The 72,089-nt window shown below is 40.1% G+C and overlaps 2 protein-coding genes across 3 annotated transcripts; both read left to right on the plus strand.

Annotated features, from left to right (window-relative positions):
* The first annotated feature begins 26,796 nt into the window (after nucleotides 1-26,796).
* On the plus strand, nucleotides 26,797-30,608 carry LOC133800049 (glycosyltransferase BC10). Its single transcript, XM_062238029.1, has 3 exons — nucleotides 26,797-27,317; nucleotides 27,497-28,142; nucleotides 29,680-30,608. Exons 2-3 carry the CDS (start codon nucleotides 27,516-27,518, stop codon nucleotides 30,319-30,321), a joined length of 1,269 nt encoding a protein of 422 aa, XP_062094013.1. The 5' UTR covers nucleotides 26,797-27,317; nucleotides 27,497-27,515; the 3' UTR covers nucleotides 30,322-30,608.
* Nucleotides 30,609-30,990: 382 nt separating this feature from the next.
* LOC133800039 (uncharacterized) lies at nucleotides 30,991-50,650 on the plus strand. Of its 2 annotated transcripts, XM_062238021.1 has the most exons (3): nucleotides 30,991-49,517; nucleotides 49,634-49,694; nucleotides 50,277-50,650. In XM_062238021.1, the coding sequence occupies exon 1, from the start codon at nucleotides 36,576-36,578 to the stop codon at nucleotides 38,145-38,147; it is 1,572 nt and encodes a 523-aa protein (XP_062094005.1). In that variant the 5' UTR covers nucleotides 30,991-36,575; the 3' UTR covers nucleotides 38,148-49,517; nucleotides 49,634-49,694; nucleotides 50,277-50,650. The 2 variants fall into 2 exon arrangements, with proteins under 2 accessions (XP_062094005.1, XP_062094008.1); XM_062238024.1 differs by having other exon boundaries at nucleotides 49,634-50,650.
* Nucleotides 50,651-72,089: the final 21,439 nt, after the last annotated feature.

A 72,089-nucleotide genomic window follows, 5' to 3' on the forward strand; every position in this document is an offset into this window, starting at 1 on the left:
GAATTTGGGTCATTACAACTTCAATCTCTGAAACTCATTTACTCAAGAACACTAAAACCAGCCATAAAACTCATAATTCAAACAATAAATCACAAAATTAGAGCTTACCTTCTTTGATGAACCAACTCCCTTAATGATTTCTGAGCAAAAACCCAAGCTTTCTAGCTTCTACTCAGTCCTTAAGATTCAAAACCCAAAAACCTCTTAGAACTCAATCAAAACCATAGAATTTTAACAACAAAAAGTGTGATTCAATCCTTACCTCAGTCCTGGTTGAATTCCCTTGCTAAAACTAAGCTAATCCCTCAAAATTCTAGCTCAAATTACAAAGTTTCCAGCTGAGTTTTCCCTTAGATTCAAATGGTTTCCTTTGAGAGAGAAAGAGAGGAAAGTAGGTCAGTTCCTAGTGTTCCACCAAATTCTATGTTTTACTTAGTTTATCCTTAGGCAATTAAGTTAATCCCAAGGCTCGGGGTACCAGAAACGTCCCCGATGGCAAAATGGTAAAATTCCCCAGTATTCCCACCTAGACTTCCTAACCTCAAATATATCTCCAATTATTTATTTCCATAACTCGATAACCTAAATAACCATCCAATACTAAAAATACCCCTTGACTTACCCGGAGTCAAGTACTAAGCCCCGTTGTGACTTTCCCGCTAGCTAGCTCCCTAGGATCGCCTCAAGTCGCACACTGCAGATTTACCCACATAATAATGTGGTTCTCACAATTATAGTATATGATCACATTCATATTCATATAACCATACTAGCATGCTTATCATATAATCATGCATTAAGTCAAATAAATTCACACATAAACCAATTATGCCCTCCCGGCACACTAATCAAGGCCCTTAAGCCTTATCAGTTACTTTGGGTCGTTACAGAAAGTACAGGTACAGAGCTCTAAAATTTGTATTTTGCCATTAGAATGGTTGTTGGTTGTATTAACTTTTGGGGATTGTAAATTATCACATATACCCTGTTTTTGGGATCCCATGTATCAAACATCTATATTAAGGAATATGAAAAGTTTATGATCAAAATCTTTTAACCCTAACCTAATGGTTGACCTTAGAATCATGTTTTCATTCAAATGACTTGATTAGCAAGTCTTGCACTATTTCAAAATACACAGTGTAACAGTCTTGGTTATCTAGGGCATTAAGTATGCTTATATGTATCTGTATCTGTATCTGTATTTGTATCTGTATATGTATCTGATGTAGAGTCCAAGAACTTTACTTAGCTAATTATTTAGTAGTATTATAGTATGTATAGTATTATCTTTGTAACTGTGGATTTTTGGTTCAGACCGGGAATTGTTTGGACACTCATAATAGTACTTATAGATTTTCTAAGTTTAACCTATAGTTTAAGAATATTAAGTTTAACCTAAGGTTTGATTATATGACTGATATTAAGGATAATATTTATTATACTATAAGGTTTAGATGAGGACCAATAGGATTTTAAGCACATGTTATGAATGGGTGATTAAGAATTAAGTATTTTGAGGATTAAATTTAATAAGGAGTAAAGTTTGACTGCTATAAGGTCAGTCAGCAGCTTTGGATACGTTGAGAGCTTAGTCAAGGCTGTTTACTCCATTCAAACTTAGCTAAAAATGTGTAATTTCTTGTTTAATTATTCAGCGTGTGCCGATATATCGCAGCTATAGGGGGCGATATATCGCAGCACGTAGATACGGAAAACATGAAACGATGCACGGTCGCCTCGGGCATACTGGCCCAGGCGATATATCGCCTACAGGGGGCGATATATCGCCTCATTCAGCATAATTCAAATGTTTTTGAATTCTTTTTCCTTTCAGCCATTCAACTTCTTCATAAGTCCAGCATCTTTTGAACGAGTCTTCAGCCTCTGCTGAACGATTATTCAAATATTTTTCACCTAAAAAGCTATTATTTTTATTCAAGTAAAATCAAGATCCTTTCATTCCTAAACTCTATAAATAGGACCTAGTACCCAGCCATTATTCACCTTTTACTCTAAGTTCAGAAGCTGCAAGTGCTAGGAGAGTGTGAGAGTTAAACACTTGGGTGGGGAAATCATAAGCTTAATCATCTTAAGCTTATCAAACACTTTGGGAAGTAAGATTTCATAGTATTTCGGTTCGAGGGTTAGATTAATCTACAAGTCCTCAAGGTATTCAACACACTCTAGTTCATTGGTTTTATGTTATGTTTCCCTTCTCTCTACTCAGTCTCCTAACCTCATTCTTATTTTGGTTAGGGAATCTAAGTTCTTGAGCACATAAGTTTTGGTAAGTGTGACTTTCAATGGTTTAGTCTTTCCATTCCTTTCATTTCATCTCTTTTTCTTCATTAGACTCACCCTGTTATGTATGGTTTTAGGAGTGTTCCAAAAAGTCCCAACGCTGTCCTCTTTTCCCGGTAACTTTGGTAAGGAAAATAGGATAGAATCTATATGTTTTATGCTTATGTTATCTTATGTGTTATGTTATGAAATATGTTATAAATATGTTATGAATATGTATGTTTGTAGGCTTGGGCATATGACCCATATGACTAACAAGACCCCAAATGGGTTATGGGCATATGACCTACTTAGCTAGTAGGACCCCACTAATCCCATGGGCATATGACTTGTTTAGTCTATGGGACCCCAAGTAATAATGGCCATTATAATAAGTGTTATGATATGTCTTTATGTTTATTATGAAATTTATGTTTATGACTATGTGTTAGATTTTCCTTGCTGGGCATTAGGCTCATTCCTTTTTGTTTTATGTGCAGGAAAATAGCTTTAGAGGCGGTAAGATTCGTGGACGCTTAGAGAATGTGTATCGATGGTGAATGGAGTCAAGGAGCCGAGCGTTATTCGATTCGAGGATGTAGCTTTGTTTTATGTCTTTTTACATGTATTTTCCGCACTATTTATGTAATGTCTTTTTATTTTAAATTATGTTTTGTTTTTAAGACAATGGGATCCCATATCCTTCTTGGTACTTATTTTGTAAGTAACTCTCATTTTCTATAAGTTTTCTAATAAAATTATGGTATTTTCGCAAATGTATGTTTTAGTAAGAATTTGTATGTATAGTTTCGTTAATGGTCCAAGAGTCTAGAGTAGTGGGTCATTACAGTTGGTATCAGAGACAAACGGTTCCTTCGCATGAAGTTCTCCTCGATACACACGCTCAAAGCTCCGAATCTGACCGCCAAGTAAGTAAGTTACTAATCATTTTGCTTATGTGTATAGCTAACACCTTTAGTGTTTATGTTTTCAGTTAAGAATGAACGGAGCTTTAACCTACCAAGATATCTGAGCCATTAAGGCTTTAAAAAGAATAAGGGAGCCAAGAAACACTATAGGAGCACTAGAAAGGATCACTCGAAGATTTCTTTTGTTTCACCAAGAAATAGGTGGCCTTCAAGAGGCTAAGCAAATAATGTTAAGATCAACGGAACAATATGTACTAGTAATAAGGCTATTTAAAGATTTTCATACTGTAATAGCAGCCTTGGAAGAAATATGGGAAGACATGAATGATGAGAATGAACTACCATTAGCGATGAGATATTATTTCCTCTTAGTTAGGTTCACCGCAAAATTTGAGTTTCAGTTCACAAATGAGCAAAAACATAGAATTCTCACAAACCTTCCTAGAGGGCATTTTGATGTTCATGATAATGATGATTATGAGGAGATAGATGATGATATGTTAGATGATGGATCGGATGTAGAAGATCCCGATTTTTAGATTAGTAGCTTTTATTGTTTGTTTATTTACTTTTTATGTTATGATTGTAAATAAGTGAAAATCTTTTTCCAAATGAATAACATGCTATTTTATTACCATGAATGAGTTTGATTTTATTTTTGCAATCATAATAAGTGATAAATAAAATGAATAATGACTAAGTTCGGTGAGGGTGGATACAAATCAATGAACCAAGTTTCCTTATTGAGAGTTAGGGGGCCATAGTAGTGGGAACGATTTTACTGATCCCAGCCCTCCCTCAATATGGTTAACTTTGGAACAAAGATAAGTTTCGAGCCTGAGGATTAAGTCATATAGGATGATAGAAACACACTTAGAAAAAAAAGATGACTTGTTTTTCTAAGTATAGAAACCCACTCTAAATATAAATAAAGACTTATATAATTTTCATAAGAAGTCATAATAAATAGGTCCGAGATATGTTTGTTTTAGAATAAGTTTTTGCCTTAGAGCCTATTAGGTAAAGTTCTAACATGTTTCTTTCAACTGTTAGAACTCTGCTGCGATGTCGCTCCGAAGATCTGCACGCACCAACGGAAACGCCTCCAACGATGTTCCAGCGACCAATGAAGTCCCTCCAGTTCGCCGAAGGGGAGTGCGTACTACTGCTCGCCGCAACGCGCCGGCACCGCCAGCTGACAACACTGCGGAGATTGCCAGACTGCGACAGCAAGTCGAGGAACTTCTGCAGCAACAACGCCAACAGGCTCAATCTCAGCCTCAGCCTTCGCCACAGCCGCAGCCGCAGCAAATGGCCCCAGCACCCCAACAAGTTGGTCCATATGGGGGATGGCCTATGACGAACTACGCTCCATATCCAGTACAGCACATGGAGCCAGTATATGAGAGGTTCCGCAAGCAGCACGCTCCAAACTTCGAAGGGACTACAGACCCCTTTGAGGCAGAAGAGTGGCTAAGGAATGTGGAGCCAATTCTAGCCCACATGAATCTCAGTAATGCAGACCGCATATCCTGCGTCTCATATTTGCTCAAGAAAGATGCCAGAATATGGTGGGACTTGGTCCAGCAATCCCATGATGCTGCCACCATGACGTGGACCCGATTTGTGGAGTTGTTCCACAAAAAGTACTACAATTCAGCTGTACTTGCTACGAGGGTTGAGGAGTTCACCAACTTGAAGCAGGGTACTTTAACAGTGGCAGAATATGCTTGTCAGTTCGACCGCTTAGCAAAGTTCGCGGCAGAAATGGTTCCAACTGATTATCTGAGGGTGAATAAGTTTATTAGAGGACTTCGCCCGAAGATCGAGATGGGGGTTAAACTAGCAAACCCGGGAAACACTACATATGTCGACGTTCTTGAGACGACAATCGAAGTAGAAAGGTTGCAGGCCAATGTAAGCAGAGAAGAAGCCAGTAAGTCGAAACTCAGACAGCAGAGCCAACCTCAGGCCAGTTAGAACAACAATCAGTCTAGCAATAGCGGCAACAATCAGTCCAGCAACAACGGTAACGGTCAGAAGAGAAGGCACCCTGACAACAAGCAATCTGACAACAATAAGAGGGCACGTACGAATAATGGAGGAAATAGGCCGGGCTACGTGGAATACCCGCCATGTGCCAAATGTCAGAAGAAGCATCCTGGAGAATGTCGCGCCAACACCAAGGAGTGTTTCAACTATGGTCAAGAAGGGCATCGTAAAAGAGACTGTCCTCAGCAAAAGCCAGAAGGGAAGAATGATGAAAAGATGGTTCCTACTAGGGTTTTTGCTTTAACCCAAGGAGAGGCCGATGCTAGCAACAAGGTGGTCACAGGTCAGGTTTCTATCCTCAATAATTTATGTCATGTATTATTTGATTCGGGAGCCACTCACTCGTATATCTCGTTAGGAATGATAGAAAAACTAGACAAACCTAGTGAAAGATTTAGAACTAGGTTTGTAACCGAGTTGCCTTCGGGCAAAGTAGTTCTATCATCACGAATAATACGAGGCGTACCAATCAAGATTGAGGACATAGAACTGGAAGGAGACCTGATAGAGCTAGTGATCAAGGACTTCGACGTAATATTAGGCATGGATTGGCTAGCACGGCATGGCGCAACGATCGACTGCAAATGCAAGAAGGTGATTTTCGAGACTCCTGACGGCCAGAGACGATGCTTCATGGGACAAGCTTCAGGACTACGCACCCCGTCAGTGTCATCTCTCAAAGCTCAGAGGATGATGGAGAAAGGATGCCAAGCATTCTTAGCTAGCATAAAGAACGTGGAAAGGGAGACGCCGCTTAAGGTTGGAGATGTCCGAGTTATACAAGAATTTCCATAAGTTTTTCCCGATGACTTGCCTGGATTGCCGCCAAATCGAGAAATAGACTTCACGATAGAATTAGTACCAAGCACCGAGCCTATCTCTAAGGCACCATACCGGATGGCACCTACGGAACTCAAGGAGTTAAAGACGCAGCTACAAGAACTCCTAAACTTGGGTTTTATTAGGCCAAGCCATTCACCATGGGGAGCTCCGGTACTATTCGTGAAGAAGAAGGACGGGAGTATGTGGATGTGCATAGACTATCGTGAGCTGAACAAAGTAACGATCAAGAACAAGTACCCGCTACCTCGGATAGATGATTTGTTTGATCAACTCCGAGGTGCGACTGTATTTTCTAAGATCGATTTACGGTCCGGGTATCATCAGCTCAAGGTAAAGGGAGAAGATATTCCTAAGACAGCCTTTAGGACTCGTTATGGACATTACGAGTTCTTGGTTATGTCTTTTGGTCTTACTAACGCACCAGCCGCGTTTATGGACTTAATGAATAGGGTCTTCAAAGACTACTTGGATAAATTTGTCGTTGTGTTCATCGACGACATTTTAATTTACTCCAAGGATGAAGTAGAGCACGAGGAACACTTGAGGACGATTTTGACGCGATTGAAGGAGCATAAACTCTACGCCAAGTTCAAGAAATGCGAATTTTGGCTTTCACAAGTGGCGTTCCTCGGGCACATCATATCGAAAGACGGAGTTGCAGTAGATCCATCAAAGGTAGAGGTCGTGAAGGATTGGCCTAGACCAAAGAACGCATCAGAAGTAAGAAGCTTCTTAGGGCTAGCAGGTTATTATAGGAAGTTTGTAGAGGGCTTTTCTAAGATAGCCACTCCACTCACCAACCTGACCCGGAAGCAACAAAAGTTTAATTGGAATGATAAGTGTGAGGAAAGCTTCCAGTTGCTTAAGGATAAGCTTTGCTCAACACCAGTACTTAGTGTACCGACACCCAACGATAAGTTCGTTGTCTACTGTGATGCATCAAAGCTAGGATTAGGATGTGTGCTGATGCAAAACGACAAGGTGATAGCATATGCCTCACGTCAGTTAAAGTAGTATGAGCAACGCTATCCAACTCACGATATGGAGTTGGCAGCGGTGGTCTTTGCGTTAAAAATCTGGCGCCATTATCTTTATGGAGAACGGTGCGAGATTTATACGGACCACAAAAGTTTAAAATACTTCTTTACTCAGAAGGAGCTCAATATGAGGCAGCGCAGGTGGTTAGAGTTAGTCAAGGATTACGACTGTGAAATCTTATACCACCCAGGGAAGGCGAACGTAGTTGCCGATGCGCTTAGTAGGAAAAGCTATGGGAATTTAGCAGCCTTATCCGGAATAGAAAAGCCGCTTCAGCAGGAGCTTATCAGTGCCGGAATAGAAGTGGTTGTAGGCAAGCTGGCTAACTTGTCTATCCAATCGAATCTGCTAGAGGACATACGGGTTGGTCAGAGACATGATGAATCGCTAGCACCACATATGGAAGCAGTTAGAGAAGGCAAGAATACAGATTTCTCAATATCTAGCCAAGGCTTATTGAGATATAAGGATCGGATATGCGTGCCAAATGATCAAAGTATTAAGAAGACGATCCTAGAAGAAGCGCACAGTACCCCGTACTCAGTTCATCCAGGGTCTACCAAGATGACTGATGACATCAAGGTAATCTATTGGTGGAATCCCATATCCTTCTTGGTACTTATTTTGTAAGTAACTCTCATTTTCTATAAGTTTTCTAATAAAATTATGGTATTTTCGCAAATGTAAGTTTTAGTAAGAATTTGTATGTATAGTTTCGTTAATGGTCCAAGAGTCTAGAGTAGTGGGTCATTACATCTGAATACCTGGCTCAGGGCTTGACTTATTAGTCAAGGGCGGCAATAGTGTGTTGCGCATTGGTAGAAAGGCTTAGGCCCTATCAGGAACGTACTATTACGTTGGTCAGCCCTATGGTCATTGAAAAATTAAATCTCCAGGTACGCTGAACTAGCTCTATGGCTAGTTACTCAAAGCTAACGGCAAAGGCTCCAAGTGACTCTATGGTCACATAGCTAGGGCATAGGGCCCGGGGTTGGCTCTATGGTCTACTATTCACGGCAGCGCAGCGAGCCCTGGAATGATCCAATGACCATTTATTTGTAATTGTATGCATGCATGAGTAGGTTATTACTGTTGGGCATGCTAGATATGTATTTAGAACTTGTATTTACTGTTCATGCACATGTTTAAGTTTTCTTGCTGAGCCTTGGCTCATGGGTGCTATGTAATGCAGGTAAGGAGAAAGGAAAGCTTGACCAGCCATGAGTTGGAGAGCTTCAGTGGCTGCATGTACATATGCGGCTGCTCGTCCACCGCAGACTAGGGTATCTCAGAGGAACTAGGGTTGTATCCCTTATTTTGGCGTTTAAGTCAGCTAGTTGTAACTTTTGATGTATATACACCCTTTAAACGATTTTTTGTAATATTTTGGGATCTCATGTATGTATGAAACTTTTAAATGAAAAGTCAACAGTTCCTTTGACCAAAATTTTAACCCTAACCCTTGATGTTGACCTCAGTTACACATTTATAACCAAATGACTTGATTAGCAAGTCTAACACTATTTAAAATACATAGTGTAACGGTCTTGGATTAGGAGGATGTTACAACTGGTGCCATAGCAAGTAACACAACTGGTGCAGCGTTCCCTGTTGGAACCTGTTGCTATCTCAACACGTAGATTTCTTCATCCTAGCTTGCGTATCAGCAAGCACCTGCCAGTTTTTAGGAGCTGGTAAAGGGTTCTGACCCTAGTAGTTGTCTCTGGCCTGACCTCCAGCGCTGGCTGGCTCATTTAATTGCCCTGGAAGCATACTTCCTAGCTAATCTGCAATCAATGAATGGGCACATTAAGCAACAATATCGGTGCCTAGCACCACTCCCATGGCCCAAAACTAGACAATTAAGCATACACATGCCATAACAGTTCTAATAATACTACAAGAAAAAACAGTATTCATAACACTTAAAAACTGCTTACCGGGAGTATTGATAACGCTTCTAAAAATGCTAGCATAGCCCCTGTTATTAAAAGTCCTATCTTTTTTATAACAGTATTTGAATGTTTTGTTCAATGTTATCTTAAACTATTCAATAACATATTTTTAGTTTCTATAATATTCAAATAATAACATTTAGTTAGAGTATTTGGTTATAAATTTGACGTTTATCTTATACTTTTTGCATAACACTTTTCAACTGTTACATTTGATTATTTTGATAGCGTTTTTAGTTTGTTATATTATATAAATCATAACGATTTGTTACAGGTATAATATGTTTCTAAATAATAACATATTAAAAGTCTAGTAATAAAATTTTGTTACTTTAGTGTGGATAATATATTTTAAATTTTATTTTGATAAGTATACTTATAAGGTTTTTTTTTAATTAAAAGATTTTCATGATTGTATTTTATAAAAAAAAATCAAAATTAATCATAAAATATAATTCTCAATAGATTGATAAACCATAAGTATTACATTAAACAATAACTAATTCAAACCATGAATGTGTCTACTTCATGAGATCTTAGTTCTAACTTAAGTTTGAAAGCATAACATAATAAAGTTTTATAATCTTGAACATTTTTTACTTCAAAAATGAAAAACAGAAACATTACAAGATACACAAAAGTAAACCATGCATGAAACTTGCTCCATTCTTCAATTCATCATCATTTGTATACTTGTCTTTGTTGTGAGTCCATTTGCTTAGCTACAACAAAATTTAAATAATTAATGCTTCAACTTAATGTTATAGTAAACTAAAAGAGTACATAAAAAAAAAAGTTGATTCATTATGCTCTTGTTTCCATTGTGACATCGACTTGCTCAACTACATAAGAAATCAAATGATTAATACTCAAACTCATACTTGATAGTGAACTGTAAAATAGAACAAATAAAACTACTAAAAAAATGAATCAACAATTGGCATGGATGGTTTCCCTTGATTGCTTGATAATTATCGTGAGTGCTTAATTTCATAGAGAACGTGAAAAGATTCCAAGACTTAAAGCTGCCAACATGCAATGGTTTGGCAATCAATGGCATTTCAATAGAGATGTCTACTTGATAAAAATGATAGAACGATTACAAATTATGCACTTAGATACCAAAGTAGAAATATCTATTTCCAATAAGATACTAGTGATGAAAACCTATATTTCTCGATAATAGTGCTTTGGCAAATTATCATAAGATAAATTTGATCAAAAAAATAGAATCTTATAGTTTTAATATTTATAAACTAACTGATCAATCTGCAAAACATTTACACTTAAACTTATCACAAGAAAATTTAAAAATATATACATATTTAAGGCAAGGAATACACAATTCATTTCAGGAAATGATAATACACAATATGATGTCTCTAAGTGTCGGATAGTAATGGGTTGGTCACAAAATTACTGTCATCACGCTAGGGGGATTTAGGGAAAGAAGAAGAAATAAAATAACTATTGTATTTATCTTCAATGACTAGGCAAACAAAGAAATTCTGTATATTCTGCCCAATGTGAAACTCTTAAAACGAAATGGTATCATGATAAAACACAAACCAAATGATAAAACATAATGATAATAAAACTGAATAATATATCCTTTTGGAGCCCAAAAGTACAAACTATCACGCAATAACTCACAAAATCAGAGAGAGAAAGAAAGCAAGAGGTTATTACACAAATATCAAACAGATTCACAGATGCAACTAGATTTTTAAATATATATATAAAAATAGAGAAAAAAACCTCTAGTTTTGTGTAAATGTTTGGTAATAATCTACAGAAAATGAACAAAAAGACAGCAGGAAGTAATTGAGCCAAATAATCTTGTAGTAAAACCAATTTAGGAAGAAAATCATTCCAACACTCTAATTTGGTGAAAAAATCATAGCATTTCAATTCCTATACTGATTTGATTTTGAGGCCATTCTCATGTACAAATGTCTCTTAAGTTTAAAAACAATTATCATTAAACAAATAAACAGAGGAAGCTTCTCTAGCTAGTAGCTACTAATCAACAATATCCAGATCACAGAATATTATATTTACCAAGACTTTTATTTACTTAATTCAATAAAACTCATAAACATTTGAAATCTGAATGTCTAAGAAAATAAATGCATCAACCCAGTGGAAGAAAGAAAGCTTACTTCTGACATGCTCTACCAGGGCAGCTTGGTTCATGTTTTATGTGTTTCCCGACTATGTCACTCCTATTCAATGCTCTAAGAGTCGCATCAGTAGTTCGAACATTAGAATCTATACTATAGTACTCCAGAAGGTTTCTGTTAAGATTATAAATATAGATTATGCACAAGTATACATCATATAGATTATGCATTTTTAAAACTAAGGAATTACGTTAAGTTTTGTAATATTATATATACATATAGTATTAGTATTAGTTTTATAACATTTACATTATATATAGTAATGTTTATTTATTTAGATTCTAAAGGGTGTCATTTACATATGCCAACTCAATTAAGTTTAAGTATACCATGAAACATGGTGCAGCATGACTGCAATAAAAATGATTTCAAAGAACTCAAAATCACATGTTAAAAAATAGCCTTAGACAAATAAAAAAATTGTCATAATTTGTCCTTCACTCAATAAATATAGGCAACATAAAGGGTAAGTCTTTCATTAAATTTCTACTATTAATTAAATAAACAACATAACTTATTATAAACTACTGCAATATAATTGAAACCCTACAGAACTAAACTCTGAAATATTCAATAATTTGGTGTACTTAAACAAAATACAGAAACAAGGAAGACCAAAACAAGAAAAGAAAATTTTAACCATTGTCCATGCATATAAAAGAGTTAAATTGAACAGATCTTAACTCACCTCACAAAATTTGAAGCCATAACTCACAACACAATATTGAATCATTGATTAAAAAAAAAGACACGAAAAAAAAACATGTAAATAATATCTTCCTTACTAAGAATTATATATGTATGTCATTTTTAACACCTCACATTAACCCAATTCTAGCTTGAACAAACAACCATGTGCACAGAAGCAAACTATAAGGTTACACTAACTTTATCATTAAAACATTTTTGCAAACAGATGGTGTACAATGTCAATATTCAGGGCAATAAAAGAAATATGCTTGAACCAAATTAGAATAACATCAGAAATCATGTTTAATAAATAGAGTCATACTGAACAATGTTAGAGAATATATTTTATTGCTCAATGGAAATATGGAAAAAGAAAAATACAACTTTGTGCAAAGAATACAATAGACAAGGTAATTAATTAAATAAATATTACAACTCAATTGCTCAAAATACAAGTAAATAGAAATAAGAAAAGGAAGAGAATTATAAGATATAAAACCCTAAAACAAAAGATAACAATGAAAACAAACTCTCACACAACCAAAGTGTAGAGCAGTGGGGATCACCAACTTGAACAAGGTTCAAAACCTTTGTCCAAAATCTTATTTCCCCTATTCTCTAAGCACTAAGGGATCTCTCTAGGAAATAGCTCTCTGGAATTATCAAGCCTCTATGGTGTATTTTCTAGCCAAGTGCTTTGTGGATGGAAAATGGTGTGTCTTACAAGTGAGCATTAGGCTCCTATTTATAGAGTTTGAGATACCCCTTTGAATTTCAAATTCCACCAACCCCCATGGTTGTTACCAATGTTTAATTGGATGTTTATGGAATTAAAATGGAGATTTGGGAGTTATTTGGGATGTTAGAACCGTTCAATTTGGAAAAAACTGAAAAATCATATAGGCTGTCAGCCTTACTGGCCGCGGCCAGGACTTTTCAGTGGTCGTGCCCACTGGCTTCTGTCCCCCAGGCCGCGGCTACTAAAAGTCAGTGGCCGCGACCACATGCCATTTTCAGCACAAAAATTGTCATTTTCCAAATCATTCCAAAACGTCCCAAATCCTTTCCCACATGATTTTGTAACCTCCAAACACCTATTGGGAGTTAAAAACATGTCTCCAACAGCCATATTTCATTATGGCTTTATGAAATCCAATCTCAAATGTGTAACATATAATATACACATTATTGGGTAATATTTGACAGTTACAAATTTGTAACTGATTTTGTAACTCCAAAATATGTCACATTTGGGCACACACATGTGTCCAATTTTGTGACTCTCAATAATATGTTACAAGGTGTGACAAATCACATTTTGTCACATTATTTAATCTAATATTATATTATATGAAATAATATAACAAACAAGACCCAAAGCAAAGGAAAAAAATAATAATAATTTCATATCTAAAACAAATATAATCAGATTGGAATCATTAAAAGAGAAGAAGATAAAAGAGAGAATAGATAAACATGAGGTAGAGAAACAACTACATTATTATAAAATTACTCCACAGTAGCTAGTAAGTAACATACATTATGATATAGAGCATCTTCACCAATTTGAAACATCAGAGCAACAGATGGATGTTTTTTGTTTTGACTTCACCACAGAAAAACCATACCCGAGTAAGGAAAAATGCTTTACACGGAAGAGTCAAACACTCAAGAAGACATGGAAGTGATTGGATATCCAATAAAACATAAGGGTGTTCTCTTAATCTCCTATAAATACCCATTAAAGGCTTCAAAAATGATAGAATGATCTTTAAGCCAACACACAGTAATTGATACTAAAAACTTGAAGCAAATAACCTATAGTTTAGAAATGTGATTTATAGGGTGAGAAAGAAAATTTAGAACAAATCATGAGAGACACTCACTAAACTTTAAAACAATAACTCTTTCAATCCTTAACAAAATCTCTAAAAAAAATAGAGACTTATAAATCTCAAATCATAACTTCAACTAAATCATGAATACAATAAAGATATGCAAGTTTCCAAATTAAAAACTGAAACAGACAAATGGAAATAAAGAAACTTTTTTCAAAGAAATATCCATCAACTTGTAGCATAAAGTACATATCATGACCATCATGTAAAGTATGAGCTTTTAGAATGAAGCACTTTCCAGCGGATGAACAAAAACGAGCTCTGTAACAAGAGAAAATTAAAAAAAGGTCATGAACAAATACAAACCCCAAGACACCAAATCATATCGAAACCCAAAACATCCAATACCGAACAAAAGATCAATACTAACCAAATTTAATATAATCACTTTTCCCAAATAGTTGTGTTCCCTCTGCTCTTTCTCAGCACCCAAAGAACTTTCTCACATAATCCCTCTACTAAAAACTTGTTACATTTACATGAATGAGAGCTTGTGATATATATATATATATAAAGGCAACAGAAAGCATCGAATAACTAAAAATGACAAATAAATGTTGAGTAAACCAATTAGACATTGGAAGATAAAATATGCATGTAAGTTTTAATTAAAAAAATGAAACACAGAAGAGAGTTGAATGTATATATATTTTATTTTTGTAAAATACCATTTTACTCATATGATTGTGAATAACTAGAACACTTGGAGAGCAAAAACAGCTCAAAAAATAGAGCATTATAGATCAGATTTAAAACATACTCAAAAACAGAAAAATTAATCTGAAATAACATCATAGATTCAAGAAAACAAAAGTCAATAACAAAATAAGATCAATAATCAGATTCACCACACAACATAGACAACCATAAAAGGAAAAAGCCTCAGTAAATAAAAATCATCATAAACCACCCTTCAGTCTTAGGGATTTTCATCAAACAAGATCAGAATTATACCTCAACCAAATATCTACCAAGCCATTGCAATCCACTATTGCAATAACATTATACAAGCAACAAAGGTCTTACAGCAAAAAAAAAAACAAGAAACTTCATACATTGAATATTGGTTGAGAAAAGATTATCAATATACATATATAGACCATTAACTTGGAACTAACCTGGTACAAGACCATCGTAGACCCACGAGTCGAGCCACGTCGTAGACCCACGAGTCGAGCCACGCCGTAGACCCACCGCTGTAATGTTATATTATTTTATAATATAATGTAATATTATATTATATTATAATATAATGTTTTAGATTAAATAAATGCGACAAAGAGTGTCACATATTGTAACATATAATAGAGAGTTACAATATTTAGATATATGAGATATATCCAAATAATGTAACATATGTGGTGTTACAAATTTGTAACTTCTAAATATTACCCTTTATTGTGTAAATTTGGTGTTACACAATATTGAGATGAATTTGATAAAGCCATTTGAGAAATGGTTGTTAGAGATATGATTTTAACCCTCAATAATGTGTTTTGGGGGTTACAAAATCATTTGGGAGGGTTTGGAACCATTTGGAAAAACAACACATTTTCAAGTGCTGAAATTGGTCGGTGGCCGCGGCCTGTGGGACAGAGAGCAGTGGCCGTGGCCACTGATGTCCCTGGCCGCGGCCACAGGTGTAAATTTGACCAATTTTTCAGTTTTTTCAATCTTTGTTGAATGGCTCAAAAAATCCAAATAACTCCCAAATCTCATTTTTAATTCCATATTAATCCAATTAAACATTGGTAACAGCCATGGGGGTTGGTGGAATTTGAAATTCAAAGGGTATCTATAAACTCTATAAATAGGAGCCTATAGCTCACTTGAAAGACAAAACATTTCTATCCATTAGAGCACTTGACTAGAAACACCTTGAGGCTTGATAATTCTAGAAAGCATTTCCTTTAATCTGAGAGAAATCCCTTAGTGCTTAAGTTAGGGGGAAATAAGCTTTTGGACAAAGGTTTTAAACCTTGTTCAAGTTGGTGATCCCCAACCCTATTCACTTAGGTTGTGTAAGTGAGAGTTTACTTGTGTTTCTGTTCTTACATTTTATTCTATTGCTTTTCTTCTTATTCTCTTGTTCTAGTTACTTGTAACTTTTGTTTAGAGTTGCAATCTTCTCTTTTGTTTCAAACACCTTTACTTTACTTGTAATCTTTTGCTTAGAGTTGTATTTTTCACTATTCTCTTCTTCTTGTTCTTTTTGTTTATTTGTACTTTCAGCTATAGAGTTGTAACCTTATTTAATCAATCTATATTTATTTGCAATATATTGCCTAGAGTTGTAATATTCTTACCTATTTCCATTGAGGCAAATACATATTTTCCTAACACGCAAGCACCGTCGCACCCACGAGTGAGCCACGCCGTAGACCCACGAGTCGAGCCTCACTGTCACACGACCCAAGCCGCGGGCCCCCATCACCTTGTTACACACCTGCAAAAAACAGAGAGAAAGAAAGAAAGATTGAACGAGAGAGTAGCTCAGAGAGAAAGAAAGAGCGAGAGAGAGTTACCGTTGAAGAATGATGTCGCTGCACTGTCCCTCTCCAAAGCTAGTTTCCGAGAGAAGCCCCTACACCCTTCCATTCACCCGTCGACCATGTGAAAGAAATAGAGGGAGAAGGACTGAGAGAAAAGAGATCGAGAGAGAGACTGGATGTAGGAGAGAGGCAGAACGACTAGGGTAGAGAGAACCCATTTCAGAAAGGCGCGATACTAATTCATTTGGCACCCTAATTTCATTTGCTCCATGTTTTTTTCTCCATGTTTTTATTTACTTATTCAACAATAACGTTTTAAAAATTATGTAATATTTTACCATAATATTTAGTCATATTTCTTGTGGTGTAAGCAATTCAAAAGCTTTCACATACAACAATCATGGTAATACGCAAGTAAATTTATATTCATGCTCAATCAGGGTGATAATAAGCACATTTTTCTAGATATGCATAGCAGTAATAATGCTATTAAGCACATTCTTTATCATTCACATAATAGTCAAGGCCAGTGTAACGCCCTGGATACCCCAGAACAGTTACGGTGAACGGTGAACCGGAAATTTGACCCGCTACCCGAGTCCTTTGGTTAAAAACGTGATCTAGGTGTCATTAACAGGTTAAGGTGTCAAACCAGTAAAAAGGAAAGGGCACTTTTCATTAAGTAAATAAACTGCTCATGAGCCTTTTAAAATGTTTACAAGTAGTTCAAGTTACAAAAGAGTTGCTACAGTCCCAAATATACAATCTCCGCTGGCCTAAGCGGAAAAAATAGGGTAAACCCCTAGTCCCTCTGAGAACTCCTTGACCGTGGCGGTCAAGCGGCCCTGTATGTACATCACATCGCCCAAGCTCTCCACTCAAGGCTGGCCAAGCTTTTCCTTCCCTTTACCTGCACCACATAGCACCCATGAGCCGAGGCCCAGCAAGAAAACATAACAAAACATGATATAATATCAACAACGATCATAATAACCACTCAGGACTATCAGCCCAACAAATAGGTGACAATAGCCGAAAGTCACAATAATGAGCATCGCTCCCTCTAGCCATGTGACGATAGGGTCACCAGGGCTTAACTGAACAGTGATACATTTATAAGTTCGTTTAGGACAGGTGCAAGGTGATTAGTCACCAACATAACCTTCCTCACGACTCTGGAGTCGAAACTATGGACAACGTCCCTTAGCCGTGTGACAAACAGTCACCGGGGTCTCATACCTTGGCTATATTCATCTGGTTGTAAGCCAGGCAAGCGCTTATAAGTTCCTCGACCCTAGGGTCGGTCTGGCATTAATGTTATAGAGCCATTCAATGCATGATTCTCGACTTTAGAGTCGGTCCCTGACTAGTCAGTGTCTCAACAGGTAAACAGCGTTCAACAACATTTAATATGCAATCCATGTCCACATATATCAACCAGCATGCCTCAAATATCAGACCATACATGCCATATACCTATACAGGGTGCAACTGTATTCAAACACCGTTTTCTTACCTCTGGTTCGAGTGAGAATAATTATATAAACGACCCCTGAGAACGATCAACCTTTAAATTCCTCGACGGTCACCTGGTCATAACCAAAATATAGGATTCATCAATAAAAATGATAACTGAGGGTTCCCAAACCAAATCCCAGCCCCCGAGACCTCAAAAACTACCCAATCGGGTACTAGGTCCAACCCCGAGGCCTATGGTTTGAATCCCTAAGCTAAAAACCATTTTCTAGCAAATTTGGCCTCTTGGGCCACGGCCCCAAAAAGCCGTGCCGCGGCACGCCCCTAAGCCTCATCTGCCAGACGCACCTGGGCCGCGGCACACAAAAGCCGTGCCGCGGCACCCAGCCCAGAAAAGCAAGAATGCCCAACACGAACCAGTTTTCAACCTTGCATTTTCCCTCTCAAACCAGACCTTCAAACCATCATAGAACCTCCTCCAAACATGTAATTAAACCCCTAAACCTTACCTATAACACCTCCTCACCAAAACCCAATCAACTAACACCAAAAACTCCCTTTAATCCTCACTCCCCACATCAAAATCCATGAGTTAAAAACCAAAACGAAAACAGAGTACTAACTGAAATTAATGGCCAAAACTCACCTTGAGACTAGCTTTAAACCTCCCACACAGGCTAACACAAGTGCTCCAACCCAGCCTTGAGTTCCTCTAGCTTGAATTATCACCAAGAACACAAAACTCCCAAAGAAGCAATGAAGGAGATGGAGTAAGGAGGATGTACGGGAATGGAAGAGACAAACCCTGTTTTTTACTCTGTTTGTTCTACAGCCTTCAGCCACTAAACCTTATACAAATCCTCACTAAAATGACCAAAATGCCCTTATACCATTTCAAGCCTCTTAAACCAACCCAAGGGCAAAATTGGTACATCTAGCTTAACCCGTTAATCATAATTAACGCTTCCCAATTCCCGCTAACCTCAAAATCCTCAAACACCAATATTTTATAACCCGTTACCCTAAAATCCCCGGTAACGCTATAACCTTTAATATCACCCCGAGACTCACCCCGAGCCCCGAGCTCAAACCTGTTATGACCAAACCGATAAATCATGTTCAAAGATCGTCTCATGTCGAAATACTCGAACCAACCCACATTATAATGTGGTCTCACAATATATCATTAACATACAACAAATATTCAATTATACCCTCAACGGGCCAAATTACCATAATACCCCTGTAAACATATGTGGACTCACATGCATGCATTTAACATCATATGATAATATAATTCTCATAAACATGCATAAACACATTTAACGGCATAATTAAACAGTTATGGCCCTCCCGGCCTACTAATCCAGCCATTAACCATAATAGGGAATCCGGGGCATTACAGCCAGGCCCTATCAGTATAACTCATGCTCCCTAAACAAGCATGCAAATAAGACATTCATATGTCAATTAAGCAGGTAACAAGAATTAACATAAATAGTTACCGAACTCTGAGTCGAGCTTGTCTTCAGCAGCGAGTGTACATCCCTAGCCAATCTTTAGGAACTAATAAACCTAAACCAATTTGATACCAAGTTGTAACGTCAATCTAATCCAAGAATGTTGCACTGTATAATTTAAATAGTGCTTAACTCGCTAAACGAGTCATTTGAGTTTAAACCATGTAATTAAAACTAACCATAGGTTTAGGTACTGTTATCCAGATTTCCGGATAGCGTTTAGATTGATGTCCTCGGGGAAGCAGAATTATCGATGTCTTTCACGGTAGGTGACCAGAGTTCGCGGATGGACAGAAAGGCTTCGCCTCTCCTGTTTAGTATCCGGATTACTCTTCCAAGCAAGCACAACACGGAAACTCATCGACTCTCCCGGACTCCCGAAGGATACCCCTCGGGGAGGCCCCTTCCAGGAGAGGCTCTTCGAGTGGTCCCCGCGGAAACAGTTCCGTGCCTCGCACAGAACAAAACCGAACGGTCGAGTCCGGGAGAAGGCATATTTGGAACGATATCCGTCTGACACAGGATCCCGCCTGACACGCCCGTCAGGTCAAAGCCGCACACATCCCAGCACGCCTAAGGGTACCTTTTCGCCTACTGTTCCGCTGACAACTTGGAAAAGACGGCTGACTTTGTGTGTTCCCCATACTTTCACGTAAATATACCCACATAGAGTCTTGTAGCCATGCTACTACAGTAATTGTATCCCCTATTTATGGCTAGTGTAATTAAGACTCATGTACGTAGAGAAAAACCCTAATCCGAAACCCTAGCTATAAAGACCCCTTCATTTTACAAGAAGAGGGACGAACAGATCACATAGCAAAAACTCTACTAAAATCTCTCTAGCTTCATCTTCTTCAAGAGAACCCGAGAGAAACACTGTGAGTGTGTGAAGTTCTTGCGCACCAGCCATCTTACTGTAACCTTTTCCAAGTATAATAACATCGACTCGTGGACTAGGGCTTGTTAACGCCTGAACCACGTAAAAACACTGTTTGTTTAGCTATATTTCAGCATTTCTACAGTTCTTATCTTTTTATTATTCTGTTTGTATTCGTTTCCGAAAAACTCGGTAAACAGGTACTAAAAATTTCTGTCAAAAGTCAACCATTTCATTAAAAAGAGTTCAACTTCCATACATGGGATCCCATCGTAGTTTAAAATGGTTACAAACCCAAAAAATGAATACAAAAGCCGACCTAGACGGCAAAATCAGGGTCCAACCCTAATTCCAACTGATAGCCTCGGCCATGGCAGACGAGCAGGCCACATATGTACACTCTACCCATGAAGCTCTCCAACTCATACACTGCCCTTGAAGCTCTCCAACTCATGACTGGTCCAGCTTTTCCTTTCCTTTACCTGCATCATTTAGCACCCGTGAGCCAAGGCTCATTAAGAAAACATAAACATGGTTATAAGCAGTACATTATCAGACCGAAAATTCATAACTAGCATGCCAACAATAATAACCCTACTCATGTATGTAATTAACTCAAATAAGCGACTATAGAGTCACACTAGGGCTTAGTGCCCATCTTTCATATAACCAGCCTTAGAGCTAGCCAAGCAGGTCTGATGCTTAACATTCTAGATGACCCTAGAGGCGTTCAAGTGTATGTCTCGCTTCTGGGTTGGCTTAACCCTATCGGTCAGCGTTTAACACGCTATTACCACCCTCGACTTCTAAGTTGAGCCTTTAAACTCTCGACTCATAAGTTGAGTCCATTTAACCTTCAACTAATAAGTTGAGTCTTTCAACCTTCAACTGATAAGTCGAGTCTTCTAGAACCGGTTATACCCTTGACTATTAAGCCAAGCCCAACATCAGATAACATAGATAAATCTTCAGCTTATAAGCTAAGCTTCCCCAATCAGTTATACAGACCAATTGTTATTACATAACATAGGTAAACACAGCGCATTTAATATGTTTAATAAAAGATTCTCAATATAACGTTAATCATGTACTATGATCGGGCCAAGCCCTAAACGCAGACCGGATGTTGTTTTCTTACCGCAGGTCCGAGTGTAATGTGTATTAAGAACGACCCTCGAGCACGATCCCAGTTCCGAGCCCCTAGCAATAACCTATGTTACCCCTATCGTTGATAAGCTTTTCCCCAAGAAATCCTGAGCCTAAGCTAGCCTCAATTCCTCTTTGATTGCAGAGAATTCCCAAGGAATTAGAAGAAAGTGAGTATGCCAAGAGAGCGAGAAAATGTTGAGAGAGTTTGAACGTTCCAAGTATTTTATGTTTATAAGGTTACTTAGAGTTCAAGTAACTCTAAGTAAATCCCGAGGCTCGGGGTACCAAAAAAGCCCCCGAGGGTAAAATGGTCAAAAACCCCATAACTCCCTCCTAATCTCATTAACTCCAAATATATCCTCCAATATTTACTCACATTACCCGATATTCCGGTAATGTGCTTAATACCCAAAATACCCCTTGACTCACCCCGAGTTAGGTATTGGATCCCGTTGTGACTTTCCTACTAACTTGCTCCCTAGGATCTCCTCGTGCCGAGTCCCAAATATATCTATATAATACTGTGGTCCCACACATATATCACATATATGCACATATATTCCAAATATACCCATAACGGGCAAAATTACAAAAATTGCCCTTCTGATAAGAAATAGGCCCACATGCATATTTAATACACATAAACATGCATATCTAATCGTATTAAAATATAACTAACACAATCATATAATGATACACATATACATCACATAAACACATACTTGTCACCAATATCCATAATTTTCCATCCTGGCCCCCTAATCAAGGCCCTAAGCCTTATTAGGTCATTTGGGACGTTACAATTCACCTCAGTAAAATTTCTAAGTGAGGTCATTCATCTCAAACCCCCACCTCAAATGGTGAGAATTTCTAAGTGAGTTAATTCTTCACAAAATTATTAAAGATACGAAAATTCATGCGCTTGACTTGATTCCTTTAAAGGATACGTAAACAACTTTGTCACTAAAGCTAAGTGTAGTCACAAGATACCATAAATTCCCAAAGTTCTCAAATATCAAGCACAACCTTAAAAATCCATATAAGGTCATTCACCTCAGAATTTTTCCCAACTTCCAAAACATCAAATAATTCCATGAAATGCTCATCTATCGGAATTTCTAAAATTATCATGGAACCCTAAATGATCATTCACCATATTTCTTCCACTCACTTTCTAAAATATCACATTTAGAACCACAAGTGGCTTGATCTCTCAACAGGGGTATGTAGGAAGCTTATTCAATGAAATTTATAGAGTTCAGCCACAATTCTAAATTCACCCAAATTTTCTCCTAAATTACACAAGTAATTAATCTAATTGTAATTGGAATAAAAATGTGTTCCTTTAAACAAAAAATTGTAATTAAGAGGTTATTCTTATAATCTTGGATGGGTCGAACTTAAATTAATAAACTCTTATGGTATAAATTTAGCATAGATGAAATTATGTTTGAAATTAATTTTATTGCTTTAAAAATGTGAAATTTTTGTTTGACAAGTCTCATTTTGTCAAGATAGGTTAAAATTTGGCAATACACTATTTTTATAGTTATAAAAATAATTAAACATTTGTATAAAAAATAATCGAATTCTATTGAAATTTTATGCAAAAAGAATGCCGACAAAATGCGAATTGGAAAAAAAATAACAATTAAAAAAACATGACTCCACACAAAGAAAATCACATCATGATTCAAAGTGCATAAACATATGCTTCAAAACAACACTTATCACTACATAAGGTGGGAAACTACTTACCCAAAGATTTTCTCCTCCAAATAATAAACTTAGTAATGTCGAGGGTTTATGGATGAATCTTCCTGTTGTATGTAAAATACTCTAATAAGTGTGTTGATTTTAAAGGGTAATGTGAAAAAAACGGGTGAAACATTGGTCTTCGATTTCAAGTGGTGTTTGATTTGGGGTGAGAGGGAAAGAGAGATAGAAAGTGAAGAGAAATGAGGCTTACAATTATGAGAGGGACACTTTCATATTAATGAGTTTTTCAAGCATATTTTTTAAACATGATCAGTAAGGGCAGGGCTGTGCAAAAAAATTTGCAACCCGCCCAACCCAAATAAATTACCCAAACCAACATGAAAAAACCGAAAATAAAAATGCAACCCAAAAAACCCGAGTTAATTTTAACCTGCCCAATCTGTTAATTGGGCAGGTTGAAAAATAGGTCCAACCTGTTCAATTAAAACCAACCCTCCCAATTAAACTTTTATTTTTTAATAATATTTTTTTAATATTTTCTTGGACTTTTAAGCTTTAATATTTTCTTTTTATTTTAAGAATAAATGTTTGTTTAACACTTTAATGTTGATTCAATTAATATTTTAAAAGCTACAATCAATTTTGAAATTTTGAAGCTTGATATATAACAATTACACTAACAACATATTGTAAAAAAAAAATTATAACGGTTTGGGCAAGTTAACCTGCCCAAACCATTGGACTGGTTAAAAAAATTTCCTTATTTGGTCAGAATATAAATTAGGTAACCCAAACCAATTATGATATAAACCGATTAAATTTTTTTATAATCCACCGAACCCGCCCAATGCTCAGCCCTAAGTAAGGGGATGAAAGTGAAAGTGAAGAAAGAGATGGTGCTTACGAATATGAGTGCTGATGAAACATGTCTCAAATTTCCCTTGAAAAAGACGAGATTAAATTATTTTGGGAAATTTGAGATTTTATGCATAATGAGGGGGCCTAAATCTAAAGCACTCTCAATCTTGGCATCATGTAAAATTGATGCTAAACTTTGCCCAATTACCGAAATACCCCTACTAGATTTTCTAACTCTCTTCTCACCTCACAAAGCTCTATTCTCTCTCTCTCTCTCTCTCAATCTCAAATACTTCCATAGCACAATCACACCACACCCACCTCTATTTCATTCAGATTTGAAAGCTCTCTTGCCATCTTTTTGCTTTTTTTCTTTCTTTCTAATTTCATTTGTCTTTAATGATTCAAAGCTTAAACTTAGTAAAAAGTTTAGATAAAACACTAAAATATGCACTTCGAACAAGTCTATGTTTGATTGTGTTTTTTTTTTTGCAATTTTTTACAATTTTTTTAGATTTGAAACGTAAAAATTTACAGAAAACTCGATGTACCTCGATGCCCAACTCGATCGGCCCATAAAAAATATATTTTTCATGAAAAAAGTCATCTGCCTCGACATGCCTCAATGGAACTCGATGCAATTAATAGAAAGTGCATAACTTTTCACTCGGGTGTCTGTTTTGGGTGAATTTTTTTTAATTTGGGTATTTTTTGAGATCTACAAGTCTATGATGTATACACACACATTTGGGAAGTTCAAAGATTAAAAACACACCCAAGTGTGAAAATATAGGGGCATTTTTTTTTAAACTTTGGGATGTTCTTAATCTTTGAACTTCTCAAATGTGTATGTACATATCATAGACGTGTAGATCTCAAAAAAATAACCAAATTAAAAAAGATCACCCAAAACGGACACCCGAGTGAAAAGTTATGCACTTTCTATGAATTGCATCGAGTCCCATCATGTTCTATCGAGGCCTGTAGAGATGGTATCAATTTTCATTAAGGTCTATCAAGGCTAATGATTTTTTTTTTCATGAAAATCATGATTTTCATGATATGCCTCAATACACCTCGATGGGCCCTCAAAAATCATGTTTTTCATGAAGAAAGTCATCTCCCTCAATAGGGCTCGTTGAAAATCGATGTGACCTCGACAGGTCTCGATAGAACTCGATGGAACTTGATGTAATTCATAGAAAATGCATAACTTTTTCACTCGGGTGTCCGTTTTGGGTATTTTTTGTGTGTGTGATTTTGGTTATTTTTTTAGATCTACACGTCTATGATGTGTACACACACATTTGAGAAGTTCAAAGATTAAAAACACACCCAACATTGAAAATATAGGGGCATTGTTTTTAACTTTGGGGTGTTTTTAATCTTTGAACTTCTCAAATGTGTGTGTACATATCATAGATGTGTAGATCTCAAAAGAATAACCAAATTAAAAAAAAATCACCCAAAATGGATACCCAAGTGAAAAGTTATGCACTTTCTATGAATTACATTGAGTTCCATCGCGTTCTATAGAAGCCTGTCGATGTGGCATCGATTTTCATCGAGATTTGTCGAGACAAATGATTTTTTTTAATGAAAATCATGATTTTCATGATATGCCTCGATACACCTCGATGTACCTCGATGGACCCTCAAAAATCATGTTTTTCATGAAAAAAGTCATCTGCCTCGACAGGCTTCGATGAAAAATCGATGCGACCTCGACAAACCTCAATAGAACTCGATGAAACTCAATGCAATTCATAAAAAGTGCATAACTTTTCACTCGTGAATCCGTTTTGGGTGAATTTTTTTTTTAATTTAAGTACTTTTTTTAGATCTACACGTCTGTGATGTATACACACACATTTGGGAAGTTAAAAGATTAATAATATACCAAACTTTGAAAATATAGGGGCATTGTTTTTAACTTTGGGGTGTTTTCAATATTTGAACTTCCCAAATGTGTGTGTATACATCATAGACATGTAGATCTAAAAAAATACGCAAATTAAATTTTTTTTACCCAAAACGGACACCCAAGTGAAAAGTTATGTACTTTCTTCCATCGAGTTTTATCGAGGCCTGTCGAGGCATATGATTTTTTTCATGAAAAACATGATTTTTAAGGGCCCATCGAGCTGGACATCGAGGTATATCGAGTTTTCTGCAAATTTTTACGTTTTAGATCTAAAAAATTGCATAAAAAACAATAAAATCAAATACATAATTGTTCAAAATACATATACTCGTGTTTTAACTAAACTTTTTACTTAGTTTAAGCTTTGAATCATTAAAGACAAATGAAATTAGAAAGAAAAAAACAAAGAGCAAAAACATGGCAAGAGAGCTTCTATAGTGTTCGTGGGTCGATGTGTGGTCTTCAAATCTAAAAGAAATAGATGTGGGTGTGGTATGATTGTGATTGTGCTATATAAGTGTCTCAAATTGAAAGAGAGAGAGAGTATAGAGCTTCGTGAGATGAGAAAAGAGTTAGAAAATCTAGTAAGAATATTTTTGATAATTAAACAAAGTTTAACATTAATTTTATATGATGCAAAAATTGAGAGTGATTTAGATTTAGAACCTCATTATGTATAAAATCTCAAATTTCCCATTATATTTGATTTTATACGGCAAGGCAAAGAGAAAGGGGAGGTTGACTGCATCCATTCCATTAAAACAAATTGATTACTTAACGTGCGTGAACAGATCTCGACTGCCACGTAAGCGCAAAAATACAATTCTTTTAATTTTTTTTTAATTTAAATCTAAAAAAATATATAAATAGAGAAGTTAGGCAAATTGTACGTGTGTTTTGGTTTGAGGTTGGGTTGTTGTTGCAAAACTAGTCATTCTCTTCTCATTCTCCAAAATCAGAACCGTTTCCACTTCAAAGCGGCCAAACCTCAATGCCATTGGCCCTTTTCATTTAACTCACATCACATTGCATTTTTCTACGTCAACTCTTTCTTTCTTTTTCTCTTTCTCTCTAAACAAACAGAGCTTTTGTTTGGAAAACCCCACATTCTGATCCGACCTCAGTTATTGTTCCCTTCCGTTCATTAATGGTCGCACCCTTGATTATTTCATTCTCACGAAACAGCTTTTATTTTTGTTTTCTGGGCACATATCGCTCTCTCTCTCTCTCCATCCTTTTCATACACCTACCTCTACCTACACCCAGAGAGAGAACACATCGTGATCCCTTCGTTTTTTTATTTCAAATTTTGCATTTAATTTTTTCCCGATAATAGTACGAATTAATGTATCTTGCTTATCATTGAATTCGGAAACTATTTAAAAGCAGAAAAAGAGACCAATTGAATCTTCAGCGGCGTAATCTGAGGTACAAATTCATATAATATATTTATTCTTGTTATTTTAGAGTGCTTTAATGGATGATATTTTGAGTTTCAGGATTTATTATTTGGGTTTTGTTTAAATTTCGTTAATTTATTAATATTTTCCTGAAATTTTGAAGCTTTAGATTGGATAATCATATTCATATCTTTGTTTTTGTCTCAGTTGAACGAGCTTAAATTTTATGATTAAGGGGTTCAAGTATTGTGATACTTGGTATAGAAAAACAGTGAAAGAAGGCATTAGAAAAATTAGGATGAAAGGAATGCCGAGAAGTAGAGACAAGGATGACAGTGAGAAGCACATGGGTTTGCTTAAACTCGTGCAAATTCTCTCTTTTTTGGTTGTTTTCGTAGCGGGTGTGGTTTTCGGATTAGTAACAACTTCGCATTTCAGTCAGCATATTGTTTCGAAGGCAGAGATCTATTCTTTTATCAATCATTTCTCCGCTGATTCTCCTGAGGCTGATAAGAATGGTAATTGTACTGTTGTGAGGGATTGTGACAAGGATGAAGATTGTTTGAGCATGTATTCGGTTATTAGGCCGAAGAACTTGACGCATCATATGTCTGATCATGAACTATTTTGGAAAGCTTCAATGGTGCCAACAAAGGAAGAGTTTCCCTACAAGAGAGTTCCTAAAGTGGCATTTATGTTTTTGACAAGAGGGCCATTGCCTTTGCTGCCATTGTGGGAGAAGTTTTTTCAGGGGCATGAGAAACTTTTCTCGATTTATGTTCATGCTGTTCCTGGTTTTAAGCTCAATGTTTCTAGTACATCTCCCTTTTTTGGACGAGAAATCCCAAGTCAGGTATGAATCATATATGAATTATTTCCTTAGCTTCTAGTTTCTTATATTTACTGATTTGTTTTTCTATTGCATAAATGGTGTTTTGAACAGTAAACATAAATTTGGCTCTTAATCATTTTAAGTGTATAGCCACACTTGTTACCTATCTTTTTACATCTCTTTATCATTTTTCAACTTAGCTGAACCTGAAATACCTGCAATAAATTGGAGAGTTCTATGCCAGATTTTTTTTTCATCCAAAATGATGATATGGGAAAAAGTAACCGTACACTAATTGTGGACATAAGATTGTGTGAATTAATTCTTCTTTTTGAATTACTCTGGAAAATGTTTGTTTAAAGAACTGTAACTTCTTGTAGATTTAATGATATTTTCTTGAAAATAAACAATTAGACTTTGGGAAATTTAATAAAATTTGTTTCGAATCCAAACAAATTGTGCTATTTGGCCTAAACAGAAAATATCAAGCACCACAATGCTAAATTGAAAAAAAGAATAAAAATAGAAAGATGCCCCAAATTAGATACAATCAAAAGATGCGTTCTCAGTCTGGAACGCATGTGTTGAAGTCTGCTGTTACCACAATTTATTGAGTAGTATGACAGGCATCAATGTTAGGCAACTTTTTATCTGATTGATTAATGACTGCACATTGTTGGCCTTCATTTTTTCTTAGAGAATGTCAGGACAAAGTATTTGTCCATTTATGCTTTCTTCAGTTTTGCTTTTCAACTTTCATCAGAACGACTTATCTCCGTGATCCTGGCTTGTTAGCCCATGAGTCCATAGGACTTCCTGCTAGCTACTTAGTTTATTATGCTTCTTTTCAACTCCTTTTTTCTTTTCTCTAATTATAGCCTATAAGGGAAGAGATGAGTTCCTACAAAATGATCATTCCTATTCAATATCCTCAATTACGAAAGGTAAAAAAACAAAACCATTTTGTCTTCGAAACAGGATGCTCATGGTGGTAAGGTTGTATGACCAAATTCCTCAACTCTTCAGGACTTTTTGATTTCATGGCTCGACAGCCTCTGTTCGCTGTTCTCTGCTTTATAATTTTATTTGTTGCTACTTCTTTTTTTGGGTGTGCCTTTGGAGTCATGCATGTAAACTGCTTGTTTGACATAAGGATTTGAACATTGGCACACAAGAAATGAAATATTTGTGATCACTTTTACATTTTGATCATGTATGGAATGACAGATAGGATTAATTGCATGGTTAACTTTTGTCATGTGCTTTGATTGTGTAATTAGAAAGCATGTTGGAAAGATTAATTCAACCACCTAATTCAAATAATTTTCTCTCATCCAAGACGGATAGTTTTACCCTGTCTATTCTTTCTCTTCATTTGTATACATATATATATAAATATATATATTGATTTAATAAAAATTTGTAACTTTGTAATTGTTTTCTCTCTTATAATTTATTGTTTGCAAATGAGCAACTCGTCCATTTTTCTTCTTCTTTTTTTTCTTGTTCCAATCCATTGCTGTTATATCATATGATTTTTACTTCTAATTCTCTGCAGAAAGTTCATTGGGGAACAGTAACACTGGCTGATGCAGAGAAGCGTCTTTTAGCCAACGCCTTGCTCGATTTCTCAAATGAGCGTTTTATTCTTGTTTCTGAAAGCTGCATTCCTGTCTATAACTTTTCAACTGTCTATAAATATCTAATTCGGTCAGCTCACAGCTTTGTTGAGTCATATGATGAGCCTACTCGTTATGGACGTGGTCGTTATAGCCGCAGAATGCTTCCTGATATTAAACTTTATCAATGGCGAAAAGGGTCTCAATGGTTTGAACTTAATCGCCCTTTAGCTGTATATATAGTCTCAGATACAAAATACTATACCCTTTTCAAGAAATATTGTCTGCCTGCTTGCTATCCAGATGAGCATTACCTACCAACTTTTATCAACATGTTTCATGGCTCACTCAATTCTAATCGAACTGTGACCTGGGTTGACTGGTCAATTGGAGGCCCTCACCCGGTTACATATGGAGAGGCTAATATAACAGAAGATTTTATTCAATCGATAAGGAGTAAAGGGACACCCTGCCAGTACAATTTGGGGACAACATCTATTTGTTATTTGTTTGCTAGAAAGTTTGCTCCGACTGCTTTGGGGCCTTTGCTCAACCTCTCGTCACCAGTGATGGGATTTTGAAAATTTTTGGTTCACACCAGTAACTTCTTAGTTTTCTTTCAACCCTAAGATTCATAGATTTCGGCAGGGTTTTATTGAATAGCTATAATCATTAGCAGTGTTCCTCTGGTCATATTTGTTTCCCAGAAATGTACAGGTGGTAGGTTTTTTTAATACAGAATTTTGTTTTATCCTTCACTTAGGGAATCTGCTATTCTTGCATGGATTTTGAGAAGATAAATTGGAATGTCCTTCGAAGGAGGGCAGCATATATTGGAATATATATATATATATTTATATTTATAGTACTTGTCCTCTGGCTGAATTCTATTATCCACCTGCATTGAATCCTACAATCTTTGGAAGGCAGAATGATTTCCATAGGAGCACAAGGTAGAACTCACCACTCACTCAACAACCCTTAGCGGTAACTCAGCTGCCATATTGAATTATTTCTCTTTAATCTGTATAGCTGCTATGTTTTTCTAAAAAGCTGACATACATTATTTCTAAATTGAGGATTTTAATTTGAAAATAGGTAGAGATTTTTGTAAATAAAAAATGTGAATGTATTTTTGTAAATAAAATGTCTTTTTGGTTGCTAGATGTAATTATTCTTAAAATCATTAGCATAATGTTGAAAGGATTTTTCGTCAACTAATACAATAATAATTTAGGATATTTTGTATGTAAATTATAAAGGGAATATTGGAAAAAGTAAGGAAATAAAAACGTAAGATAATAAATTAAAGAGACAGAAATTTATAGTGGTTCATCCATTAATGAGGCCTCTGCACACTTTAGTCAATATTATTAAGACTACATTTATCAACAAGCAAGAACAATTACACTTAGTAAGATTTATGTTCTTGTGGTAGTTGAGAATTTGAATACACCGAGTAATTGCTATGTATAGTATAAACAGTTGTTATCCCCATTTCCTGCGTGGCCCCGGAACGACCGTCTAGACCCATGGTCAGGGCATTCAAAATGTGGGCCCGACCCAAGGCCTCTTGGTACGGGAATATCCAAGGGGGCACGGGCCTAGTGCAATTCTGGGCCAGACGGGGGTCCGGTATGGTTATCCGGGACAGTCATCCGGGAGACATGCAGACAGCTCGGACCCCCCCCCGGCGGTATACGTGCCTGGTCCCGGAGCCTGGTAACGGTCCGGGCCTGTGGTAAATGAAGAGGGACAAAGGTAAACGAATCCGGATCAGGTCGTCCCCGGTTGGTGGGAAAAGCGTCCAGGATCGTGAAGCCGCCCCACTCCGCGTGGATGTTGTCCCTACTTTTCACCTGCGGAAAAGGCCACCTCGGGATTGCACGCCGTTGTTTCAGATCTGCACTGCCAAGTACTCTGACTGGTCTTGTCCCCTGAATTTGCCTCGTAACTCGAAGTGTCCAGACCAAAAGCACCGTTTTGTCGGGCGAAATATAGTTCTTGGGCCACCTTATTGGGCCTTAATTGGTCTGGAATTTATGTATGTTTTATCTTTTATATTGGGCTTCCACCCGAGAGGCCAAGAATATCCATATCTCTGATGGGCCCGGGTCATACCCGGCCCAGACCCAGTGTTCCCATGAGCCTATAAATACGGGCAATAGAACACTGGAAAAAGGATCTCTCTTCGACTTGTATACAGTTACTCTGTCAAAACATAGAGAGAAACTCCATTGTAAAAGACTTTCCAAGCTCTAATACAACTGGCTCATGGACTAATGCTTATTAACTCCCCAACCACGTAAAAATCCTGTGTTAATCCTCTAAATTCCATATCATTAGTCTTAGCTAATATTCATTAGTATAGTTTCCGAAAATCTCGGTAAACAGTTTGGTGCTTTCATTGAGAGCTGAAGAAAGCCAGTGCTAAAGTCAATCCTTTACTACAATGGTGAACACACGACACACCACTTTCGACCCTAGCAATCCCGAACAGGGCAACGGAGACCCGCGACCTTCGCAGCATCCCCCTCAGGATCCGCCCGAGAACGCACCTCCTCAAGTATCTCACCATGAGGAGTCACAAGACTACGAAGGTGGGACAGAGTACGAAGAAGAGAATGAGGAGTATTACGAAGAGGAAAATGAGGAGTACCACGACGAAGCTGCGGATCCCGAGATCCCAGAAGAAGAGCCCAACCAACAGGTTCTGGAGGTGACCAGACTGAGGCAGCAAGTTCTGGACCAGGAGGCTAGGATCGCTGAGCAAGCGGAGGCGCATTGGCGGATGCAAGAGTCCCTTCAGGCCCTACAGGCATTGATAGCCGCGCAGGGTCCGACAGCCAATCACGCGACTGACCCACTTCCAGGAGCGCAGCAACCCGCTCCACAGGCGTGAGCCGGGGTCCCCGAAGGGGCAAGCCCGGCCCCTCCCCAGGGAGAAAACGAAGGCAGGCGGAAAGACCCGAGAAAAGACCACCCCCATCGCAAATGCTGGGGCCCGTTCCCGACCGCTCCCTAGGAAAGAAAAGGTGCTCCCCGTCCCAGGTTGAGGCCACCCGATCGATCCGCAGGGGACGCGGCCGCGAAACGCGTAGCCCCGGCACGCCCCACGGCGAGACGGGCGGGAAAGATCTTGTAACGCCCTGGATAGCCAAGACCGTTACACTGTGTGTTTATAAAGTGCCAGACTTGCTAATCAAGTCATTTACTTAAAATCGTGTTACAGGAGCTACAAAGGAACTAGGGTTAAAAGCGTTTTGGTCTTGAAAGCCACACTTTTCATCAAGAAACATTATCTGGTTACATGGGATCCCAAAAATACAAGTTTAAAGATCGTTTACAAAAGTTGTAAGACTGAGATACAATAACCAACCATACTAAGGCAAAACAAGCGGTTAGGTAATCCCTGTCCTGGACCACTCCTCGACCATGGTGATCGAACAACTGGCTATGTACATTACACCTCGGAGCTCTCCACCTCAGGCTTGGTCCAGCTTGCCCTTGCCTTTACCTGTACCACGTAGCACCCGTGAGCCAAGGCCCAGCAAGAAAACACAACAACAACAGAGCATAAGCATTTAACACTCAAGTCAATATCTCACATTGCATCACATAGCCTCAGCCAAATAACCACTCAATATAGTCAAGTATTCCACATATTAAGCATATCAATTCATAACATGCACAGTTTATAACGATAACCAGGGCTAGCGCTCACAGGCTGCTCCCTCTGTTATCCCAGTGTTCATGGCTCCCAGTGGCCAAGTCGCGCTCTGTGCGCTAATAGTATATACGACACTCTTAGGCCGCTTTTACATGTCCCATGGCGTGATACCAACATTGACACGATACAATTCTCAGGAGCACTTAGTCCCATCACAATCATATAACCGGGTGCAGTTCTCTTACCTTTCAATTCAATAGCTTTGATCCCTCGACACCTTGAACATGATCCCCCTCAAGCCCTAGCGCTCACCTAAACACAATCATGGCCAAAATCATCATCAACCCTCAAGTTCAAAACCTAGTCCCGAGGCCAATCCCGAGCTCCCGGGAAGTCCTAGTTCCACCAAACAAGGTGGTGGAACCAAACCCCAAACCTTAGGTCGAAAACCCTTGCAAATAACCCAAAAATCCCCTTCAGAAGGTAGGGTAGCGCTACATCGCTCTTGGGAGGGTGCAACAGCGCTACAGACAGAAGCCAAATTCCCCTCAGCACTATGGCCTAGCGCTACAGCGCCCAAAGGCTAGCGCTGTAGCGCTAGTCACAGACAGCCCAGCACCAAAATTTCTCTTCTGCGATTTTCTCGAACCAACCTCAACCAAACCTCTTCCAACTCTTACCCAAACTTAAAAACAACTTCATGAAAACACTCCACTCATCTTAAGCACCCCAAACATCTAAAACCCAAGCACATGCAACCACAAACTCAGAATTCACCATAGTCACCTCTAAACTCTAAAACCCAACAAAAAACCAGCTGAACATCAGAGTTAGAGCTTAGAATTCATACCTTTGATAGGATTTCGCCCACAAGCTATCCCTAGGCTTCCTTGGCTTGCTACTCCTCAGCCTTAAGCCTGAAGTCCCCAAAGTTCCATTCAATTCAACTTAAATACCACAACTCAAAAACCAGAAACAGAAATGGATGAACTGTAGAATCTTACCTCAAGTGTTAATGAAACCCTGCTAAACCTTTGCCAATTCCTTAGTCTTAGGTCAAGATCCTTGATGTCTAGTTACCCCAGCTCTCCTCTGAGCTTTACTCCAAAAATTCCTCAAGAAACAGATGAAGAAAGCCTGAACCGACTTAGAGAAACTCTCTCTGTTTCTCCCTCTTTCTTTTCCCTTCCTTTTCCTTCTTTTTCAGACTTCTTTGATATTCTACAAATTCAACTAATATAAAGCCTTAGTATAATCTAACTTCTGTAAAGCAAATGACCACTATGCCCTCCCTATTAATTCTAACCCTTTAGTCCACTTAAGGGCATTTTAGTCATTTTACCCAATTCCCGCTAATTCCTTGAGTGTCTCTAATATTTCCCGCTTAATTCTCGATACCTAATTAATCACCAGTAACATCCCTCAATATCAAAATAGACCCCAGTATATTCACTAAATTCCCATTTATACCCCTGAGCTCACTAGGATCGTCTCGAGTCATAGATCACAGATTTATCCACATAATAATGTGGCCTCGTCAATTATCACATATATCAAAGCAGTTATGCCCATAATGGCCAAAATTACGATTATGCCCTTCTAACAATCTGGGCCTATATGCATACTAACACACATAGTCATGCATCTCAAATACTCAAGTAATCATATAACATGCTTTAAATCATAATCATACATCTTAATCATTAAAACCACACATAATTCCCATTATGCCCTCCAGGCACACTAATCAAGGCCCTTAAGCCTTATTAGCGAATTTGGGTCGTTACAGATCTTTGCACTCGAGTGCCTCGGTTAACAAGAACCGTCGGGAACGGCCTCGCAGCGAGGAACATCATGCCCTCAGTTTAGGGGACGATATGTCCCGGATAGACTTACGCGATGGACTGAACGCTCGGAAGGAGCGGGCCCGCAAGGAAAAGATCCTTCGCCGAGGTGGCGACCTCAGAAACAACATCAACGACAGGAGGAACAAAAGAATCCCCCTAGAGGATGGCACGGCCAGGCAGCTCATGGAGCAGCTGGCCGCTCTGAAAAAGGTCATGGATCGTTTGGTCCGCAAGCAAGAAGGCGAGGACACTGACTCCGATGAAGAGGATAAAGAGCCCTGCGCGAGGCACATCCTGGACGCCATACTCCCCAAGGGGTTCAAGATGCCAAGCCTCATCGCCTATACTGGAAACACCGACCCCAGGGACCATCTGTCCCGATACAACCGGCTCATGACAGTGGCCCACGTCAGTGACGACGGCAAGTGCCTCTGCTTCTCGATCACTTTGGGCGGTCCCGCCGAAGAGTGGTGGAAAAGACTTAAGCCGGGATCCATCCAATCCTGGTCTGGGCTGCAGTCAGCGTTTCGCAAGCAGTTCGTGGCCACCATGAGGATGGACATGCAGATCAGCGCCCTCGCAAATATCAAACAACTCCCCACGGAGACACTGAGAGCCTACATCCAGCGCTTCACTGAGGAAGCCTCCAAGACGAAAGTGGACGACGGACAGCGCCTGGTGGCGCTGCAGTCCGGAATCCGGGCCAGGTCCCCCCTTTGGGATGACATGCAGCGTAGCAAGGCCGCTACCCTGGAAGAGTTCATCAGGAGGGCCCAAGGATTCATCAACTGGGAGGAAGCTCAGATTCAGGCTTTCGGATGGCCTCCGGCTCCGCAGCCCGTTCCTCAGGCTTTCCTGGGATATGGGGGGCAGTTCCCAGCGCAGTCCTATACCGCGCCCCCCATTGCCCCGGGACCGCCCGTCGCGCCTGGGGTCAGCTACACTCCTACGGTGTATGGCCCTGCCACTTCAGGGTATGCCCCGGCCCAATCCTCCCACTTCTCCGGGTATGGCGTCGCGTCGGCAGGACACAACATCGCCCCTATCAGGCCCCAGCAGTCGCAGGCAGGAGCGACTGAGGCGAGCGTGAACCCCTCCCGGGGGAAGCGATCTGGCAAAAGCCAGAACCGGCCCGAGCTGGTCAAAAAGGGAAAGAGGGGCTACGAACCCCAATATTCAGAATACACCAATCTGGTGGACACCAGGGAGAACATCTACTTGGCCACAGAAAGGGCGGTTCACTACCGGAAGCCTAGCCCCATGTTCAAAGGGGGAAGGAATCCGAGGGACACCAGCAAAAGGTGCGCTTATCATAAGGATGTGGGCCACACCACCGAAGAATGCCGGAAGCTCAAGGATGAGATCGAAAATCTCATCAAGCTGGGGCACCTCCAGCAGTGGGTTAGGATGCCCGTGGGAGTCCCGGGGCTTGTCGGCGGTCCCCGGGCAAACCACGGTCCCGGGAACGCCCCGGGCATACCCCCCTCAGGGAGGATATGCACAGGGACCCACGGCGCAGGCCCCTCAGGGGGCCCCCGTCGCGCAGGTTCCCGGCCCTGGAACGCCTTACCCCTCCGGGATGGCACCCCCTCGAGTTGACGGACATGTGGCCACCATCTCGGGCGGACCTCACCTAGGAGGACCGTCCAAGAATGACCAAAAGTGCTACCTAAGCGAGCTAGACCACGATCAGGAGGTGTGCGCCCTCGTCCAGGCCCCGGCTCAGCGCCCTAAATTGATGAACCTCCTCATCACCTTCACGGAGGACGACGCCCGCAGTGTCCACTTTCCGCACCACAACCCGCTGGTCATAGATGCTCAAATCGCCAACAAGTTGGTGTCCCGCGTGTTGGTGGATGACGGGAGCTCCGTCAACCTGTTGTTCAAGCCCGCTTTCACCGCCATTGGCTTGACTGAAGCGGATCTGACATCGTGCCCGACCCAAATTTACGGCTTCAACGGAGATGCACTTCTCCCCATGGGAACGATCCAGCTGCCCGTTACCCTGGGGAGTGAATTGCAGCACTCGTTCAAGTTCTCCACCTTTGTAGTGGTGGACTGCCCCACCGCTTATAACATCATCTTTGGCCGGCTCGCATTAGTCGAGTTCGGAGCCATCACCTCCATCCGTCATCTTTGCATGAAGTTCCCATGCGACAATGGAGGGGTAGGGACTGTCCGGGGAGACCAGAAGAACGCCCGGAAGTGCTACCATGTGTCGGCCCGGCCCATATACATGATCCGGGAAGAACCCGTTGAGGACTTCGTCGAACCGATTCCCCCCCCCCCCCCTGCTGAGAGGATGGTCCGGGAAGAAGATGACCTGGACCCGCGAATAGGGGAAGACCGTGTCCTGAAACCAATGGACGAGATAGAAGAGGTGTACATCAGCGACACCGATCCGACCCGGATCATCCAAGTCGGAAAAAGTCTGCCGGCAGACGTTCGGGCCGCCATCATCGCCCAAGTTAAGGGAAACCAGGATATCCTGGCCTGGTCTCACTCAAACATGACTGGGATCGACCGCAACATCATCTGCCACACGTTAAGTATTGACCCAAACGCGACCCCGGTCCGCCAGAAACGCAGGCCTTTGGGGACGGAGAGGGCCGAGGCCCTTAAGCTGGAGGTTGAGAAGCTGTCTTCTATCAACTTCATACGCGAGGCTATGTACCCCGTGTGGCTGGCCAATCCCTTCTTGGTGCCGAAACCAAACGGGACATGGAGAACGTGCATCGACTTCATGGACCTCAACAAAGCCTGCCCGAAAGACTGTTTCCTGCTGCCCCAGATCGACCAAATGGTGGATGCTACATCCGGGTATGAGATCTTGAGCTTCATGGATGCTTACTCCGGCTACAATCAGATCTCTATGCACGTGGCAGATTAGGAGCACACCAGCTTCCAAACCGACAAGGGAATCTACTGCTACATAGTCATGCCCTTCGGACTGAAGAACGCCGGAACGACTTACCAAAGGCTCGTCAATCGAATTTTCCAGGCCCAGTTAGGGCGAAACATGGAGGTCTACATCGATGACATGCTAGTCAAGTCCAAGACGTCCGGGAACCATTCGAATGACCTGGCGGAGGCCTTCGCAGTCATTCGGAAGTACAGGATGAAGCTGAATCCCAAAAAGTGTATTTTGGCGTGGCCTCCGGGAAGTTCCTGGGCTTCATAGTGAGTTTCCGGGGAATAGAAGCCAATCCAGATAAGATCAAGGCACTGATTGATATGGCCTCTCCCCGGAAGTATAAGGACGTACAAAGCCTGACGGGGCGAATAGCTGCCTTGAGCCGCTTCGTTTCCAAAGCCACGGACAAGTGCATCCCGTTCTTCAACGTCCTTTGGGGAAGCCGGCGTTTCTAATGGTCAGCCGAATGCGAAGAGGCCTTTCGTAAGCTGAAAGAACACTTGGCCTAAGCCTCAATCCTAGCGAAACCGGTAGACGGGGAGCCTCTATATCTATACCTGGCTGTGACCGAGCACGCGATCAGCGCCGTGTTAGTACGGGAGGAAGAAAGGGCACAGCTCCCGGTATACTATGTAAGCAAGCGATTGCTTGACGCTGAGTCTCGGTATCCATTGATCGAAAAGCTGACATTCTGCCTGCTGATGGCATCCCAAAAGCTTCGGCCTTATTTTCAGGCCCACGCCATAAAGGTCCTGACCAACCATCCTCTGCGGCAAGTGTTACAGAAGCCCGAGTCATCGGGAAGACTCTTGAAGTGGGCCATGGAGCTCAATCAGTTTGATTTATCCTACGTCCCTAGGGTGTCTATCAAGGGGCAAGCTCTGGCCGATTTCATCGTTGAGTGTTCCGGGGTGTCTCAGGAAGACAGTATTCCCGGGGCCCCCGCGGCACCCGTATGGAAAGTCTTCGTGGACAGAGCCTCGAATGAAAACGGGGCCTGGGCCGAGATCATCTTGGTATCACCGCAGGGGCACCAGTTACAAAATGCTCTCCATTTCCACATCAAGGCGTCGAATAACGAGGCGGAGCATGAAGCTGTCTTAGCCGGGCTGCGTTTGGCCCGGGAGGTAGGGGCAGCGAACTTGGAAATCTACAGCGATTCCCAGCTAGTTGTCAGACAAATCTCGGGGGAATATCAAACTAAAGGAGAGAGAATGGCGGCCTATGTGACCCAGACGAGAGAAATGCTACAGGCATTCACAAAGCACTCCATTCGCCAGATCCCCCGAGAGCAAAATGTCTTCGCGGATACACTAGCGAAACTGGCCACTGACGCCGAGGCATAGTTGGCCAGGCTGGTCCCCGTCAACCATCTCCCCGTCCCAAGCATCAGGGCCCCCGCAGTCCACACCGTCGATCACTCCACGTCTTGGATGGGACCGCTTATCCGCTACCTGATAGCCGGGGAGGTTCCAGCCGACCGGGCCGCAGCCAGGAAACTCCAGTATCAAGTCCATCGATATGTCATGATGGACGGAAAGCTCTATCGCCGGGGTTTGTCCATGCCTTACCTCAGGTGTGTGTCCGGGACTGAACTGAGCGCCATCATGCATGAAGTGCACGAAGGTTTTTGCGGAGATCACAGTGCCAGGCCCAGCCTATCTAAGAAGATCCTGCGCCAAGGATACTTCTGGGCAACCATGAAGAAAGACTGTATTGACTATGTCCGCAAGTGCGAACAGTGCCAGAGGTACGCGAAGGTCCCGCGGGCCCCCCCGACAGAAATAACCTTGATGACTAGCCCCTGGCCCTTCGCAGTGTGGGGGATCGATCTCGTCGGATCCCTCCCGACCGGGAAGGGAGGGGTAAAGTATGCCATCGTGCCGTGGACTATTACACGAAGTGGGTTGAGGCAGAGCCCATGAACACAATCACTTCCAAAAAGGCCTTAAATTTCGTCATCAATAACATAGTGTGTCGGTACGGCCTCCCCTACAAAATCGTGTTCGAAAACAGGAAGCAGTTCGATAGCTCCCACTTCACGGATTTTTGCGAAAGGCACGGTATCATCAAGAGCTTCTCCGCGGTCGCCAGGCCCTAGGCAAACAGGCAGGCAGAAGCCGTGAACAAAATCCTAAAGGGGACGTTGAAGAAAAAACTCCAGGTTTGCAAGAGCAAATGGCCCGAGGAACTGCCCCGCGTACTATGGGCTTACCGGACGACCGAGAGGACATCAACCGGCCACACCCCCTACTCCATGGTCTATGGATGCGAAGCCGTCATCCCGATCGAAACGACCATCCCGTCCAACCGACGAGACACGTATGACCCCGCCCAGAACCACGCCTTACTCCAAGAATCACTAGATCTCATCGAAGAGATCTGGGAGGAATCGCAGGTGCAGCTAAAGATGTACCAAGACAAGATCGCACGACACTTCAACTCCAAAATCAAGTGCCAAAAGTTTGGAACCGACGACTTGTTCTTGCGAAGAGTCTTCCCTGCTACTCAAGATCCAGGAGTTGGGGTTCTGGGCCCAAATTGGGAGGGGCCGTACGAGGTCTAGTACGAGGTGTGCTCCGGGACATACCGCTTAAAGCGGCTCGATGGCTCGGAAGTCCCGCGAGCCTGGAATGCGAAGCATCTCCGTAAATACTATCAGTAGTCGGGAGAGCGCGTTCCAATTTAGTATTTTCATTGTAAACCGTGTACGCCTCAGGGCGACCCCCTTTGAATAATAAAAATAGCGTGTACAAAACGTCATAAAGATATGTTGTCAAAACAATGATAATCTTTCTCAAGTGACCCCAGACCCGTCTTCGCTCACTTGCGGGGGGGTATCCCGGGTATAAGCAAATACTTGGCGGGGTGCAAGCTCAGGCTAGTCCCGGCTCGGACCAACGAGGACCGAGTGACGCAAACCCCACGGTCCCACCCCGGACGAACGACGTCCGGGGGTATAACTAAAGAGGACCGAGCCCAAGGCCGGTCCCACCCCGGAAGAACAAGTCCGGGGGTATAAAGTTAAGAGGACCGAGCCCACCCTGGACGAACGACATCCGGGGGAATAACTAAAGAGGACCGAGCCTAAGGCCGGTCCCACCCCGAACGAACAAGTTCGGGGGTATAAAGTTAAGAGGACCGAGCCCAAGGTCGGTCCCAACCCGGACGAACGATGTCCGGGGGAATAACTAAAGAGGACCGAGCCCAAGGTCGGTCCCACCCCGGACGATCGAGGTCCGGGGTTATAAAGATAAGAGGGCCGAGCCCAAGGCCGGTCCCACCCCGGACGAACGATGTCCGGAGGATTAACTAAAGAGGACCGAGCCCAAGGCTGGTCCCACCCCGGACGATCGAGGTCCGGGGGTATAAAGTTAAGAGGACCGAGCCCAAGGCCGGTCCCACCCCGGACGAATGATGTCCGGGGGAATAACTAAAGAGGACCGAGCCCAAGGCCGGTCCCACCCCGGACGAACGACGTCCGGGGGAATAACTAAAGAGGACCGAGCCTAAGGCCGGTCCCACCCCGAACGAACAAGTTCGGGGGTATAAAGTTAAGAGGACCGAGCCCAAGCCCGGTCCCACCCCGGACGAACGATGTCCGGGGGATTAACTAAAGAGGACCGAGCCCAAGGTCGGTCCCACCCCGGACGATCGAGGTCCGGGAGTATAAAGTTAAGAGGACCGAGCCCAAGGCCGGTCCCACCCCGGACGAACGATGTCCGAGGGAATAACTAAAGAGGACCGAGCCCAAGGCCGGTCCCACCCCGGACGAACAATGTCCGGGGGTACAAAGTTAAGAGGACCGGGCCCAAGGCCGGTCCCACCCCGGACGACTGGTGTCCGGGGATATATAATTATAAAGGACCGAGCCCAAGGCCGGTCCCACCCTGGACGAACAATGTCCGGGGGTACAAAGTTAAGAGGACCGGGCCCAAGGCCGATCCCACCCCAGACGACCGGTGTCCGGGGATATATAATTATAAAGGACCGAGCCCAAGGCTCATCCCGCTCCAGATGAGTGGTGTCCGGGAAAAAGGAGCATCCGGTATGCCCCAGGGCAAAGCCATGGCGTATAACTGATAAAGGAAGAACAAGGTTCCAGGTTAAACTAAGTCCCGGTGGCCCTGGCCTTAGAGCCAGGATTAAAAACTCGGCGAGTTAAGTCGTTCGGTCTAGTCCAGGGCGTTGGAACCGGGACCAAACCCTCACAATCAATTAGTCGCGGCGACAAAATGAAATTTCTACTCGAGATAACGAAAAGAAACCTATATAAAAACCGGAGAAAATAACAGTGTTTTGAACTTAGTTACAAGTCAGAATTACAAAGAAAAAAAAAAGAGAAGGGGGACAAGGCCGGGATTCGGGACTAGACTTCATCCGCCCGGAGCTCCACGTCCTCCTTCTCCTTGGCCTCGAACTCGGCCCGCTTTGACTCCGGATCAGGGAAGACAAGGAGGTTCATACTCTTGTCCTTGCACCAGGCCACGTAAATGGCCTCATCGAAGGTGACCTCCAGCATGCCCTCGGCCTCCTCCTTTTGGCGGCGGGATATTTCGCGCGCCGCCTTCTCCTCAAGGAGAGAGTCGCCCAGTTCGCATACCCGGACCTTCAAGGTCTGGATCTCCTCCTTATCCAGGACGGACTGAGTTGCGGCCGCCTCCAAAAGTGTTGCCCGCTCATCAGCCTCCTTTGATTTCCGGGACAACGCCTCTTCCAATCCGGCCTTGGCGCGGTCGAACTCCTCACGTTCTGTCTGGGCACGGGCCATCTCCCGGCCAAGGGCCTCCTTGGCGGCCTCCCTCTGATTCACGGCCGCCTCCAGCTCCAACTTAGCCGTCTCCATCTTCATGGCTAGCTCGGCCACCAGATCGGCACTCGATGGGACAATAGATCAACCTGGAGCAAAGAAAAGTTAGGAAAAATCCTCATCAACAAGTAAGAGGGGGAAAATAAGAGATAAGTAAAAGTTACTGCTGTGGCCTGGTGGCGGAGCGCCTGGGAGATGAATAGCACGTCTGGGTTGGCTATCGTGCCATACCTCTTGAGCTGGAGGTTGGACATGGTGTTCCCCACCTGGTCTAGCAGGTCAGCCGCCAGGGGGGCCGTGTCCTGTCCGAGTTTAGGGCGGAAGCCCATTTCGGCGGCTGGCCGATCCACGATCGGCTGAGTGGCGCTGAACGTGGCCGGACGTTCTGCAAATTCTACCTAACAGCGGGTTGTCAAGGCCTTGTACGTTTCGTCCCTCCAGCCCCGACCGTTTTCCCAGGTCCGGTTGATCAGCTGGGACTGCTCATCCCGCAAGGCGGACTCCCCCTCCTCGAGAAGAGTCGGACGTATGGGGAGAACGGGCAGGGCGGGGACCTCCTTCGCGGCCAGCCGACTCTCACCGTGTGACTTGTCAGCCGAGCCAGCCCGCCTCGTCCGGGGCCTCTTCCCGGTGTTGGCCTCTTCGGCACCAGTGTCCAGGCCCCTTTTCCCAGAGCTTCGGCTGGCTGCTGCACCTGCCTCCAAGTCAATTACCGGGTGTTGGGCGGGGGCGGAGACTGCAGCCTGCTCCACGACTTGAATGGGGACCGTGGCCAGGGCTCCCCCACCGGGACGAAGCTCCGTCCCGGATGCTTCCTTGTTGAGGCTGGGCTCCGGGCCCGTCACCTCGCTGTTTTTCCTGGCCGCCCTGTCCTTGAGGAGCCGCCTCATTTCGCTGGCAGGAGTTGACATATCGGAGTCTCCTGTAAAAGAACAGAAAAAGGAGTTAGGATGGCAAACCAAACAGAAACAAAAACACATGTCAGAGCTAATAATGACCCGGGACGAACCCTCATCTATGCCCTGAGCGCGACTCAACTCCTCTAAAGCAAATGAATGGACTCGATCCCCCATGTGGTCCGGGTTCAGGAAATTCCCGTACTGAAGGAACCCGGATAAGAACATAAGGACCTCCGAGCCTACGGGGACGGGGGTTGAAGGTCTCATCTCCCCGTCGGCCCCGAACGCGGGGCCCGAGGGTACTAGCCTATCCCTAGCTAAGTCCTCGACTTGGGGGGCATAAGTTAGGATTAAAGGGGAGTTACCTCGCCCCGATACGCTAGCCCCGGGAGTCCCAGTGTTTGGTAGGGCGTCCTCGAAGAGCTCCTCCAGCTCCCTCGAAGTGGTCGCCTCCGTTGGGGCCTGGTCCTTCTTGCGCTGGGCTGCGTCGGCTCGCACTGCTTTCTCCACTCTGGCAATGTGGTCTAAGGCCAACTGCTCCTGGATGGCTATGTTCTTCTCGCAGGCGATGCCCCGAAGGTTCGGGATGACGATGGTTTGGGTGGCCGTGAGCATCCCGACCAATCGGAGGTTGTCTGTGTTAACATAGCCGCCTACGTCCAATTCATCCGCGCTCAGTTTGGAGTAAAACTTCCTCCTTTCCATAATGAACTTGGTGAGGGGAGTTTGAGCAAAAGGCCCTGCCACCCGGGAGACATGATGAGAAACGATGAAAAAGAATGAAACAAAGAAAAAAAAGGGGACCAGGAAAGTACTTACCCACTCGCTGGAAGTCCAGCAGCAATGTGGGGTTCTTCTCCACGAGGAACCCGGACTTCATGAACCAGTAGCGACGGACGTCCGGGGGGTGCTTTCAGGAGCTGGTAGGAGCGGGGTAGCTATTCCGCGGCTTCAGTTTGTATAAGCTGTCCAGGGTTTTTTCCTTGACGTTGACCTGTGGCTCCATCTTGTAGAAGTACAAGATCTCCGCGGGGGTTGGCTCCGCAATCTCCTTCGCAATACAAAACACCCGCCATCCAGCGAGTAGCCGGTACGCTTGAGGCAGAAGCTGGAGCGGACGTCAGGAACCGCACAAAGTAATCGTGAAGCGGGAGCGTGGCTCCCACGCTAATGTGGCCTGCGCTCCAGGCCCCAAATCCCTCGACGGACGTGTGCGCCCGCTCCTTGATCCTAGCCATGTGATTGTGGAGGAGTCCGGGAGTGGACTCTATGCCCAGACTCTTCTCCAGGTGGTACATCATCCGGTAATTCCGGAACAGGTTGGGCACCACGTCCATTTCCCACCTATTACCCTTGGGTGTCCGGGACCCAGAGATGACGATCGGGGCCGTGTTGACTTCTTCCTCAGAATGGAGAGTAACGCCCGTGGCCATAGTTGGTGATCTAGGAACAAAGAAAGAAAGCCAAGCAGTCAGTACCTAAACCCAAGAAGGTCGGTTAAGGTACGAGGGGTATCCTAAGGACTGCTTGGAGCCCCTTCGGATCGGGTCCGGGATTGCCAAGGAACCACGGGATCCCGATCGGGAACGGAAAAAGAGCTACCAAGGCTCCACCATCTGTCCGGGAAGCATCCGGATACGGAGCAACCCGAACCAGGCGACCTTCCTAACAACTCTTAAACGTAATCAAGGTCTAGCAGCCTAAACATGCGAATTAAAAGAATAGCATAAGTTCGTATATTTGTCAAGAGGGTCAAGAGGACTTACTGTGAGTTGTTGGCTGTAGAAGGTGGTGGTTGTCCGACTGTAAGAACGGCAAAACTTCATTCTTGAAATGGTGCAGCCGGTCCAGCAGTTCGTCGACAGGACAGGCTCAGGACGCGTCTTCAGGCAGAAGGGCAGATGCTGGGGTTCTGGGGAACAGGCAACGTCGCAGAGTCAGCAGAAGATGGTGTATGCCATCGGCGATATCGGACATGCAAAGCTTAGGCAAAGCTTATCGGTTCCTGAAATGGCTCGAGAGTGTAAAAATGTCAAATTGGCGTTCGTGGGGTATTTATAAAGGCCCCAAATCCTGGCCTCCGATCCAACAGACAGGTGTCTCCCCATCGGACGATCCAGAATCGTGCAGGGATATTTATGAGCCCTCTCAGGTTGGATCCTCGCCATCTCAGATCTAACAGCCCAGGAGGGGTGGATGCCAAAGGTCGCCCCATCCTACGGTCCACCTCAACCCAAGAGTATTAATGATGGACCCCCGTGCGGATGGGATGCTTCGTGATCTGTGCTGACACACTAGCCTAGGCCTAGCGACCCTTGAGATGGATAGGCGACCTTTCAAGATCCGTGTAGCAATCACCTGGTGACACATGTACCCTTGCCACGAAGTGGGACTAAGGTAAATGTACCCGGACACTGGTAAATGGTCCGGGCCCAGCATACGGCCAGCATCATTGCCCTCTGTCATGGACCCACGATCCCAAGCAGGAACTGGGAAGGCAACCGTGCGAGCATCCGGGAGCAATGCAAGCCTCCTCCTGGCGGGCCTAGGCGAAGGCTTGGGGGGTAAATGTTATCCCCATTTCCTGCGTGGCCCCGGAACGATCGTCCAGGCCCATGGTCAGGGCATTCAAAATGTGGCCCTGGCCCAAGGCCTCTTGGTACGGGAATATCCAAGGGGGGACGGGCCTAGTGCAATTCTGGGCCAAACTGAGGTTCGGTATGGTTATTCGGGACAGTCATCCGGGAGACATGCAGACAGCTCGGACCCCCCCCCCCCCCCCCGGCGGTATACATGCCTGGTCCCGGAGCCTGGTAACGGTCTGGGCCTGTGGTAAATGAAGAGGGACAAAGGTAAACGAACCCGGATCACGTCGTCTTCGGTTGGTGGGAAAAGCGTCCAGGACCGTGAAGCCGCCCCACTCCGCGTGGATGTTGTCCCTACTTTTCACCTGCGGAAAAGGCCACCTCGGGATTGCACACCGTTGTTTCAGATCTGCACTACCAAGTACTCTGACTGGTCTTGTCCCCTGAATCTGCCTCGTAACTCGAAGTGTCCAGACCAAAAGCACTGTTTTGTCGGGCGAAATATAGTTCTTGGGCCACCTTATTGGGCCTTAATTGGTCTGGAATTTATGTATGTTTTATCTTTTATATTGGGCTTCCACCCGAGAGGCCAAGAATATCCATATCTCTGATGGGCCCGGGTCATACCCGGCCCAGACCCAGTGTTCCCGTGAGCCTATAAATACGGGCAATAGAACACTGGAAAAAGGATCTCTCTTCGACTTGTATACAGTTACTCTGTCAAAACATAGAGAGAAACTCCATTGTAAAAGACTTTCCAAGCTCTAATACAACTGACTCGTGGACTAAGGCTTATTAACGCCCCAACCACGTAAAAATCCTGTGTTAATCCTCTAAATTCCATATCATTAGTCTTAGCTAATATTCATTAGTATAGTTTTCGAAAATCTCGGTAAACAACAGTCTCTAACTGTTTCATCATGTTCATTACAATATTTATAGTGGAAAAGATGGGAAGAGTTGATGGTGGAAATTTATTTCCCGATTTGGCTGATTCTCGAAAGTTGTTGGAATGGTGCAAGTCTTTGTATACACCAAATGGAGTAATGGATTTTGTTTGTATTATTTACTTGTGTGAGTTATAAGTGTGTGTAGGTGGGTGACCTAGATGGTGCCCAATGTGAGTGAGTGCTAAAGTGGGCGATGGTTGCTTTTAACTCTCTCATCTTGGCGATGTCCCCGTCTGACGAGTGCCTTGACTTGGCGACAAACCTATTTGGCAAAGCAGTGGTCTTTAGTGAGGGTATCCTTAAACTTGGCGAGGACCCCTTTTACTAAGTGGTGAGGGTCTCTATTAGCAAGGTGGTGAGGACCCCTTTTAGTTGGGCTTGAGTTATATCTTTTTGGCATGTCATTTTCCACATCATCTGCCACGTCAAAATACTAAAAATTGGTATAACATTTTCCTCCCAAGTTAGACTTCATGTGAGCACAAGGCTGACTTACAATAGTGATGAGGGATGCTTGGGCCTCACTTGTTAATAGATACTTAGTCCAGAGAGGTATACTCGGGCTTCACCTAGTAATAGACACTTATATATTTTTTTTTGAAATTTTCACACTTGGTAGAGCACCAATTTTCGAGCTGTTGGGCCCAATGAGCCTATTAGGGCATTGCCCCTTTGGTTCCACTTAATGAGTGGCGAAATACATTTCTCATAAGCTCCTTACCTGTAGCCTCCCTCTCTAAGCCCTACACATTGACAATCATCATTTTGGTGCAATCTTGGTCTCTACGCCCTTCTTTCATTAGGATTTTTGGTCAGGATTCGGCTCAGTGGGTTTCCAACTTTATTTCCCACACACGGTACACCGAAGTTGATGCATTGAGATTTTGATGCTCTGTCATTGATTCATCGTGCTCGATGTTTTCTTTTTATAAAAATCCATCATTCTCCTTCACAACCACTACACTAAAGACAACGTCGAAGACCTCCAGCCCCAGTTTTGATAGTTTCAGCCACTCCTTCTTGGTTTAATAAGCTTTCAATTCTTCAATCTTGTGTCTCCGTAGTTGTTTATTCATTTTGTAGAGTGAATCATCATAAAATTTTATGATGTTTGGACCATAGTATCGATTGAGGGGCCTTGTAATTTCTTGTTGGGTCTTTTATATTTTTTCTTGGGACTTTGCGAGTTAGGTGAGTGAATCGACATAAAATTGGGGCAAAAGACTCTATTAAAAGCTTTGTGAACATTTTTTAATCAATTTTAGGATTTTCATTTTTTTTAATTATCCTTCAGCGAGGAAGGGTCCTCGATAGGATGGTTGTTGGAAATAGCGAGGGAGCACCTCGATGGGATTGCTATTGGGAATTGCACTACAAGAAAAGGAATCTACAACAACAACATCTATTGTGATGACACTAAAGTCGTCGTTGTATGCAGTCGAAATCCACGAAAAATTCATTTTTTAATTTATTAAAATAAATAAGCAATAGCGACAATATGTCATCGCTATAAGGTCGTCAACAACACACGACCAGATCCTCCAAATTCCTGGTACGCTACAGTGACGACATGTCGTCGCTGTAGGGTACCATGAATTTGGAGTGAACAAGAGGCGGGAATTGACTCTACGGAGATGACATGTCGTTGCTATAAGGTATGGAGGGAACTTGAATGCCAAAAGTTGGTTGTTAATTTTCACTCCCTATAGTGACGACATGTCGTCGCTATAGAGACCCATTTAATTGAGTGAGCAGTTAAATTTTTGGTCTATAGCAACAACATGTCGTCGCTATAGGGTCCCAAAAAAATGGAGGGAAAGTGGATCGCCAAAAATTTAAGTCAAAATTTCACTTCCTATAGCGACGACATGTCATCGCTATAGGTTGGACACGTAGTAAACGAACTCTTCATGTACTATTTTCGTATCTATAGCAACGACATGTCGTTGCTATAGGATCAGGGCATAAATCCCCCAACCGAGCCTTCTTTTTTAGTTTTTTCTCTTTTCTCTGCAAAACCAGAGACAGTACACCGCCATTTCGCTGCCCCTCGTCGATCCAACTCCCCCAGTCTGATTTGGGCCCATTTCTTCCAAGTTTAGGTAATCTAAACCCAATATCTGTCTATTTTAGCCTTTAAAATTAATTTTTTGTTAATATATTTATGTATTTAGTATTTGGTAGAAATGTGTTTTTGATTTTTTTTTTTAATTTTTAGATTGGAGTAGTGGAGCATCACCCTTAGCCAAAGATGTCTTATGATAACCCCTGAGCCTTGGGTATTGTTTTATTTTTTATGATTGATTAATGTTTAAATTATGTTTTTAAGTGTGTGATTGGTTTGTTTATATAGTGTTGAATTTTGTTTTTCATTTTAGATTTGTATATTTTAGACAATGTTAAATATGTTAATTTAATTTAATATTTTTATGTTAATTGTGTGACTGATGAATATGTTAATTGTGTAATTGGGTATTGTAGATAATATTGAATATGTTAATATGTTGGTTGTGTAATAGATTATTTTAGATATATAGGGTTGAATATGTTAATTTAATTTAATTTAATTTAATTAAATATTATTTTAGATATTAGTTTAATATGTTTATTTATACAAATGTGAATGTGAATTGTATTTTTAAATTTTATGATAGGTTATATTAATATAATTAGATGTTTATAATTAGTATATGTATGTTCTGGGACTGGTTTGTAGTTTTTATGTAGATTTTAAATTTTGGGATATGTTATATTATAGTCGTTATGCTACCGAAATTTTAGTAGATTTAGAAATATTATACAAAATGTGAATAGTCATCATGCCCTTTTTTCTAAATCAACATAAAATGTGAGCTTTAAAGCTCAAAATGGAAGGGTCCAAGGCCCAAAGTGCACACAAAGTGGGCTGGAAGGAGGCTAGTGGCAGCTGGAGCTTTGACCCAGCCGTAGCCAATGGGAGCACACCATGTGTGCGACTGTCAGCAGGGAAAAGAAGCAGCAGGTGGTTCGGGTTGCGTGCGCGAGTTAGGGGGTCCGGGTCGCAGGTCTGGCTAGATTGCAGGCAGACGCATGGCGCGAGCTGGAGGCAGCAGCTGGGCATCTTGGGCGATGTGTGGCGAGCTGCCAAAGCACCAAGTGGTGCTGGGACCCGCGAGGAAGAGAAAAGGCCTGGGCTACTTTAACTCTGAAAAATGCCATTGTTTTCTTCATTTCTTCAATTTTATTTATTTATTTATTTCTTTTTTTTCTTTGTTTCCAAGTGCCAAAAATACCAATTAAATCCTACAAAATAAAACATATTAAATTAAAATTAAATATTTTTATTTATAAATTAAATTATATTAATTCCATAAAAATATTAATTAAAACTTAATTTATTTTGACTATTAAAATCAATAAATGTGTATTTGTGGGCACTAATCACAACCCCCAACTAGCTTATTGCTAGTCCCTAGCAATTCAAGCGAATAAAAGTTATTACCAAGATAAAATAGTGAGTCAAATTATGCAAAATCACTTTACAAAAATATTCAGTGAGAATTTAGAACATTCTATTTAAAACTATCAAAGTTGTAATTCAAGAGTCTTGTGTGTGTGTGCACCAAACCATATTCATCTTTCCATAATTCATATCAGTATCGAAAAATCACCAAAGAATAAAGTCTCAACTCCAAATTGTCACAAATGTGTTGAAAATATTTTTACGGGAGATTGTTGAAACTCTTGGAGTTGGAAATTTATCAATTAACGCTAAAAAATGGATGTTATCGTTTTAGGACAATCAATGTTAACAAATATTGATCAAAATATAGACTAATCAATTAATTGGAATCTAAATGACATAAGAACCTTCGACATTTTACAAAATGATGTTTAGAGCCAAAAATAAAGAACAAAACAAAATTAGATAAATAAAATACACAAAACATTTTTTTTATAACATAAATTGAAAACAAATGTAGTAATGTTGATTTTTTTAACAATTTTTTTTTTAACAAAACTACAAAAGGAGAAAATGAAAAATGTTGCTCTTGTTCTTTTTTTTTTCTTTTTTTTCATTCATTTAAATATATATTTCTTCTTTTGTTTTCTATAATTTTTTTTTGACAAGAGACAACATGAAAATAAAGAAAAAAATACAAGAAATTAAAAAGGAAATTACAATACAACTGAGACTCTTTAAAACAAAAATTATCTCTCTAGTAAATGTCATGTTTTAAAATCCCAAAAATTAATTTTACCAACTCAAATGATCAATAGAAGTTTTTAAAGTTGTTTTCTCATTCTCACAACTCACAAAAAGTAAAAGCTTTAAAGTTTAGGGTTTTTCTCAACTGAATGTGTTAACAAATTTTTTTTTTCAATGTTTGGTTGTGCATGAAATTAATCTAAAAAATTACTTCCTAATAGGAAAAATAGCAAAATCTATCTCACAAAAATTTTGCTGTCATGAATTTTGCAAAAATTTAACTCAAAATTTCAAAATGGTAATCAAAATATATTTCAACGCATGAATATGCCTATTACACCCAATTTTAAATGAGACATTGTCCTCAATGTCCAACGTTATGCGTTATGCGCATTGTGGGAGCAAATGAGAAAATGATAACCAACAAAAAACAACAAAACCCCAGAGAGTAACATTCACAACATAAAATAAAGCACACTAAAAAGAAAGATAAAACCTGATTAATCTTTGGTAGACAAAAGCATCGCTCTTAGGTAAGTCTACCAACTGCATGTTTGTGTACTATCCTGTATCAAAAATGAATTTTATTTTATCCCGCGTCTCAAAAATCAAAGTGTTAGTAACATTTTCAGGACAAAGAAAATGTTTGGTTTCAAAATCGTGGAGGAAATTGGGTGAATGTTTCATTGCAAATATATTTATGATGTCCTCAACGATTAAGTCCATCATATCAGTATGATAGCTCTCATTTTTATTTTGAGTGTTTGGAATAATTTCTGTATGGGAAAGAGTTTTACTCCAAATGGTAATGGCATCATCCTCATCAGGTTTGGAACTGGGAGTAGGGGATGGTGTTATGGTCTTAGGTTAGGACGGGAATTGACTTAAATTATGTGAAATAATAGTGCTAGTCAATTCCAAAAGTTGAGTACTAGTTTCCCTAAAATCTTACAAAAATTGTCTATTGAACTCTCTTCGCACCTCTATAAATGTGTGTAAAGTGTCCTCTAAGGAATTCTTATCAGTCTAGACATTATATGGAGGTTCATGTGGGAAGTTAGGAAAATTTTGCTCAAAATTCATGTGAGGCGATGCATGTTAGTTGTACTCAGGCTTCCAACTAAAATCTAAAGGGTTCGTCCAACTAGAAGTATGATTTCTATAGTTGACTCTTGCGAAGTCACAATAACGTTCATCATAATCTACCCCGGGAACCTCGTAACTTTCTCTATCAAAATTAGTTTCTAAGACCTCAAGTTCTCGGTACTCTCTTACACTAAGTTTGTATGCACTCCTTAAACAGCTAGAACCCTCAGTAGTACTAGAATTATGATTGTTTCCGAATGAAGAATAATACATTGGAAAAAACATCTCGAAACGTTTCTTTTCTTATTCATTCATTATTTTTTTTTAATTTATTTTACTTTTGTGATGATTTTTTTTTTGTTTTACTTGTTTCCAGGTCGATTTGAGGTTTAATGGTCCCACTTAAGAACCACACTTTATCTAGAACTTCCCAAGGTTCATAGATAATTGTGGAGGGGTCACAATTCACAAAAATAGTCCTCTTACAACCAAAACTTACTAGAACTCCCTGAGGTTACTAAGTAAACATGGATGGAACTTTACGCAAATTGACATTTAAGCAAAAATTGCTTATGTTGACAAAACAAGATTTGTTTTTTTTATTATTATATTTTTTGTATTTTATGATTTTTTAAAAGATTTAAAACCTGAGTGAACCGAGGCTTAGGTTTGGTTTGCTCTCTCCCATGGCGAAGAGGAAAAAACTGATACGTAAGCCTGCAATTAGGGTAGACGATCAAGAGATTCAGCAGGTTCAAGATCAGAAGGATCCTAATAGTTCTGGTCCTAATGATCTGGTGCTTAAAGACCAAAAGTCTGATGGGTTAAACGACGATGAAGAGGCTCGAGAAGAGGGTTTAGAGTTCAGACACGAAGAGCAACGTCTGCCTGGGACTAGAAGTTACCAGGAGGATGGTTTTGTTGGAGATAGGCCAGTACACTCGATTTCACATGGGGCAACATGGGCGGATAAGGCTGAGGAAGGGGATTTTCAAGCTTCAGCTCAACGACAATGGCAGCAATTTACAGCAAGTAAGCTTTCATTTTCTGATCAGAAACTTGAGTTTTCTGAGCCTTTATTCAAAGATGGATGGAAATATGCAAAGATAGATGTAGAAGAGGTTAAGGTCCAATCTGCAAATTGGATTTCGGCAGTTATATGCTTGGTGCTAGGGGCAAATCCTCCTATGGCTGTTTTTGAAGGATTCATTAAAAGAGTATGGGGTCATTTAGGGATTGCTCAGATCTCTAGAATGACTATGGGTTTAACCATGGTCAAATTCAATGATGAAGCTAAAAGGGATCAAGTTCTTGAGAATGGTATTCTTCATTTTGATCGGAAGCCTGTTATCATTCGGCCTTGGTCTGCGGATCTTAGTGCTATTCTCCTTGTTCGTTCAATTCCGCTCTGGATTCGCATGCCTGACTTAGGGCTGCAGTATTGGGGTAGTAAATGTCTTAGTGCACTTGTGAGTACGCTTGGTAAACCGATAATGGTTGATAAATTTACTAGGGAGCGTTCAAGAATTTAGTTTGCAAGAGTGCTTGTGGATATGGAAGTAACTGATAATCCCCCTAGAAGTATTCAATTTCTGAATGAGTTTGGTCAGATAATGGAACAAGAAGTGGAATATGAATGGCTTCGTATTAAATGTAAAGCTTGCTCTGGTTTTGGTCATGCTGAGATGGAATGTAGAAAATAGTTGAAAGTAAAATGGGTAAAAAAAGAAACCACATCTAAAGAGGAGGTGAAGTCTAGGCCGAATGCTGAGGAGGAAGTGCCTATTGGTTTGGAGATAGCAGGTTTGGTAAATGTAAAAAGGGAAGGGGATCAGGCTAATATTGCTGAGAGGGAAAGGGCTCAAGTCGCTACATCAGAGGACAACCAGCTTAAAACTAGGGAAAATTCTGATGTTGATAAGGATAAGCAGAACAACAAAAGATGGCTCACTCCTAAACGTGTAGCCTCTCATCTGAAATCTGGGCAGATGGCAGTTTCAACTACAAAGAGATCATGACAAGGGCAAGATAAACTCAATCAGTTTCAGGTTCTTCAAGAGCATTTGTGTGGTAATAAAGATGGTATTCCCTTACCTATTTCTACTAATGGATAATAGTAATATTCTCAATTGGAATTTAAGGGGTCTGAATAGTTCTAATAAGCAGAAATCAGTTGTGGATATTTGTAGTAGGTTCAAAATTGGTATTGGAGGTTTTTTGGAGACTAAGATGAAGGGAACTAAAATTCTGGATTTTATGAAGCAAAAGTTACCTAATTGGGATTTTTATACCAGTTTGGTTACAGAGGGCAGAATATTGTTAGTTTGGAGGAAGGTTTTTGTTATGGTTACAATTCTTGAGGAATCTCATCAATTTGTTCACTGTTTGGTAACGATGGTTGGACAGAAGCAAAGGTTTTATATTACTTTTGTCTATGGTTTTAATTCATTAGAAGGCAGAAGGAGATTGTGGGAAGGGTTACTTAGGTTTTCTCTTGTGCATGAAGCGTGGATTATTTTAGGGGACTTCAATGCCCCTTTTTCTGGTATGGATAGAGTTGGTGGTAATCCAATTTCTGGTGTTGAGATGGCAGATTCTGTTCGTTGGCTTGAGGAGGCTCATGTTGCTCCCTTAAAAAGTTTAGGTTCGTTTTTCTCTTGGACTAATAATCAAAATGGTCCAGCTTGCATTTATTCCAAAATTGATCATGTTTTTATAAATGAGGCTTGGATTGATCTATTTCCTCATGCTACTACTGTCTTTAGATGGTAAGTTGTATCCGATCACTGCTCTTGTGTTGTCAACATTCAGTCTAAGTTGAGTTTGGGTACTAAGTTGTTCAGGTTTTACAATTTTTGGGCTGATCATCCTAAGTTTTCTGAAGTGGTTCGGTTCAGCTGGCAGTTACCTATTCAAGCTACTGTTTTAAGGGCTATTTTCTTAAAAACTTTGAGGTTGAAACATAGTTCAAAGAAGTTTAATCATAATACCTATTGGTTTGAGTTTTGATTTGGCTAAAGAGAAGTACCAGGATGCTCAGTTAAAAGCCCAAGCTAACCCGTCTGAGTTTAGATACCAGCAAGTTGTTAAGGAAGCTGCTGAAGCTTACTTAGTTCAGGAAAAAATGTTCCATAGTTTTTTGACCCAAAGAAGTAAAATAGACTGGTTAAAGAAGGGCGATATGAATACTTCTTTTTTCTATGCTTATCTGAAGCAACGAAGAGCTGATAATGGCATAGCTTCATTTGTTAATGATCAAGGTAAGCTGGTGGATAATTTTTCTGAGGTTGTCTCTCATTTTGTTGAGCATTTCAGAGGATATTTGGGGAGCCAGAGTTCAGCTACAGGTAGTATCAACAGGGCTTGTATAGACTTGGGTCCTAAGCTCTCGATAGATCACCAAACTCTGCTGTTAAAACCCTTTTCCTTTAAGGAAATTCGAAGTGCTTTATTTGGTATTCCCTCTACCAAATCTCCGGGTCCGGATGGGTTTGGCTCTGGATTTTTCAAGGCTGCCTGGCAGGTTGTTGGGAATGAAGTTTGTTTAGCTATCAGTCATTGTTTTGAAACATGGAGCTTTCCTTCAGATCTTCATGAAACTTCCTTGTCCTTAGTCCCTAAGGTGGCCAATCCTTCTCGAGCTATCGATTATAGGCCAATTTCTTGTTGCACTACGTTGTATAAATGTATAGCTAAGCTGTTATGTTCTAGATTGGCGTTGGTTCTTCCTACTATTGTTCAGCCGAGGGGTCGTTCTATAGCTCATAATATCATGATCTTTCAGGATCTTATTAAAAACTATGGTCGGGCTATTACTTCCCCTAGATGTGCTATAAAGATTGATTTAAGCAAGGCTTATGACACGGTAGATTGACAATTCCTAGAGGATCTTTTAAAAGCTCTCTGTTTTCCTATGAAGTTTATATGATGGATTATGGTGTGTTTAAGGAATACTTCTTATTCTTTACTCATGAATGGTCGTGTTCAAGGTAAATTCAAGGGTAAGAAGGGGCTGCGTCAGGGAGATCCAATGTCTCCTCTATTGTTTGTTCTTATCATGGAATATATGACTCGGAGACTTCAACTTGCTGCTTTTGAACCTTCTTTCAGATATCACCCTATGTGCAAGAGTTTAAAGCTTATAAATCTCTGCTTTGCTGATGACTTGATCCTTTTTTGTAAGGGTACTCATTCAGCTGTTCTTTCTCTTAAAAACGCTCTTGATGATTTCAGTTTGGCTACTGGTTTGACTATTAATTATGCTAAGTCTCAATTTTTTTTGGAGGAGTTTCTTCTGCTGAGAGAAACATTATAACTCAGGAGGTGCATCTTACGGAAGGCTCCTTTCCTCTTAAGTACCTTGGGGTACCTATGAGGCCAACTAAGTGGCGACATGAGGACTGTGAAATAATTTTGCAAAAAATCAAATTAAGACTTCACTCTTGGTCCAGTAGACACCTCTCCTATGCAGGCCGAATGCAGCTCATCCACTCGGTTTTATTTGGTCTCCGAAATTATTGGATGAGCATCTTTATTTTACCTCAGAGTGTTGTTAAGGAAATAGAGAAGTTATGCCGTAGCTTTTTGTGGGGTAGTGCTGGTCTGAGAAGCAAACCTCATTTGGCTTCTTGGCAAAAGGTTTGCCTTCCTAAAGCGTATGGTGGTCTTGGTTTCAGATATGGTGCTCTTTGGAATAGAGCTATTCGTGCCAAGTATATCTGGGCTTTATCTGAGCAACCTGAGATGTTATGGGTTAAATGGGTTAACTCAATATATTTGAAAGGCCTCAATTTCTGGAGTTACACTCTGAAATCTGACTGTAGTTGGTATTGGAGGAAGTTATGTCACATAAGGGAGAAATTTGGTTTTACTGAGATTCAGGCAGCGGGTAGTTTTGGGAGATTCCAGCCATCCAAATTGTATAATTTCGCTTTAAACCAGCAGCTTGTAGGCTACTATTCTGCAGTCTGGTGCAAGCTTACTTTACCTAAGCATAAATTCCTTCTTTGGCAAGTGATTAATGCGCAGCTTCTTACTAGGGATAACCTGATTAAACTGCATATTCAGGTGCCTTTTCAGCTGTGCCCGGTCTGTGGGTGCTATCCAGAGAGTCACCATCATCTCTTCTTTGCCTGCTGTCTATCTAAGCAGGTGCTTCAAATATTGTTTAATTGGTTTGGTTTCATTGCTTGGCCGAGTGACTTCACAAGTTGGAGTGTTTGGCTTGCTAGACCTCGGCATGGTCTGATGGCAGCTATCCTGAATTTATCTGTTGCTGCTACTGCTTATAGTATTTGGAGGAATAGGAACAGAAGCATGTTTGATGACTATTCTTTGGCAGCTGATTGTCTTGCTAATGAGATTAAAAATGTAGTTAAATATAGACTTTACTTGGTTAATTTTAGAAAGTTTATAGTCCAAGAGCAGACCTTTTTAAGGAAATTACAATGTAATTAGTGTAAGGTGTTGCTAGTTTTGTTCAGGTTCGGTTTTGAGTGCTTAGCACTGTTTTGTACAGCTTGGTTTGTTCAATGAAGTTACTTTTCTTCTTGATAAAAAAAAAAGATTTGAAACCTAAAAATTAAAAAAAATAATTAAAAAAAATAAATAAAGAGTGAAATCTAACAATAATAAATAAAAGAATTATCTAAACAAAAGAAATAAGATGCTCACAAAGCCTAAAATATATTATAGAAAAAAAAACACAAATAAAAAAGGGCTAAAAAAATTATTAGAAAGTAACATTTTTAATATTTTTTTTTTCAAAGCTAGAGGAGAAACAAACAAAGTAAACCAAAACTAAAGTAATCCTATACACACATAGCACAAAAGTAAGAAAAAAAAATGTAACAAATCCTAAACACAAACAATTAAAAAAAAATAAATAAATTAAAACTAAACTAACAAAATATAAGCAACCAATTTTTTTTTAAGTTTTCTTTTAGCACAACAATGACATAAGAAAAAGTAAAACTAACTAAAAAGGAACAATGAAAAAATGATACTAACTTTTTTTTTTTAAAACAAGAGTAAATAAGGTAAATTAAAAAAAATTCCAAGAGAAATATACACAAAAAGAAAAGGATAGAATTACTTATATCTTTTTCAAAAAAATTTCACTATTACCTCCCCGGCAATGACGCCAAAATTTGATTAACGCCCAAACGTGACTTCCACTAGCGGTGGTTGTAGTATTGATGGACGATCGATTCCGCAAAGAGGCAAAGAAATAAAGTTAATCAACAAATAAAATTTAGAGATAAATAATGTGAGAAAAATACAACAAGTAGTATTTTTGTGTTTTTGAGATTTAAAGATTAGAAATAAAGATAGGATAAAAGTGTGATGTAACAAAATGTAACAAGTAGGAATGATCAAGAGTCACCAATATGCATACTTATTTATTTGGATATTTAATTCACAAAAATTATACAAATGAATAGTTCACATCCCAAAAATTCCTTTGGAAGATTTAGTATTGAAGCACAAATATATTTCACAAAAATGCATTCAAGTGATTAATATTCTTTACCATGGAAGGATGAGATAAATCTTATGAGAAATCTAAAAATGACATTATAACATTGGCAATAATGCAATAAAATATTAGACATAAAACCTAACACAAATATTAATTTTACTATTTATAAAATACATAGAAAGAGCATGACTAATTCTATGTAGATTGAACAAAAGTAAATATATATGAATGAGATGGAGAAAATGATAAATATATTATCTATATTATTTTCACTAATTTGATAATACATAGAAAGTATTTGCCAAAATCTATATACTATTAGTAAACATAAATAAAGATAACAAGATGAAAAAATAGAGATGAAAGAAAATAAATCACTCAACTATATAAATTTTAAGCACATGGTAAATCAAAAATACCAAACAAAGTCATAGTGCATATATGATCATCCAAATCTTCTTAAGAATGTTAGCCTATTATGCTAGACATTCTCATAAATTTCTAGAGAGAAAATATGAGAAATGAGACTAAAATTTGGTAGAGTTTTGCTACCTCAAAATTATATATCAAATGTGAAAGAAGAGTCCCTTATAAAAGAATAAAATGACAAAAAGAATTAAACTACAAATTGGGTTTACAAAATAAATCTCATAATATTAATAAAAAAAATATAATTTTGAAAAATCAAATTTTATTATTAATATTAACCTAGCTATTTTAGTGAATAGTCATCATGCTCCTTTTTCTAAATCAACAAAAAATGTGAGCTTTAAATATCAAAATGATGAGTGTTCGCCCTTGGTCTACGCAGATCAGGGGCCTTGCTAACGCGTGAAACACTCTGCCTGGGGAGTACATTCGCAAGACCAAAACTCAAAGGAATTGACAGGGGCTTGCACAAGCAGGACACAAGCTTGTGGGCTTGGTAAAAGCAAAGGAGTTGGCTGTGATAGATTGAGGGTCCAAGGCCCAAAGTGCACACAAAGTGGGCTGGAAGGAGGCTAGTGGAAGTTGGAGCTTTGACCCAGCCACAACCAATGGGAGTACGCCACGTGCTCGACTGTCAGTAGGGAAAATAAACAGTAGATGGGTCAGGCGGGCTGGGTCGACGCGCGGGTCAGGGGGTTTGGGTCAGCGTGCTGGTCAGGGGGTCCAATACGTAGGTTTTGTTGGACTGCAGGCGGACGCATGGCGCGAGCTGGAGGCAGTAGCTAGGCATCTTGGGTGACGTGTGGCAACCTACCAGAGCGGCACGTGGTGTTGGGACCCCGCGGGGGAGAGAAAAGGCTTGGGCTTGGACCAAACGGGCCAGGGCTACTTTAACTCTGAAAAATGCCATTTTTTTCTTCCTTTCTTCAATTTTATTTCTTTCTTTCTACTTTCCTTTTTTCTTTGTTTCCAAGTGCCAAAAATACCAATTAAATCCTACAAAGTAAAACAAATTAAATTAAAATTAAATATTTTCATTTATAAATTAAATCATATTAATTCCGTAAAAATATTAATTAAAATTTAATTTATTTTGACTATAAAAATCAATAAATGTGTATTTTTGGGCACAAATCAACAAGTACGACTGTTGTTTGTTCTGGAAGGAGAATTCCCAAAAATAGAGTTGTCCTATGTAACACCCTGGATAACCAAGGCTGTTACACAATGTGAATATAAATGTGCGAGAGTTGCTAATCAAGTCACATATTTGAAAACGTGATTCTAAAGTCATAATCAGGTTAGGGTTAAAAGATTTCGGTCATAAACGAGAAATTTCTCATTTATATAAACATTTAGTACATGGGATCCCAAAAACAAGTTTTAAAGAACAATTTACAAAATTTCAAAGTTATATACAACCACAAGCCACTCTAATGGAAAAATATGCTTTTCAGGTTTTCCTGTCTCTACACTATCCCTTGGCCGTGGCGGACGAGTAGCTGACTATGTACATTCTGCCCCAGAGCTCTCCAACTCAAAATTGGTCCACCTTGCCCTTGCCTTTACATGCACCACGTACACCCGTGAGCCAAGGCCCAGTAAGAAAACCATAATGCAGAGCATAAACAATATAGACAATCAAATGATTCATAAAGCTGTTAACCAGGTATTTAGCATGCCATAACAATCATCTAATCAGAGAGGTCAATCAATTATTTTGTAACGAACCAACTATTCTAAACTTGGACCATTAGAAACTACTATACTAATCTTAAGAAAACGTACATAAGAAATAACCATAACTTCATTTAAAACTGTAAAATAAAGGTTTAAAAATACATAAATTCATAAGTAGGATATGAGATCCCATTGTTTTTAAAATAAAAACACAACATAACTTTAAATAGTTTGGTTACAAATTAAGTGCGAAAAATACATATAAAACATAATTTAAAAAAAAAGACTAGGAAGTGACTTCATCCTCGAATCGAACACTCAATCCACCGATTCCATCCTGCCTCTATACACATCCCCAAGCTGCCAAGAATCTTCCTACCACCAAAGCTATTTTCCTGCACATACAAAACATAAAGGAGTGAGCCTAATGCCCAACAAGGAAAATCTACTACAAGCATGAAACATATCATACACATAACTATAAACTATAAACATATAACATGTATCTATAAAACATACATCATATAAGACTGTACTATTAATGGCTATTAAAACATGTGATAAACCATCTACTTCCCCTTTCTAAAATCTGAGGTAGGTTAGATCACATGGTAGGTTTATGATAACCCATCTACTTCCCCTGTCTAATATTTGAGGTAGGGTAAATCATAACCATGAAACATAAGAAAACATAACATAACATACTATATCATAACTTATCATAACATATCAACATAGCATATAAGCATATAAAACTATCATATTTTCCTTACCAATATACCGGGATGATGAGAACAAAGTCAGGATTTTGGAACACTCCTAAATACCATAATAGAGAAGTGAGTATACTAAGGAATAGAGATGAAAAGAATAACTATACCATCGAGATGATACTTACCAACAAGAATCTTACGTTCAAGATCTTAGGTTCCTAACCAAGAATAGAGAATACGAGTTAAGATTTGAGTAGAAAAACTATAAGAACTTAAAGAAACAATACAGAAATGATCTAGAATTTGGAATACCTTGAATGCTTCTATGACCGAACTACACCTCGAACCGAAATATACTATAAACCTTACTTCCCAAGTGTTTATTAAGCTTATAATGATTAAGCTTATAACCTCAACCCAAGTGTTTAACACTCTAAAGTAATCCTAGCAGCTTGTAGGCTCTGACCTCAGCTTGATGAATGAAGAAATGGCTGGGTACTAGGTCCTATTTATAGAGTTCAAGAATGAAAAGATCTTCATTTAACTTGAATAAAATAATGGCTTTTTAATTGAAAAACATTTGAATAATCGTTCAGCAGAGGCTGAAGACTCAGTCAGAAAGATGCTGGACTTATCAAGAGGTTAAGGATTAAAATGAGCTCGGTTTCAAAATAGTTCAAAAATCATGCTCATGAGCCGATATATCACCCACTATAGGTGATATATCGCCTGGCTTCATATGCCCGAGGCTCGTCGAGGTTGTCGTGCGAAGCTACGTGTTTTTTGTATCCCCGTATGGCGATATATCGTCCCCTATAGCTGCGATATATCGGCATACGCTGAAATATTAAACATGTAATTACACTTTTTCAGCCTGTTTTGAATTGAGTAATCAACCTTGACTAAGTCCTTTAACGATTCCAAAGCTGCTGACAGACCCTAGGATATTCAAATATTACTCTTAATAAACTTATTCCTCAAAAATACTTAATTTCTCATTAAATCTTCATATGACAAGTGTTACTATCTTATTGGGTCTATCTAAACCTTATAGTATAATAATTATCACCTTCATAATCAGTCATATTAATCAATTCTTAGGTTATAATTAATATTCTTAAACTATAGGTTAAACTTAGAAAATCTACAAGTGTTACTATGGTGTCCAATTAAGTCCCAACTTGAACCTAAAATCCACGGTCATAAACATACTACAATTATTACTACTACTGTCTAACTAGCTAAGTAAAGTTCTTGGACTCTACAATTCTCCCTTACTAAAAAGAATTTCGTCCTCGAAATTTACTTACCAAATAATTCCGGATACCAGCCTTGCATGTCCTCCTCCAACTCCCACGTTGCCTCTTGTTCAGAACTATTACTCCATAGGACTTTGACTATAGGAATACTCTTGGATCGTAACTGCTTCACCCCTCTATCTAGGATACTAGTCGGTCGTTCCTCGTAACTCAAGTCTTTCCGGAGTGCTACGTATCGTACTTGAGGATGTGAGATGGGTCTGACACATACTTGCGTAGCATTGAGATGTGGAACACGTTGTGATTATCAGCTAGGGCTGGCGGTAGGGCTAATCTATACGCAACTGTTCCCACTTTGTCCAATATCTCAAAAGGACCTATAAATCGGGGACTAAGTTTGCCTTTCTTCCCAAACTGCTTCACAACTTTCATAGGAGATATCTTCAGGAAGACTTGATCTCCTACCTTGAATTCCACATTGCGTCTCTTGGCATTCGCATAGCTTTTCTGACGGCTTTGAGCAGCAAGCATACGTTGTCTAATTAGCGCTACTGCTTCTTAAGCTTTTCTAACAGCTTCTGGACCGAGAAGCTGCCTTTCTCCTACTTCGTCCCAATGCAACGACGATCGACACCTTCTTCCATAAAGCAACTTGTAAGGTGCCATGCCGATCGTTGACTAATAGCTATTATTGTAGGAGAACTCTATCAACAACAAGTACTTATTCCATGATCCTTCGAAATCAAGTACACAAGCCCGTAGCATATCTTCTAAAATCTGAATCGTACGCTCGGACGGTCCATCTGTCTGAGGATGAAAAGCTGTACTAAGACTTAACTTAGTACCCATGGCTTGCTATAAACTACCCCAAAATCTCGATGTAAACACCGATCCTCTATCCGATACTATTGTCTTGGGGATTCCATGCAACCGTACTATCTCTTGGACATAGATGTCTGCATATTGGTCTGCCGTGTATGAAGTCTTAACAAGCAGGAAATGAGCCGACTTGGTTAGTCTATCTATCACTACCCAAGCCGAATCATGTTGCCAGTTTGTTCGTGGCAAACCTGTCACGAAGTCCATAGCTATATCGTCCCACTTCCATTCTGGTACGCTAAGCGGTTGCAATAAGCCTGTAGGCCGCTGATGCTCTGCTTTCACTTGCTGGCATACTAGACACTTAGACACAAACTCCGCTATGTCCTTCTTCATTCCTGGCCACCAATAGATTGCCTTGATGTCGTGAGTCATTATTTATTTTATTTATTATTTATTATGATTGTGAAAGAAAATCAAACTCATATATGGTAACAAAGTAACCATGATATTAATTTGGAAAAAGTTTTTTTTTCACTATTTACAACCAAAAAGAAACAAATAATAAATTAAACAAACAATGAAACTAAGTATTCTAAAAATCGGGATCTTCTATATCCGATCCTTCATCTAGCATATCATCATCTAACTCCTCATAGTCCTCATTATCATGTGCCTCAAAATGCCCTTGAGGAAGGTTCGTAAAAATTCTATGCTTTTGCTCATTTGTAAACTGAAATTATGGTTTTGAAGTGAACCTAATTAAGAGAAAATAGTATCTCATTGCTACTGGCAGTTCATCTTCATCATCCATTGTTTCCCATATTTCCTCTAAGGCTGCTATTACAGTATGATAGTCTCTAAATAATCTAATTACTAAAACATATTGCTCTGTTGCTCTCATCATGATTTGCTTAGATTCTTGGAGATGACCTATTTCTCTGTGGAACAAAACCAGCCTCCGAGTGATTCTTTCTAGCACTCCTATGGTGTTTCTCGGTTCTCTAATTCTGTTTAAAGCCTTAATGGCTTGGATATCCTCATAGGTTAATGCTCCGTTCATTCTTAACTGAAAACATAAATACTAAAATCGTTAGCTATAAATATAAACATAATAACTATAACTTAAACACTTACTTGGCAGTCAGATTCGGAGCTTTGAGTGTGTGTATCAAGGAGAACTTCATGCGAATGAACCGTTTCTCTGATACCAACTGTAACGACCCAACTATTCTAAACTTGGACCATTAGAAACTACTATACTAATCTTAAGAAAACGTACATAAGAAATAACCATAACTTCATTTAAAATTGTAAAGTAAATGTTTAAAAATACATAAATTCATAAGTAGGATATTGGATCCCATTGTTTTTAAAATAAAAACATAACATAACTTCAAATAATTTGTTTACAAATTAAGTGCGGAAAATACATATAAAACATAATTTTTTTAAAAAAGACTAGGAAGCGACTTCATCCTCGAATCAAACACTCAATCCATCGATTCCATCCTGCCTCAATACACATCCCCAAGATGCCAAGAATCTTCCCGCCACCATAGCTATTTTCCTGCACATACAAAACATAAAGGAGTGAGCCTAATGCCCAGCAAGGAAAATCTACTACAAGCATGAAACATATCATACACATAACTATAAACTATAGACATATAACATATATCTATAAAAACATACATCATATAAGACTATACTATTAATGGCCATTAAAATATGTGATAAACCATCTACTTCCCCTTTCTAATATCTGAGGTAGGTTAGATCACATGGTAGGTTTATGATAACCCATCTACGTCCCCTGTCTAATATCTGAGGTAGGGTAAATCATAACCATGAAACATAAGAAAACATAACATAACATACTATATCATAACTTATCATAACATATCAACATAGCATATAAGCAGATAAAACTATCCTATTTTCCTTACCAATATACCGGGATGATGAGAACAAAGTCAGGATTTTAGAACACTCCTAAATACCATAATAGAGAAGTGAGTATCCTAAGGAATAGAGATGAAAAGAATAACTATACCATCGAGATGATACTTACCAACAAGAATGCCAGGAATGACTTAGTCATTATTTATTTTATTTATTATTTATTATGATTGCGAAAGAAACAATACAGAAATGATCTAGAATTTGGAATACCTTGATTGCTTCTATGACCGAACTACACCTCGAACCAAAATATACTATAAACCTTTCTTCCCAAGTGTTTATTAAGCTTATAATGATTAAGCTTATAACCCCAACCCAAGTGTTTTGCACTCTAAAGTAATCCCAGCAACTTGTAGGCTCTGAACTCAGCTTGATGAATGAAGAAATGGCTGGGTACTAGGTCCTATTTATAGAGTTCAAGAATGAAAAGATCTTCATTTAACTTGAATAAAATAATGGATTTTTAATTGAAAAACATTTGAATAATCATTCAGCAGAGGCTGAAGACTCAGTCAGAAAGATGCTGGACTTATCAAGAGGTTAAGGGTTAAAATGAGCTCAGTTTCAAAATAGTTCAAAAATCATGCTCATGGGTCGATATATCGCCCACTATAGGTGATATATCGCCTGGCTTCATATGCCCAAGGCTCGTCGAGGTTGTCGTGCGATGCTACGTGTTTTTCGTATCCCCGTATGGTGATATAACGCCCCCTATAGCTGCGATATATTGACATACGCTGAAATATTAAACACGTAATTACACTTTTTCAGCTTATTTTGAATTGAGTAAACAGCCTTGACTAAGTCCTTTAACGATTTCAAAGCTGTTGATAGACCCTAGGATATTCAAATATTACTCTTAATAAACTTATTCCTCAAAAATACTTAATTTCTCATTAAACCTTCATATGACAAGTGTTACTATCTTATTGGGTCTATCTAAACCTTATAGTATAATAATTACACCTTCATAATCAGTCATATTAATCAAACCTTAGGTTATAATTAATATTCTTAAACTATAGGTTAAACTTAGAAAATCTACAAGTGTTACTACGAGTGTCCAATTAAGTCCCAGCTTGAACCTAAAATCCACGGTCATAAACATACTACAATTATTACTACTACTACTATCTAACTAGCTAAGTAAAGTTCTTGGACTCTACATATTCATAAGCCATTCATCTCAGTATTAAACAAGCTACAAACAACAAAAAACAATGATAACATATCAATATTCATCATACAATACTCGGGGTCGACGCCCTTAGGCCGCACCCTCTATTTAATCCACTGTCTCTGACTCACTTAGGCTGAGCCCAATGTTTAACCCCCTGACTCCGGCCCACTTAAGCCGAGCTCAGTGATTATTTAGCTGTCCTCAACTACCAATGGTCGAGCTGCGTCCTGTGTGCAAATATCAGTCCTGGCATTCTTAGGCCGTTTATTTCATGCTCACATGGCATATCACAATCACACAACATATGCATTCAAATACAAGGAATCTCAGTCCCACACAATCACATAAGGGTGCAGTTTTCTTACCATTAATTCCAAGTGCTTTAGTCACTACGAACGACCCTCGAGCATGATCCTGTTCCGACCCCAAGCATACACCTAGTCACAATCCATAAATGGTACTTCGATGAGTTTAAATTCCATAGGACAATCCCAGGACCATACTCGTGCTCTTGGGACCTCTAATTCCACCAAACGAAGTGGTGAAACCGTCCCCCGAGCCCCCAAAAAAAAACCCTAAAAAGTACCCAAAAACCAAGTTCTGAAGGCTGAGTAGCGCTACAGTGCTACCAGATGGGTGCTACAGTGCTAGAGTTAGAGACTCTAGCCCCCCAAATTCGTAGCCTAGCGCTGTAGCGCTCCCAACCTAGCGCTACAGAGCTGCAACAAGAAAATGCATATTTTCTAGGTTTCTCCTTCGAGTCTCCCCGAGCCTAAGCTCCAAAAATCCTCCCCAATCATCAGCCAAATTAAAAATTGAGCCCATAACTCACCATAGCTCACCGAAAACAACCAAATAACATCAAAATTTAGCTAAAATACCTCACCAACATAGAAGTCTAAAACTGAGCTTTGAAGCTCAAGAACTCTGACTAAAACCAGCAAACTCAAGACAGTTGAGGGCCAAAAATTGTTACTTCAGTTGGATGATTCCAACCCTAGGTTGCCTCCAGTGCCACATCAAGCTTTAATTCCTCAAATTCCCAAGCTTAAGTCCTTAAACCTCCATCCAAAATCCAAACTCAGAAATCAACCTCAACTAAAACTCAACACACTCAAAGACCTTAAACCTTACCTCAGTTTGGAAGCTAAATTTCCAGCTGAACCCCTTCAATTACTTCAGAGATCACAGCCCCAAAGCCTAGCCTAGTCTCCTCTTGGATTCTTAGCTTCAAATTCCACAAAGAGAGAGTGAGAGAGGGAAAAAATCGTGAGAGAGAGATGAGTGAGCTGAGTGTTTTCTGTTTATTTTCTTTTCCTTTAAAACTTCTATAGCTTTCTCCTATATTCTAAAATAAATCAGGTTATATCCTCTAATAACCAAAAGACCCTTTTACCCTCCCAATTAAAACTAAGCCTTTTAATCAATCTAAGGGTATATTAGTCATTTGCTCCAAATTTGCGCTAATTCCTAGAGTGTTCCTCATATTTACCACTTAAATCCCGTCATTTAATTAATGACCCATTATTTTTCCCCAATGTCTAAAAATCCCCAATATATTTTCTAAATTCCCGAAAATACCACTAGGCTCCCCCGAGCCGGGTATTTGTTCCCATGGTGACCTTTTCGCTAATTGCTCACTAGGATTGCCTCATGCTAAATAATCCAAATACATCCACTTAATAATGTGGTCTCGCACTAATATCGCATATATATATTCACATTTATGCCCTCAACGGGCCAAAATTACAAATATGCCCTTATAAGCTAAATAGGGCCCACATGCATATCTAATACTCACAAACATGCATTTCACAGATCCATATAATCATATAATCATGCATATCATATAATCATACATAAACCAATTATGCCCTCCAGGCACGCTAATCAAGGCCCTTAAACCTTGTTAGTGATTTTGGTTCGTTACAACTATCCCCTCCTACTGAGAATTTTGTCCTCAAAATTTACTTGAATAACACGGAATACTGATCCCGCATTACTGACTCAAGCTCCCAGGTCACTTCCTCGACCCTTCTATGCCTCCATAACACTTTAACAAGAGGAATCGTCTTGTTCCGTAGAACCTTATCTTTCCTGTATAAAACCTGAACCAGTCGCTCCTCATAAGACAAATCTGTCTGCAATTCCAAGTCTTAATACTTCAACACATGCGTTGTATCTGAGACGTACTTCCAAAGCATAGAAACATGGAATATGTCATGAACTCCCGAAAACAACGGTGGCAAGGCTAACCTGTAAGCCACTTGTCCGATCCTTTCCAGGATCTCAAAGGTCCAATGAATCTAGGGCTCAACTTGCCCTTCTTCCAAAACCTTCTCACCCCTCGCAGCGGTGAAACTCGCAGAAACACGTGGTCCCCAACTTGAAACTCCACGTCCCTATGCTTAGGATCAACGTAGCTTTTTTGTCTGCTATGTGAGGCAAGCATTCGAGTTCGGATCTTAGGCGAGCATTCGAGCTCGGATCTTCTTGATAGCCTCATTAGTCTTCTGAACTATGTCCGGTCCCAAATACTTCCTCTCACCCATCTCATCCCAATGAATGGGCGATTTACATCTCCTCCTATATAACATCTCATATGGAGCTACTTCAATCGTTGATTGATAACTGTTGTTATATGGAAACTCAATCAGCGGGAGATACTTACTCCAAGATCCCTCGAAGTCCACCACGCATGCCTTAAGCATATTCTCCAACACTTGAATCGTCCTCTCAGACTGTCCATCAGTCTGAGGATGAAAGGTCGTGCTGAACTTCAACTGAGTCCCCATAGCCTTCTGTAATGTAACGACCCAACTACTCTAGACTTTTGGACCATTAACGAAAACTATACATAAACACTAATCCTTAATAAAACTTACAAGTGAAAATACCATAACTTTATTAAGAAACTTGTAAAAATAAAAGTTAAACTTACATAAATTTCAAGTTAGGATATGGGATCCCATTGTTTTAAAATCAAAACATGACATAATTAAAAAGAGATTTACATAATAAAATGCAGAAAAATACATGTAAAAACCATAAGAAACAAAACTACATCCTCGAATCAAAACGCTCGGCTCTTGAATCCATTCCACCTCAATACACATTCTCCAAGCTTCCAAGAACCTTTCCCGCCACTAAGACTATTTTCTTGCACATATAAACAAAAAGGAGTGAGCCTAATGCCTAGTAAGGAAAATCTAACACATAGTCCATAGACATAAATGTAAAACATAAAAACATAACATAACACTTATATCACATACATACTATAATGGCCATTATTACTTGGGGTCCCATAAACTAAACAAGTCATATGCCCAATAGATTAGTGGGGTCTTGCTAGCTAAGCAAGTCATATGCCCATAATCTATATGGGGCTTGTTAGTCATATGGGTCATATGCCCAAGTCTACAATCATACATATCATAACATATTGCATAACATAAAATCATAAGATAACATATACAAGCATATAACGTATAAATTCTATCCTATTTTCCTTACCAAAATATCGGGATATGAGGACAGAGTTGGGACTTTGGAACACTCCTAAAAACCATTTAGAACAGGGTGAGTAAATTGAAGAAAAGGGATGAAAAGAATGGAAGGACTAAACCATTGAGAATATACTTACCAAAAACTTATGTGCAAGTTCTTAGATTTCCTAACCAAAATAAAGAATAAGGTTAGAAGGCTGAGTAGAAGAATATGAGAACTTAAATAAAATAATACCAATGAACTAGAGTGTGGAAATACCTTGAAGACTTGTAAGACCAATCTAAACCTTGAACCGAAATGCTATAAAACCTTACTTCCCAAGTGTTTGATAAGCTTATGATGATCAAGCTTATGATTCCCAACCCAAGTGTTTACACTCTCACACTCCCCTAGCAACTTGCAACCTCTGAACTTAGAGTAATAGATGAATTATGGCTGGGTACTAGGTCCTATTTATAGAGTTTAGGAATGAAAAGATCTCATTTAACTTGAATAAAAATAATGGCTTTTTAAGTAAAAATAATTTGAATTATCGTTCAGCAGAGGCTGAAGACTCGTTCAGAAAGGTGCTGGACTTATCAAGAGGTTGAAGGTTTGAATGGAAAACGATTTCAAAAACATTCAAATTATGCTGAGAGGGGCGATATATCGCCCCCTGTAGGCAATATATCGCCTAGGCCAGTATGCCCGAGGCAATCGTGCATCGTTTCAGGTTTTTCGTATCTTCGTGCTGCGATATATCGCCCCCTATAGCTGCGATATATCGGCATAAGCTAATTATTTAAACACGAAATTACACATTTTTAGCTTAATTTGAATTGAGTGAACAGCCTTGACTAAGCCCTTTTACGTTTTCAAAGCTGCTGACTGACCTTAGAGCATTCAAATTTTACCCTTAATAAATTTAATCCTCAAAATACTTAATCATTAATAACCCATACATAACATGTGCTATTTTCCTATTGGTTCTTATATAAACCTTATAGTATACTAAATATTATCCTCAATATCAATCATATTAATCAAACCTTATGTTAAAATTAATATTCCTAAACTATAGGTTAAACTTAGAAAATCTACAAGTACTACTATGAGTGTCCAAATAAATCCCGGTCTGAACCAAAAATCCACAGTCATAAAGATAATACTATTATACTACTATCTAACTAGCTAAGTAAAGTTCTTGGACTCTACATGTAAACTACCCCAAAACTTGGAGGTAAAGATAGGGTCTCGGTCTGACACTATAGACTTAGGAACCCCATGGAGGCATACAATCTCCCTCACATACAACTTTGCATACTGGTCCATAGTATAAGTCGTCCTCACTGGTAGAACGTGATCTGACTTGTTGTATCTATCT

This window comes from Humulus lupulus, chromosome 1, assembly GCF_963169125.1.
Source record: "Humulus lupulus chromosome 1, drHumLupu1.1, whole genome shotgun sequence".
Taxonomy (NCBI): Eukaryota; Viridiplantae; Streptophyta; class Magnoliopsida; order Rosales; family Cannabaceae; genus Humulus; species Humulus lupulus.

Bases quoted from the DNA above. Each gene is read 5' to 3' on its own strand.
- LOC133800039 (XM_062238021.1), top strand. From the start codon at position 36,576: ATGTGGGCCACACCACCGAAGAATGCCGGAAGCTCAAGGATGAGATCG.
- LOC133800049 (XM_062238029.1), top strand. From the start codon at position 27,516: ATGATTAAGGGGTTCAAGTATTGTGATACTTGGTATAGAAAAACAGTG. The intron at 28,143-29,679 runs GTATGAATCATA...AATTCTCTGCAG, and splicing joins GACGAGAAATCCCAAGTCAG to AAAGTTCATTGGGGAACAGT.